Consider the following 72,089-nt stretch of genomic DNA (forward strand, 5'->3'; position numbering starts at 1 on the left):
GCGCGCCTTATCGCCTTAGTATATATAAAGACCCACATTATACAGGGTTCTCTCCCTTTGAAAATGTGTTATTACACGAAACGCGTTAGGAAGATACCTATTATCATGGATCGTTAACCACATGACGTACTGTTATCCATTGATGTAAGTGCTGATCTCCTTTTACTTGAATTTTAAATGTTACTCAATTTTTGATTATTAAACTACTACACTATTGGAGTTTCTCTCTTCTGGGCTCAATTTTCTGGCACTCTGAGCCCCCTTCCCCTAAAGGTGCTTTATATATTGGATCCATACTTGAATGTTTGATCCCCCCGATGGCTGAAACCCGCACTGCAGGATGCAGATAACCTGATGTGTTCACACACTGCTGGAGAGAGGTAACCTGCCCTGGATGGATGACATCTGGTGACGCACCCCCACCTGACGACTTCATCCGCATGCAGAGTTCCTACCCCCAGAGCACCTAGGAGTAGGTCTTATATACTCCAACGCACAATAATCTGTGCTATCTGGTTAGTGCTCTGTACGCTCATTCTTTACAGCCACGGGAGTCACGAAGGATAATAGTTATTTATTGTCACGTTGCACCTTATGAACTATACCTAAGACTGTACTTCTGTTGTGGCTTTATATATTTGCTCATTATTTGCATGATATAGCGCCGCATTCGTACTGTTTCTATTGGCATATTTTGGAGGATTTGAGGTTTTTCCTCTTTCATGCTGGCTGCTTTCTCTGTCTATACTACCCAGCGCTCATATGTTATTATTTGTATTATTCCAGTATAGATATCCAGCATATTTTCCCCATTGAGATCTGATGTGTTTTCAAAGTCTTCCTTTCATTTTTTTGAGCAGTGTATATACATCTTTCTTACTCGGGTTAACATAGGTACTGGGGAGGGGGGGCATTTTAAATCCCTTGGTGTCAGCGCCTCCTAGCCCTTTAAAGGGTTTGTGGTGCCAGGAGGAGGTTAGGATCATGTGACCGCCGTGATTGATTATCACGGCGGTCACATGATCAGAAATCTCCTGATCGCAAGTAGCAATCGGGACCATTCTGTGAGGCACCGGTAAATTTGCTGGATGCACACATGGTGCTCACTCTCGGAGCATCTTTTGTTTACATTGGGTACACAAATATATGTCCCCTCAACACCAAGGCCCAGCCACCAAGAGGCCACATATTTGCGAGTTAAGATAAGTTAGGTTTAGGCTGAAATTCTACTCTAACAGTTCCTTGGGTGGGATTTACTAAAACTGGAGAGTGCAAAATCTGGTGCAACTCTGCATAGAAACCAATCAGCTTCCAGGTTTTTCAAAGCTTAATGGAACAAGCTGAAGTTAGAAGCTGATTGGCTCCCATGCACAGCTGCTCCAGATTCAGAGTGCTGAAGTTTTAGTAAATCTCCCCCATAGTGATTTAGAAAATAGGATATAAAACAAGAGAGGGCCTACCCTTTTATTGGCAACACAGGACACCACAATGCATAGGAATGCAATATTGTGCATCGCCATGTGCTGCAGTGCAGGTCCTTTGCCTTAGCGTGTTAGAGCGCCATTCTGGAAAAACATGTGTAACCCAAAAGTGTGAAACTGAAAAGAACTCTTGTGACTTTTGTGCCTAAAGATTGTAAATATTGGGGGTTAATTGCTGACCAGTAGATGATATGTTATAATTGTATATTTATAATACAGTACATCCAGTTTCCCTGCATTTTACTGCAAGCCAGTGTGAGTTCAGTGTAGCACCCTATAGTGTACATTGTTGTTTAGAGTAGTTTGAGGCATGTTAGAAGCCTGGGATTAGTTAGAGGGTTACTTCAGGTCAGGTCTAAAGGGCTCTGCAGGTGAGTCCTCTGGTATCTCCCCCTGCTCGAAACTTGGAGACGTTTCTAGAATCCAGTAGGCAGAGGTGAGGAGGGGCCTATCTGCATATTTATGAGAGTCTGATCAATCCCAGGCAGGAGGCCTTGTAGTGTGGCAGACCACCCCATAAATATGAGAGAGCCATGCTTGCAGGAGAGTTGGGTGGAAGATGTATTGCTGAGAGGTGTTGCTGTGTAGCCTGGGAGGGAGCCCTATAGAAGGGGATTCTGCTTCCAGGCTGGAGGCTGAAGGAGAGGTTAAAGAGGGAGCTCCACTGCACTGCAGTCCACTGGGGAAGAACAGCCTCCATAGCCTGGAGAGGAACCATCCCAGCTACAGAGGCCTGAAAGCAATTCTATCCACAGCTGCAGGACAAGGACAATGTGAGCACATCTACACCCCCAGGGCCTAGAAGGGAGAAGTCTGCTGGATGCAAGTTCTTGACAAGTCTTGGCAGTCTAATGGTTAGTCAGTCCCTTGTTCTTGGATTGGATACTTAGCCAGATGAGCTGGGATGAAAGATTGGCTCTTAAGGGACTCAGGGAGACACCCAACCTAGTAATAAAACCTAGAGCTAAAGAGGGAAATGTGTTGTTGCTATCAGAAACAGCATATGAACTGGAAATTAAGCAACAATTAGGCGATACCACAACCTATGTTAAACTATCTAGCAACCCTTTTCTATCATTGGTCATGTCCCTTAATGAAAAACTGTCCTGGGCACATGGTGTGGGCTTGATAACCAAGAAGGATCCTGCAATATACATCATTCCCAAGGTACATAAACATGTAAATAATCCCCCTGGAAGGCCCATTATATCGGCCATTAAGGGCACCCTGGAGCGCATAGGAAGGATGTCTTAATCGATGGTGATAATCCTACCATCATATGTTCAGGACACTAGGGACGTTCTCATCAAATTAAACCATGTGGAAGTTCAAGTAGGTACTATACTTGTGGGTATTGATGTTGAGTCGCTTTATACTTCCATTCCCCATCAATGTGGACTGGGAGCAACGATTCGTTTCCTAGAGTCCAATTATCCCGAAATGGGAGCTCAAAATGAATTTATCTTGGAACTACTTGAATTTGCTCTCATCCACAACTGCTTTCAATTTTTAGGAACCAGTTATTGCCAGATAAGGGGGACCTCCATGGGAACCCCCATGGGCTCCTGCATACAGTTGCAAGAAAAAGTATGTGAACCCCTTGGGATTACGTGGAGTTTTGCATGAATTGGGCATAAAATGTGCTCTGAACGTCATCTAAGTCACAACAATAGAAGAACACAGTCTGCTGAACATAATACTACACAAACATTAGATGTTGCCATGGTTTAATTGCACATAACATGTAAACATTCACAGTGCAGGGAGGAAAAAGTATGTGAGACCCTAGCTTAATGGCTTCTCCCAGAGCTAATTGGAGCCAGGAGTGAGCCAACCTTGACTCCAATCAGTGTGATGATATTGGATGTGTTGCTGACAGCTGTCCTGCCCTTAAAAAACACACACCAGTTTTGGGTTTACTGGTTTCAAGAAGCACTGTCTGATGTGAACCATGCCTCGCAGAAAAGAGCTCTCAGAAGACCTACGATCAAGAATTGTTGACTTGCATGAAGCTGGAAAGGGTTACAAAAGTCTCTCCAAAAGCCTTGATGTTCATGTGTCCACAGTAAGACAGACTGTCTACAAATGGAGAAAGTTTAGCACTGTTGCTACTCTCCCTAGGCGTGGTCATCCTGTAAAAATGACTGCAAGAGCACAGCGCAGAATGCTGCATGAGGTAAAGAAGAATTCCAGAGTGTCAGCTAAAGACCTACAGAAATCTCTGTCACATGCTAACATTTTTGTTGACACATCTACAATAAGGAAAACATTAAACAAGAATGGAGTACATGGGAGGACACCACGGAGGAAGCCATTGCTGTCCAAAAAGAATATTGCAGCACGTTTGAAGTTTGCAGAAGAGCACCTGGATGTTCCACAGCACTACTGGCAAAATATACTGTGGACAGATGAAACCAAGATTGAGTTGTTTGGGAAGAACACACAACACTATGTATGGAGAAAAAAGGCACAGCACACCAACATCAAAACCTCATCCCCACTGTAAAACATGGCGGAGGAAGCATCATGGTTTGGGGCTGCTTTGCTGCCTCAGGGCCTGGACGGATTGTTGTCATTGATGGGAAAATGAATTCCAGAGTTTATCAAGACATTTTGCAGGAAAACGTACGACCATCTGTCCGCCAACTGAAGCTCCGCAGAGGATGGGTGATGCAACAGGACAATGACCCAAAGCATACAAGTAATTCAACAAAACAATGGCTGCAACAGCACAGAATACGCCTTATGGAGTGGCCCAGTCAGAGTCCTGACCTCAACCCGATTGAAATGCTGTGGCATGACCTTAAGAGAGCGATTCACACCAGACATCCCAAGAATATTGCTACACTGAAACAGTTTTGTGAAGAGGAGTGGTCCAAAATTACTCCAGATCATTGTGCAGGTCTGATCTGCAACTACAGGAAACGTTTGGTTGAGGTAATTGCTGCCAAAGGAGGGTCAACCAGTTATTAAGTCCAAAGGTTCACATACTTTTTCCTCCCTGCACTGTGAATGTTTACATGTTATGTGCAATTAAACCATGGCAACATCTAATGTTTGTGTAGTATTATGTTCAGCAGACTGTGTTCTTCTATTGTTGTGACTTAGATGACATTCAGAGCACATTTTATACCCAATTCATGCAAAACTCCACGTAATCCCAAGGGGTTCACATACTTTTTCTTGCAACTGTATGTGTGCCTTCATCTTGGGTGGTGTGAAGCAGAGGTCATCTACTGTTCACCGATGTACCTCGGCCACACTAGTCAAAAGGCCTGAAAGCAGTCAGCAACCCACCAAGCTGACAGGACAGAACAGTGTGAGTACTTCTACACCCCCTGGGCCAGATAAATGGAGAGGGCAGTCAGGTGAAAGACCCAACTAGTTCTCATCCAGGACTACTTCATTGTTAGATCTTGGATTTTCTTGCCCAGGGATACCCTCAGTGCAGCCAGGTGAAGAGGAAGGATTCATCTGGTGTCTGAGAAATGCTCCTTTAAAGAGACAGTGCTATTATTTGGACCCACATATTTGTACAGTGTACACGTTGCCAAGAAGTTATCCTCAAGTTTACAGTTCCTCGGGCATCCCATATACACCTGGACCCCATCCAAGTTGTTACCCCCATAATAAAAACAACTAAAAACCAGCTCAAGGGCTGTTTACTGACTCTGAATGTTCAAGTGGAAAAATGCATGTTGCCTGGCCATGCAGAGCTTAGTGGGACCCAAGACAAATTCAGTGGCCCCTGAGGGGGTAGCGCTATACTACTACAAAACATTTTTCTTTGTTTTTGCCTTTGTGTGATTTGCCCGCACATCATGTCTGGTAAAATCATAGTCACCAGACTATGACTCTAATCAGATAAATGAAATGAAAAGCGAACAATAAATAAAAACGAGCATGACATTTCCAGAACATAATAGAATATACTGATCAGGGCTGCCAACTATATATATATATATAGTTGTGTTCAAAATAATAGCAGTCAGACATCACTAACTGGATCAATCACTGTTTTTGGTGGAAATGATACTTCTACATGGCAAATAATTTCCTAGCATGTGTAGTAGAGTAATAGAAATCCAACAGACCCGACAGTCATGACATGCATGCTGCTGATTCTGTGTCATTGAATCACTCATTGAAAGGGGCGTGTTCAAAATAATAGCAGTGTGGAGTTCTATTAGTGAGGTCATTCATTCTTTGAAAAACAGGTGGCAATTATTGCCCTTATTTAAGGAAGGAAGGCAGCAAATGTTGTACATGCTGGTTACAGTGCATTTCTCTCTGAAATTCTGAGGAAAATGGGTCGTTCCAGACATTGTTCAGAAGAACAGCGTACCTTGATTAAAAAGTTGATTGGAGGGGAAAACATATAAAGAAGTGCAGAAAATGATCGGATGCTCAGCTAAAATGATGGCAAATGCTTTAAAATGGCAACCAAAACCTGAAAGACGTGGAAGAAAGTGAAAAACTACCATTGGAATGGATAGAAGAATAGCCAAAATGGCTCGGACTCAGCCAACAATCAGCTCCAGGAAGATGAAAGAAGGTGTGACGTTCCCTGTGAGGACTGTTACAATTAGAAGACACCTATGTGAAGCCAAGCTATCTGCAAGAAGTCCCCGCAAAGTCCCGCTGTTGGGAAAAAGACGTGTGCTGAAGAGGTTACAATCTGCCAAAGAGCACATTGACTGGCCTAAAGAGAAATGGGGCAACATTTTGTGGACGGATGAAAGTAAGATTGTTCTTTTTGGGTCTAGTGGGCGGAGACAGTTTGTCAGACGACCCCCAAACACTGAATTCAAGCCACAGTACACTGTGAAGACAGTGAAGCATGGTGGTGCAAGCATCATGATATGGGGATGTTTCTCATACTACGGTGTTGGGCCTATTTATCGCATACCAGGGATCATGGATCAGTTTGAATACATCAGAATACTTGAAGAGGTCATGCTGCCTTATGCTGAAGAGGAAATGTCCTTGAAATGGGTGTTCCAACAAGACAACGACCCCAAACACACCAGTAAACGTGCAACATCTTGGTTCCAGACCAACAAGATGGACGTTATGGAGTGGCCAGCCCAATCCCCGGATCTTCATCCAATAGAAAACGTGTGGGGTGACATCAAAAATGCCATTTCTGAGGCAAAACCAAGAAATAGAGAAGAACTGTGGAATGTGGTCCAATCATCCTGGGCTGGAATACCTGATCGCAGGGGCCAGAAGTTGGGTGACTCCATGCAACACAGATGTACAGCAGTTCTCAGAAACAGTGCGACTACAACCAAATATTCATGAAGTCATTCAAAGGAAAGCAAAATCTTCAAACATTTCTCAGTTTATATAGTGAATCTTTGAGTTTGTAAAGAAGAATACAAACACTGCCATTTTTTTGAACCGTCTAATATTCACTTTTCTTAAATTTTTTTAGAGGAACAACACAAATTTGATATATTTTTCATCATTTTTTGATTTGGAATAAAATGTGTCGTGTTCCCAATGCATTTGTGTGGATGGAAATAAAAGCTATTAGAAGGATTTTGAGCTTTATTCACTTTTTTCAACACACTGATATTATTTTGAACACAACTAAATATAGATACAGTGTATATATATATATATATATATATATATATATATATATGTATAAGTTCTGGAGCAACTGCACTTTCAGAGTCTGACTGCACTTTGCAAAGTGCACAGCCTATTTGTCTTTAATAAATCAACCCCACAGAGCGGGGCTTGACCTCACCCTCCTGCTCCCTGCTCACTGGCTGTGATTGGCAGCAGCGGGAGCCAATGGCTGCATCTGAGTCAATGAGGAGGGAGAGAGCTGAGAGAGCTCTTGTGCACATTGCTGGATCGAGATAAAGCTCAGGTAAGTATAAGAAGGGGGGTGTGGCTTGACCACAGCCAAGATGGCGGCTTAACACTGGAGCTATGGCACATGGTAGAGAGCAATAGCGGCTCACAGCTTACAGGGGCTTGGTTCACTCACCCCAACTTGGTGGTTTGTCTTCCTACATCCATGTAACATGCCCAGAAAGCGAAAAGATTGTCACAATCCCCAGAAACTTACGGCATACTTCTCCCAGCTACAGCTGTGGCATGGCCAAGATGGCGTCGACTCACATTCCTCTTCTCCTCCAGCAACTCCTCGTTCCGTACACAGGGATCAGAATGGCTTCTATGGTGACAACGTAGAGTCGGCCACAATATATCAAGCCTCTACCCCATCGGTCAGAAGTCCTGAAAAATCCAGGATTAGGATGGACGATTCAAACTTGCAGCAATATGAGGTGAGCTCAAACCCTGGTACACAGAAGTCTATTTGTCAGGAACAATCGCGACGCATGGGTCTACACATGCGTAGGTGTTTGCCGAGACGTATAGGTGGCGGGGCACTAGGACCCAGGCGCACCCGTCATCTGGACAGTACTAGGCAGGCACTGGGACCCAGGCTACGCCTGTCAGGTGCAGGGCGGGCTATTTAAACTAGCCCTGCACAGACACTTGTTGCCGAATGGTCTTTGTATCCTGTTACCTGTGTGTGAGTACTTCTGATCTGGATTGTTTGACCTTGTTGCCTTCTCCCGTCCTGACCCCTTGGCTTGCCTGACTCTGCTCCTGGATGTTCCTGTTTAGATCTGACCTCCTGGTATTGACCCTGCGTGTGACCCGACTATCCTTTGCCTACCGTTTTGTACCTTACCGATCCGCTTGTTACCGACCCAGCCTGCATGACTCTGATTTAGCTCATCCATCCACCCACCCCGCAGGGATCACTAGGCTCCCTTACATCAGACTCCTAGCTCTCTGGAGCCCCTGTCAGACTCCTCTACCCCTGTTGGAGATACCTGGTAGTTGCGACCTGGTACCGGAGCGCTCCAAGTCCATCCCCACCATCAGGGGCCCTGGTGAACAAGTGCTCCGGTGCTTAGACTCCGCACTCTGGGGAGGCTCTACCAGGGGACTGATAGAGGTGCTGTCAGGCAGTCCGTTACACCATTACATAATTTCCCACATCAAATCAACCTATTGTAGACACCACTCTAAAAGTTAATTTCTCTCAGAAGCACTTTACTTAGTGATATGATGCCTTGTATGCGGAAATTTAACAAAGAGCTTATAGCTGTGGGAGACAGAGTTAACCACATTGAAAATAAAATGGGGGAATACGCCTCCACAATCAACAAATTAATTGATGCAAATGAGTCTAATGAAGAAGAACAGGTGTGGTTGAAGGCAAAACTTGCAGACCTAGAGGACAGGTCTAGGAGGAACAATGTTAAAATCAGAGGGATCCCAGAAACAGTAGTACTGGCATTACTCCATTCCTATGCTACTACTATGTTTTCATCTCTAATGCCAGACTTGTTCCCTTTGGAGCTTACAATAGATAGCATATGTCATATTCCCAAACCTCCACACATCTCAGAACATGTACCCAGGGACTTATTACTCCACATCCACTTTTTTCACATAAAGGAGCAACTAATGTTTTTAACAGAAGAGGAACACCGCTCCACCACTTATACTGATCTTCAATGTTACACAGATCTATCACAGCATACACTACTACTGCATAAAGGCTTGAATAATATCACAAAGGCCCTCTGGAACCACAACATTGGGTACAAGTGGGGCTATCCTACGAAGCTTGTCATCACCAACAATAGTACCACCCACGTCATCACGTCGCGTAACAAAGGTTTGCAACTGCTGAAAACCTGGAATATTATTCCCAATGAAGCACCAAAAACACTGCCTCTCAGTAGCCCTAACAAAATAATACCAGATTGGAAGCGTGCACTAGGATTTTTTTAAAACCCCCAGTTTATACAAGAGTTTCTTATTTTCTATTGTTTTTTAGTTATTAGTGTTCTTGTTGTTCCGTGGACCAGGATATCGGACTGTACTGCCAGCTCCCCTCGCTGTACAAGATATGTACTCAGATACCATTACAAGGCCTTTATATATACCCAACTCCGCAACAATGACTGCCTGTTCCCAGAGGTCTCCATGCTTAACTCAGGGGAGTGTTAATGACAGGAAATTCAAAATTTACCAACATGCCAATCACCATTTTATCTGTTAATGCGCATGGCCTGAATCATCCCACCAAAAAGAGCTTCATTGTGGAATGAGGCGGACCAATCGCAGTGTGATATCTTGTGTGTTCAGGAAACACACTTTCATCAAGAGTCGGCACCTAGATGCACCCATACAAATTTTCAACATTATTATACTGCAAACATGCCTGCGAAGAAGAGAGGAGTGATGATCGCGATAAGGCATTCTGTCTCATTCCAGCTACACAAGGAACTGAGAGGTCCAGCAGGGCGTTTTCTGACCCTAATATGCGATATAAATAATGCTAGATTCACACTAGTAGCTATTTATGCACCAAATACGCACCAAATTCATTTTTTGAATGGCTTGATGAGGAAAATTAAGAAAATACAGCAAGGATCCATCCTTCTCTGTGGTGACTTTAATATGGTTCCAGATCCACATGTAGATTCCAGAATGACTTCTTCTGTTAGAACACCATCTCTGTTGCCTTTTATGTTTTCTCATGAGCTATATGATGCATGGCGATATGTAAATGCGAATGAAAGAGATTACACCTTTTCGTCTAATAGACATTGTACATACTCTAGAATTGATTTATTCTTGACAGACAGGTGGCTCCTGCCGAAAATCACTCAAGCTAAAATGAATGATATCACATGGTTGGACCAATCATCAATACTTCTCACAGTGGCTGATGCATATTCACAAACATCGACCACGGTGTGGTGTGCTAACACATATCTTACACACAATCCTGCTACTCAAAAATTTCTTGAGAGCCACCTGGCTGACTAATTTGAAATTAATTCACCTTCCACAGATAACCCGTTTATCCTTTGGAATGCTCACAAAGCGTACATCTGAGGCATTTTCATATAACTGGGTACGAATGGAAAGAAACAAAGACAGCGCAGGTTGGATGATCTTATCTCGGATATACGCTCCATAGAGGATCAAAACAAAGTATCACCTTCTCAACAATTAACTGTTAAACTATCTCAAGTAAGGCATGATTTGCGGCTGGTACTTTTGTACATTTATGAAAAGCAGGCCAAAAGAGTTAAAATGGAATTCTACTCCTCCGATAATAAAGCGGGTAGGGTACTAGCTCGTATGATACAATGAGAATACCATTTCTAATCAATCCTAAATCTCATAACAAAGTCTATGATCCTCAATATATTGCGGACCTATTTAGTGAGTTATTTATATAATTTGGGCCAAGATGCTCAAAGTCATCAGCCCTCCCTACTCGACATAGATAATTTTTTGACCAACATACAGATGCTGAAACTTTCTAGCTCACAACTTCAAAATTTGAATACTCCATTTTCTTTATCTGAAGTTCTCCAAACTATAGACACTCCACCCAGCAACAAATCTCCAGGTCCGGATGGACTGATTGGGGAATATTACAGGAAATGTAAAAATACTTTATCTCCATATCTTATAAGGGTCTATGGCGAGACAGCATTGAGGACATACTTCCCACCAGAGATGTTGGAAGCTATGATAGTGACTAGAGATGAGCGAATTTCTCAAAAATTCGATTCGGCTGATTCGGCGAATTCCAGTGTGAAATTCGATTAGTTAATGAAGTTAACTTATTAAAAGGGTTTCTAGGCTTCAGAGAGCCTTTAAATTAGTGCAGAACACTGTACCTTTAATTTAAATGCCCTTGGAGATGAGGAAGGAGAAGGATGAGAAGAAGGAGAAGGAGAAGGATGAGAAGAAGGAGAAGGAGAAGGATGAGAAGAAGGAGAAGGATGAGAAGAAGGAGAAGGAGAAGGAGAAGGAGAAAGAGAAGGAGAAGGATGAGAAGAAGGAGAAGGAGAAGGATGAGAAGAAGGAGAAGGAGAAGGAAGAGAAGAAGGAGAAGGATGAGAAGAAGGAGAAGGAGAAGGATGAGAAGAAGGAGAAGGAGAAGGAAGAGAAGAAGGAGAAGGATGAGAAGAAGGAGAAGGAGAAGGATGAGAAGAAGGAGAAGGAGAAGGATGAGAAGAAGGAGAAGGAGAAGGAGAAGGATGAGAAGATGGAGAAGGAGAAGGATGAGAAGAAGGAGAAGGATGAGAAGAAGGAGAAGGATGAGAAGAAGGAGAAGGATGAGAAGAAAGAGAAGGATGAGAAGAAGGAGAAGGAGAAGGATGAGAAGAAGGAGAAGGATGAGAAGAAGGAGAAGGATGAGAAGAAGGATGAGAAGAAGGAGAAGGATGAGAAGAAGGATGAGAAGAAGGAGAAGGATGAGAAGAAGGAGAAGGAGAAGGATGAGAAGAAGGAGAAGGATGAGAAGAAGGAGAAGGATGAGAAGAAGGAGAAGGAGAAGCAGAAGGAGAAGGATGAGAAGAAGGAGAAGGAGAAGGATGAGAAGATGGAGAAGGAGAAGGATGAGAAGAAGGAGAAGGATGAGAAGAAGGAGAAGGAGAAGGATGAGAAGAAGGAGAAGGAGAAGGAGAAGGAGAAGGATGAGAAGAAGGAGAAGGATGAGAAGAAGGAGAAGGAGAAGGATGAGAAGAAGGAGAAGGATGAGAAGAAGGAGAAGGAGAAGGATGAGAAGAAGGAGAAGGATGAGAAGAAGGATGAGAAGAAGGATGAGAAGAAGGAGAAGGATGAGAAGAAGGAGAAGGAGAAGGATGAGAAGAAGGAGAAGGATGAGAAGAAGGAGAAGGATGAGAAGAAGGATGAGAAGAAGGACAGTTCTGTGACAGTTTCTGTCTATTTCTGACAGTTCTGGGACATTCACTCCATACAGCGGTTTCAACCGCTGTATGGAGGGAATGTCATAGAACTGTCAGAAATAGACTATTTCTAACAGTTCTGGGACACTCACTCCATACAGCGGTTGAAACATTGTATCTATTTGTTTCCATAAATGGATCCATTTATGGAAACAAATAGATACAATGTTTCAACCGCTGTATGGAAGGACAGTCCCAGAACTGTCATTAATAGTCTATTTCTGACAGTTCCATGACATTCCCTCCATACAGCGGTTGAAACCGCTGTATGGAGTGAATGTCCCAGAACTGTCATAAATAGTCTATTTCTGACAGTTCTGGGACAATCACTCCATACAGCGGTTTCAACCGCTGTATGGAGGGAATGTCATAGAACTGTCAGAAATAGACTATTAATGACAGTTCTGGGACATTCCTTCCATACAGCGGTTGAAACATTGTATCTATTTGTTTCCATAAATTGATCCATTTATGGAAACAAATAGATACAATGTTTCAACCGCTGTATGGAAGGACAGTCCCAGAACTGTCATTAATAGTCTATTTCTGACAGTTCTATGACATTCCCTCCATACAGCGGTTGAAACCGCTGTATGGAGTGAATGTCCCAGAACTGTCATGAATAGTCTATTTCTGACAGTTCTGGGACATTCACTCCATACAGCGGTTGAAACATTGTATCTATTTTTTTCCATAAATGACATTCTGCAGATACACTTAGAGGAGCGCTGCAGATACACTTTTTGCCGGCTTGGAATTATTCTTATTTTCATCCTACTTCTTCTTCTTCTTCTTCTTCTTCTTCTTCATCCTCATCCTCATCCTCTTCTTCTTCTTCTGAGGATGAGGATGAAGAAGTAGAAGAAGAAGAAGAAGTAGGATGAAAATAAGAATTCCAAACCGGCAAAAAGTGTATGTGCAGAGTTCCTCTATTTCTGACAGTTCTCTGACAGCTTCTTCACATGTACAGCGGTTGAAACATCTGTATCCTAAATGGATACAATGTTTCAACCGCTTTACATGTGTTCCTTCTGTCAGAGAACTGTCAGAAATAGCGGAGCTCACTGCAGGGACACTTTTGCCGGCTGATCGGGAAATATTCGATTCGCGCACCCGAAGTAGGCAAAATTTCGGATTCGACGCGAATCGAATATTTCCTGAAATTCGACTCGAATTCCGGTTCGCCTGGTTCGATTCGCTCATCTCTAATAGTGACGTTACCTAAACCAGGAAAACCACCTGAAACTCCCCTTAATTTTAGGCCGATATCTCTCTTAAATAACAATATAAAAATATACACAAAATGTTGGTGTCATGACTGGTGGATATTCTTCCCATCTTGATTCACCAAGATTGGTCAGGTTTCACCAAGGGAAGGCAGACTTCTGATGCTACTAGGAGAGTGATTAATATCATTCATTTGGCTTGGAAGCATCGGACGCCCTCTCTGCTACTGGTGTTAGATGCAGAGAAGGCGTTTGACAGGGTGAATTGGTTATTTTTGCAAAGAGTGCTTAATAAATTTGGATTTCAAGAACACATGCTTTCGGCAATTTTGGCCTTGTATCCCCTCCCATCAGCCAGGGTGTTCACGTCTGGTATGTTGTCTAAACCCTTCCAAATAACAAATGGCACTCGCCAGGGATGCCCCTTATCTCCACTGATGTCTAACCTAATGATGGAGCCATTGGCCTCTGGTATTAGACAGCACCCCAATATAACACCCTGATATAACACCCCGATATAACTCCCTGATATAATACCCCGATATAATACCCCGATATAACGCCCCGATATAACACCCAGATATAACACCCTGATATAACACCCCAATATAACACCCTGATATAACACCCCCATATAACACCCCAATATAACACCCCGATATAACACCCTGATATAACACCCTGATATAACACCCCGATATAACACCCTGATATAGCACCCTGATATAGCACCCCGATATAGCACCCCGATATAACACCCTTATATAACACCCTGATATAACACCCCGATATAGCACCCCGATATAACACCCTGATACAATACCCTGATATAACACCCCGATATAACATGCCGATATAACACCCGATATAACATGCCAATATAACACCCTGATATAGCACCCTGATATAACACCCCGATATAACACCCCGATATAACACCCTGATATAACAGGTTTCCAATATAAAAGCAGTAAACATGTTATCAGCTTATTTCCAGACGACGTTATATTGATGTTGACCAACCTCTTGTCATCCTTAAGTAATGTTGCACAGGTACTTCTCCAATATGGGAAAGTATCATATTATAAAGTTAATGAAGCTAAATCTCATATACTTGACCTAGGAGTAACTCCGAAACATAAAGATAAATTACAGTCCGACTTCCCCTATCTATGGCAGGATTCAGGTATAACATATTTGGGAATTACACTTACCAATCGCCCCGAGAAACTATTTAAAGCTAACTATCTACCTTTGGAAACTAGATTAAAGAAAAGACTTTTATCTTGAACTAAGCACACATTATCATGGTCCGGAAGATTAACGGCGTTTAAAATGCAGATATTACCCCAAATTTTGTACGTATTTCGCTCTGTACCCATACCAGCTAATAAAAAATTATTTCATACTCTACAGTCTATCCTACACAGATTCCTCTGGGAAGGGAAAAAAGCAAGATGTACATTTACTAAACTGATTAAAATGAGATCAGCAGGAGGAATGGGACTAGCAGTCATCTCTGACTACCATATAGCTGCAATTTTGGCTCAGTTGTGGTATTGGTTCCCAGACACACCTACCTCTTTATGGAAGGAGCTTCAACAAACACAAATTTCAGGTGAGAATTTATACGTGTACTTATTAGCTTATCCCTACCTTAAAAATGAACCAAAAAATCTCTAACCAACAATCTTAGTGACTTTGAGAGCTTGGAAAACACTGACCCTCTCTATTAAACATTCCACTTTCATCTCCTAGAATACATTTGCCTGTTCCAGTATCCATATTCACTATTTTATTGAAGGACGTCGACTTAGCTCAATGGGGAAAACATGGTATACAGCAAGTAACAGACTTAATGGTAGACTCTGCTCTGAAAACTTTCTCTGCCTTCCAGGTAGAATTCCAACTACCGGAATCAAAGAATTACACGTATCTCAGGCCTGCCTCTTTTATTCAGAAAAGCACCCCCATTGAATATGAGCTCCCATGGATAATTGGACACTTTGTTACATCCAAATCTATAAACAAAGGTGGGATATAGATTTTTTTATAGCCATCTTAGAGTTAAAATCATATTCCATATTAGCCTGGGAAAGAGAACTCAATAGCATTTATTCAGCTGTACAATGGCAAAAACCTCTAAAGTACACATTATCCACGACTGTATGCGCTAATCTGTGGGAGATAACTCATAAAATCATCTTAAGATGGTATTTTACTCTGCACAGGCTACCTAAATTTCAATCTATACAATGTCCTTTATGCTGGAGAGAATGTCAACATACTGGAACTTTATATCATATTCTTTGGTCATGTAGTAAATTGGATAGCTTCTGGCCCTCAGTGTTTGATATCCTCAACCAAATTATTGGCTTACCTATCCGACCCTCTCCGTCATTAGCCATATTGAACCTAGGGATGGAGGATATTCCTCCTTCCTATAGACAATTCACAACACATTTATTCTTGGCTGCAAAACTGACAATACTGTGCATATGAAGATCCTCAATCTCCCCAAGTATAACTGAAACTAAAGGAGAGTTAAGTCCTTTGAAATTCAGTGAGGCGATATTAATCATCTTGTGACAGTGGTCTGGTTAGATGGGTCTGAGATGAATTATATCTGTGCAAAGTAGTTGAGCAGGTTGGTGTAAGATTTACAGATGTTTGAACAGTGCTGCATGAAATTTGCAGTGGTATTGTGAACCGGTGTTGAGATTCTATGTGCGTAAAGTTGGTACTCGAATGCTGGTCTTGTGAAGGTATTTGCCAAGGAAGTGTAGGGTGGTGACGGAGTATTGAAGACTGGATAGGGGTAGTAAGAAGAACAAGAAAAACTGCAGGTTAAAAAAACTTGCTAACGGTGCAAGAAACATGGGTAGTCTGGATGACTACTGACATAGTGGGGCGTGAGGAAATATTCGAGAACAAGTAGTTGTCATTTAGAAATGTCCACAAAGAACTAAACAGAGCTGTAGTTATAGATAGGCCTAATCTCTACAGCAGCGGATTGGGATGAATTGCTTGGGACTCCGACTTGCTTGAAGATAGCGTTCAGGTCCAGTCACCCTCCATTTGGTGGGGCTGGTTACGGTCATTCCTACGGTCTTCGACTGGGACTATATTCCATTCATTGAGGAGATTTATGCCGTCATCTATATTTTTGATAGCCTTAGTGTCTGACTATGAGTTTGGTTAGAAAGCCCCATTGGTAACTTATACCGTTGTTTCTGAGAGCTTTGGTGATCGAGATCAATTTCTTCCTGTTAAGGAGGGTTTCTTTGGAGAGGTCCGCATATAGTTTAATTTCTTTATGAGATGCAAGGAGGGCTGAGGGGTTTCTGGCAGACGCCATTATTTTTTATTTAATTTGGTAATATGGTAGAAGTGATTAGTACGTCTCTTGGGGTGGATGCTGGTAAAAATGAGGGTTTTGGTATTCTATGTGCTCTGTCAACTGCGATTTCAATCATGTTGATTGAAGGGATCAGATGCTTGATCAATTGTTGGTAGAAGGGCGTCGTTGGTGATTGATTCAGAGATTCTGTGTATTTTTATGTTGTTTCTTCTGGAGCGGTCTTCTAAGTCCGCTATTTTATTTTTCATTGGGAGGCTTTCAGATTCATGATCTGTGTGTGTGTCAACTACTGTGTTATAGGCTGTGAACATTGCAGCCATTTTGTTTTCAATGTGGTGTATACGTTTGGAGTGATCCGTTATGGCGTTTGAGATAGGAGATATTACATTTGAAATGTCGCTATGTAAGGTTTGCCTTAATGAGAACAACATATTTTTCATCGCCAGTTCTGACAAGGGTTGATCTGAAGCTGGAAATTCCTCAATTGCGGATTGTAATTGTAATGTAGGAATAGGAATGGCATCTGAGGAATTAGGATCTGGAATTACAGGGCCTTCTATTCTTGGTCTAGATTTGGCAGGACTTCTGTATGTGGGGGATAGAGGAGGAGAGGACTCAGCTGGATCTCCATCATACAGGGGAACCAGGAGCCTGGGGTCCGGAGTATAGCTGTGTTTGGCTGGATCAGTAATGGAGCCTCTGTGCTGTGAGGTGCTTGCATCATTTTGGCTCCTTGTATACAGGGCCAGGTAAACGTCTGTGAGCCGCTGAGGGTGAGCAGGGGACTTTCTTCTTCTGGGCATGGTGTAGGAGGGTGTAGGGGAGTTATACCTCTTAGCGATTTATGTCGGAGTCCTCTCGTTGCTCTTAAAACTCGCTGCTGTAGCGGTGAGGCAGTGGAGCTGTGCTAGCAAGCAGCCATCTTAGGTGCCAGACGCCCATGTGCCCCATAACATGCTTTAAAACTGCGCATGCCCCATGCAGTGGCGACAAACTGCATACATTTTTAATATCCATAGGCAACACTTTAAAAGCATTTATAAGCTACCATTTTAGATTTACAGAGGAGGTCTAGTGCTAGAATTACTGCCCATGATCTAACGTTCGCGGCAATACCTCACATGCATGGTTCAACCGCTGTTTACATACTGGCACAGGGTCAAAGCTCGCGTACACAGGTGCAAGCGTGTATATTCTACATTTGGTGTAATGTGCCATCTTATTAAACACTTATAATTTACCTCTACTTCCCTCATACTTACATCTTTGTGAGTTAATCTATATATTCTCTTCTGTTTTTCCTCATCTATCACAACTCCCATATCACTTTCCCATTTTACTAAATATGTTGGCTTTGTGTTTGTGTCTAATTCAGTGAGAACTTTATAAACTTTAGCAATCCCATGCCTCCCATCACCTCGTGTCCCCAACAACTTTTCAACCAAATTCCACTTGTCTCTTGTCCTTAGAGGTTTTGAAAGATTCCCGACAAAACATCTCAATTGGAAATACTGCCATTCATCTAACTTAGTGAAAATCTCTCCCTTTTTTTTTTTCCAAATCCTTAAATGATCCTAATTTACCCTCCACCAAAATATCTATCAATTGAACCTCATCTTTTTTAAACCATCTACCTGCTATCTCTTCTCTACCTGGGGGAAAAAACTCTGTGTTTCTCAATGACATCAACATTGAGTTGAAATCCCATTTCATACTTTTGTGCAAGTTATCACAGATCCTTAAAACATTTAAAGTGTATATATTTACATTATCTTTTAAACCCCTATATTGTGTTGGCACCCACACCACTTTACCTAAATTTGTTCCGCTGAGTTTGTTTTCAATTCTAACCCAACTTTTCTCGTGGTTATACATCCAGTCTATAATTCTTGCCAATATTACTGCTTTATAGTATCTTTTAAAGTCTGGAATCCCCAGTCCACCTTTCTCTTTATTCCTACTCAACAACTCATAAGATACTCTTGGTTTTTTATTCCTCCATATATATCTTATCATTTTCTTAATTACTTTAAAAAAAGGCTTCTGGGAGTTTAATTGGGATCATTTGATATCTATATAAGATTTTAGGTACTATTACCATTTTTACCGAATTTATACGCCCTATCCATGTCGGGGATCCTCCTTCCAATATTTTTAGTTCCTCTCTGATCTCGTTTAACAGTGAAATATAGTTTAGTTTATATAGATGTTTATATGAAGCTGTAAGTTTTACTCCTAAATATTTTATATCTCTATCCTTCCATTTAAAAGGGAATTCCTTTTGTATCTTTTCTTTTTCACTTTTTAAAATATTTATATTTAAAATCTCCATTTTTGTTGGCTTAATCTTTAAATTTGACAATTCCCCATACTCCCTTAGTAGCTTCATTAAGTTTGGAAGTGTTATCCTGGGATTTCCTACATAGAACAACAAGTCATCCGCAAAGGCCGCCACTTTATGTTCTGTGTCATCTATCTGAATTCCCTTTACATCTCTATTCTGCCTTATCGTTGACAACAAGGGTTCCAGTGATAGAACATACAGCAATGGGGACAGTGGGCATCCCTGTCTTGTTTGACATCTCAATGGGTTTCGACTTCTCCCCATTCACCACAATAACTGCGGAGGGATATCTATACAACTTTCCTATCCACTCCTCATTCTAGACCCGATTCCCAGAGCTTCAAGAGTATCCATCATGAATCCCCAGTCCACGCTATCAAATGCTTTCTCAGCATCAATCGAGAGTAGCACAACCGGATCTTTTCCCTTTCTACATTTTTGGACAAGCATCAGTGATCGTAACCCATTATCTTTGCCATCCCTCCCTGGAACAAAGCCAACTTGGTCCTCATGTATCCATTCGGGCATTAGTTCTTTCAATCTATTTGCTAAAACCTTTGCTTATAACTTAGTATCGGTATTCAATAATGAGATAGGTCTATAGCTCGAACATTGAGAGGCGTCTTTTCCTTCTTTTTGAATAAGTACCACATGAGCTTGTAACGATTCTCTTCTTACTTCCATCCCTCCTCCCAGAGCGTTCATATATCTTCTAAGCTTAGGTATTAATATTTCACTATATTTTTTATAGTATCTCAACGTGTAACCATCTGGTCCTGGGCTTTTCCCTGACGCTGTATATTTTAATGCTGTTTTTATTTCTTCCTGTGAAATTTCTGCATCTAGGGAATTCAGTTGTTCCTCACTTAATTTTGGTAACCCAGCCTTCTCCAGGTATTTCTTTCTTTTTTGGTTTCTCTCGCTTTCTGTGTTTTTTAATAAATCCAGGGGGTTTATATTATACAATTTTCTATAGTATTCCATAAATACTTTGGTGATTTCTTTATTTGAGTGTACCAATTCACCCTTGGCATTTTTTATTTTTTCTATATAATTCCTATTTTTCTTTTTCCTCAGGGCTCTCATCAAATATTTTCCAGGTCTATCTCCCCTTCTATATCTCTCACTTAAGACTTTATTGTACACTCTCCTCCTTTCCTCTTCCATCTCAGCCTCTAGTTCTTCTTTCTTTTTTATTATCTTCAGCTCTATTTCTTTTGTTATTCTATTCTTATGTATTTGCTCTAATTCACTTATTTCTTTTAATAGCCCACTCACTCTCTCTTCTTTCTTTTTTCTTTTTTGCCCCAATCGCTATCAGTACTCCTCTTATATATGCCTTATGAGATTCCCACTCTGTGGCCATCGATACTTCTCCCGTCTCATTCTCCTTAAAAAATCATTCGATCTCCTCCCCGACTTTCTGAGCAATATCTTTTTCTAATAAGAGTGCATCATTCAACTTCCATCCCAGCCCTCCTACTGTCTTCCTTCCCCACTCTATTTTCATAGTGACCGGGGCATGATCCGATAGAGACATTGTCTCTATCCCTACCTGAATCAGATGTTCAATTAATTGATGCTCTATTAATATATAATCTAATCTTGAGTACCTCTTATGCATATTTGAGAAAAAGGTGTAGTCCCTATCTTGCATATGTGTGATTCTCCAGGCATCTACCAGTTGACATTCATGTATTTCTTTTTTCAATAATCTCAGGGCCCTACACCCCTCTCTCTGCATATGGGAAGTAGCGTCTTTTTGTGGGTCCATACAAAAATTAAAATCTCCTGCCAGAATCAAACGGCCCTTTTTAAATTCCATCAGCTTCCTCAACACCCTTTTCAAAAACACCTCCGGCTTTATATTAGGACATTAGATATTAGCCAATATACACTCAATTTCCTGTAGTTTGCCTCTTAGGAACAAAAATCTCCCTTCTGGGTCTGTTTTTCTGTCTTCCAATTCAAACCTGATATTTTTTGCCAACCCTATTGCTACGCCCTTTGCTCTTTTAATCAGTGAGTCTGCATAATACCATGTTGGGTGATATCTAGATTTTAACTTAACATTTGATTCTATCTCAAAATGTGTCTCCTGTAAGAATATCACTGAAGCTGCTCTATGTTGTAGTTCTTTAAATAATCTAAATCTTTTCCCAGGACAATTCAACCCATTTACATTGTACGTTATAAACTGTATCTCTTCCATCTTTCTTGGATCTCCCCTTTTCTCCTACATCTATGTTCTTTCTTTTTTCTTGCTTTTATATCTCCTTTTATCCTGCAGGGAGTTATCCTCAAATCCCCATCCCCCATCCCTCCCATTTTCCCATCCCTCTCCTCCCCTCCACCCACCCCTTCCCTCCCCCTCCCCTCTTTTTAGGCCTACAGTTTGCCTATTAATCATTTGTGGAAATAAAATCCACCTTTGATTTAATCCTTAGGGTTAAACTCTGACCATGGACGACTTTCCCCTTCTCCGCCCCCCCCCACTAACCCCCACATCATGCAGAGACATCCCAAGGAATGGAGAGAGGCCGGAAGGGAGAGGGAAGAAAGAAAAGAAAAAAAAATCCTTTCTTCCCTTCCTTCCTCCTCCCTCCCCCCCTCTCCCCATACTCCCTCCCCCCTACAAGCTGCCAGTCCTCTTTTCTTTTCGATCTAATTTCCCCATGTTCTTCTTCCCAACCAGGAATTTCCATTCTTTGTAGTTTGAGTCTATCACAAAAGTTTCTCAAGTCCTCTGGGAACCTGAGGTATGCTGTAACTCCATTTTTCAATCCTATTAGGCACTCAGGTATCCCCCATCTATATTGCACATTCTGTTTTTTCATCTGTTCTAACAAAGGTCTCAGGGTTCTCCTTCTCCACAAAGTCTCCGGTGACAAATCCGCAAATATCTGAATATCCATTTCTCCATATTTAATTACTGTTTTTCCCTTAGTCTTCCTCCAGATTTTTTCTTTATCTTGAAGCTCATAAAATTTAACAAGTATCACTCTCGGCCTTTCCTTCCCAAGATTTCCTTGGAGTTTTCCTTTTCTAAAAGTTCCTTCTATTTTAGTCCTTTTCATATCAGTACCGTCCATTATAGAGTTTAGTATTTTACAAACCACCTCATGCAGTATTTCTCCTTTTGGGCTTTCTGGGACCCCTCGTATCCTGATGTTTCTCCTCCTGTCCCTATTTTCTTGTATCTCAGCCTTGTAAAGCAATTTTTCTTGAACTTTCCCTATATTAATTATCTTTTTTTTTAATTCGGAAATAACTTGGGTCTGGCTTTTAACTTTCTCCTCTGTTTCTTCCACTCTCACCAAAAGCTGCCCCAAATCATTCCAAATATTTACCATTTCTTGCTTTATTGTTTTCTCCAAATCTTTGAACATTTCTGCCATCTCTTATTTGGTATTTGTAGATCTTTTTCCATCTCTATATTTCCTGATATTTGTTGACTACTAATATCCAGGCCTAGTGATTGTCTAGGGCTACTTTCCAGACTAAGGTCTACTTCTCCTTTTTCATTCATACCCTGGGGCCTTTCTGGGGTCACGTTTCCCTGGGAGGTATATTTTTTAATTGTGCCAGTCTGGGTCCCTTTAAGCCCACTTCCTTTAGCATTTTTATTTTTCATTTCTTCTGTGGCTCTTATTCTCCTTTATAGACTCGGGGTTAGGAAGAGACTGCTATTAATATACAAGCCCTGTCCACTTGCTTGACTTTTAAACTTTTATTTCACCAATCTTCTTCTCCCTTCCACAACTTTACATTCCCCGGGGGTCCCCCCTTTCTCTCACACCCTGCTTCTCCCAACAGCTCAGTACAGGGTATAATATACATCAAGCCTCAGCCAGAGTCACTCACCTTCCTCGCACTTCTCTTCTTGTGACATGGCTAGAGGCTCCCTCCGTCAGTCCTTCTAGTAGGGCAGCTGTTCTTCTCTTATCAGGGAGACTCCCCAGGGTATCCTCTGCTCTCCTCTCTCTGGACCACGGTGTTTCCCTTCTCTCTGCTGTAATCAGGCAGGGCTCCAGGGAGTAGACCGGTGAGCAGGCCAGCGCCTCTCTCTCACCGCAGGGCGCCGGCCGGCTTCCTCACCTCCCAGCGATGCTCAGCGGCCGACCACGTGGTCACGCCACACCTCCTCGTATCCCGGCAACCAGGCACATTGTCACCGCCGGGCTCCACACAACTGATCTCTGTCTCCCGGGTCACTCCTCCTGCGAGCCACCGCCGCCTATCCAAGGGGGGTCATCAGGTAGAGGTAGGTCTTGCTCTGCAGGGCTTCTGCATTTCAAAGGAACTTTGGCTTGGGGAGGTCAGATAGCGGAGCTTCGTCCGAGAGCTCCTACATCGAGCCCTCCTCAGCCGCCATGGTCAGACTCCGCCCCCCAGCCTGGTCTTATGACCTTGATCCCTCAGAACTTGCCTACTGACATTATGTTTGTAGAACCCTCCTAGTTAGCTAGGGGGAGTTAGAGTTTAATTTCTTGTTAGAGGCTGAGTAGTGGCCTGGTATGATAGTTAGCAGGGTCAAATTTGGGTCAGGGCTGAGAGGCTCTGCAGAGCAGCTCCCTTATACCTCTGACTGATCTAGAGACTTGGAGGAGTCTCTAGAGCTCTGTGGACAGGGGTGAGGAGAAGACGGTCTTCACTCTCAAGGGATCCTGGCCAATACTAAACAGAAGGCTTGGCAAGGGGTCAGGACAGCACTTAAGAGTGTCTAAGCCTGCTCAGCAGCAGGAAAGTTCGGGGGAAGATGGAGTGAGAAGGATGAGGTGCAGAAGCCTGGGAGGGGGCCCAGTTGGGAAAGGGCTCACCTCCAGACAGTGGTGCTGGAGAAGAGGAAAGCTCAGACCTCATCAGCCCCCAGAGAAAAGTCCACCTGTGCAGCAGGGAAGTAGCTGGCCCAGTGATAGGCCTGGAAGCAGCTATCAACCCACCAGCTCATAGACATATGGCCTGGGTGAGTAATCCTACACCCCCCAGGCCAGTTGAGGGGAAAGAAGCACTCTGGTGGGAAACTGGATTAGCTCCTTGCCCAGGACTGTTTCACATAAAAGTGGCAGGCACAGGATCCCCTGTCCAGGGATTCCTTCAGACAGCTGGATAGAGGAGGTTTATATGAGGTCTGGGGTGTGTGGGAACTCGCTTTTTAATGGTAGAGCTTTTCTTGTTTAAGCACACGGCAACTCGCTTCTTTAAGGGCCTTTTGGCCCAATTTTATTTAAAAGAAAAAGTTCAACAAAAATGCTTCCCACGCAGGGGTATCCACCATCAAGCAATACCTACAAAGATTCAGCCTCCTGGCTTGTACGCAGTTCAATGTCTGTCTCCTGCAGACTCTTCCCAAATTATGGCCCTCGCACACAGCTGGCCACTAGCACACAGCTAGTCTGGCTTCCACCTCTCCTTGGTGAAGCCCACCTGACTCCAAGGCAGATACCTCCTGTCTGCCGGGGTGGAGCCCTCCTGACTCCTGTCTGCCAGGGTGGAGCTCAGAACCATGGGTTAGGCCTCTACAAAAAGCCCTGCACCCACCTGTACAATCAGTGTCCTGGCCATTACCAAAACCTGCTCCCAGGATTGGAGATTTCATCCCTCCCAGATCTCTTTGAAATCTCCCAACTCCAGATCCCAAAACGGACTCTAGGAATAAATGAGGAAACCGAAAAGCCAGTTTCCTCTGCATTACATCAATCTTCTGGAGCCCCCCAACCTGCCTGGTTGAGAATTCAGGGTTATCAGCTTGATTTTGACCGTGGCAGGACACCACACTGCCATAGGTGGTACACCAGGAGAGACTGGAGAGCTCTCCAAGAAGAGGATTTTTTGTCTAAAAGACTTGTACATAGTTCCAGGAAGTTGCCCTCAATTTCAGTTCCATTAGGCATCCCATACACCCCTTACCTCATCCACGTTAAATTCCCTTAATGGAGCCTAAGAAAAAACTCAAGCTCAAGGACTGTTTGCTGTCTCTGGAATTCAAGTCTGTGGAAGATGCATGTTGTGTTAGCAACAAACAATCAGATTTCAGTCTGTTGAATCCTATATATTGTTGTTTCGGCAGATACCATTGCTTTTGGTAGTCACATGACAATCTAAACAGACAGAATATACAGACAAATAGACAGTGCTTTCTTTATTTAGTACAGACTTAGACATGAAAGAATCTCCTTGGACCAATTGGATAGGGCTTTCAACAACGTAGTCTGGAAGAGGTGCCGCTTCTTTCCTCCATGTAGATCTCTCCAGAGGGATATGACTTCTCAGTTGCAGGACTGTTAGGCTTGTACCTGAAAGACTAAACAGTCTACCCTCTGGACACACGTTAGGAAGTCGCCTCTTAGGGGCATTGTTAGGTATCCATGAACCATATTAATATAGCACTCCACACCATTGCATTTTCTGAGAAGAAAGCTCTCTATGCAGCAAACCCAGGGACACGTTCTTCTTGATGCTTACAGTACTACATAGCATTTCAAGGCAAGAAGGCAGAACTTGTCCCCTTTTCATCAGCTAACTGTGTCTCCCCTTTGACAGCACACAATGTGCACATATGTAAAGGCCCACTCCCGAGACTCACAGCCTAGGTTCCCAGGTCAACCCTGAACTTCAGTGGGCTCCAGGATGTGTTGTGGAGGACAATAAACACATAAGTCCCCAAGTACCATCCGGGATGCCAAAACCTGCCACAGTCATCCAGCTCCTGTCTGTCTGGCTGCTATATTTTACCATTGTTCCCGACTCAGAAGGATGTATGTGTTGTATCAGACACACTTAGTATGCTGTAACCCAGAGGGATAAATGGCATTGACTCTGAGTACAGGTAGTCCCCGAGTTACAAACATTTGACTTATGTACAACTCATACTTACGAATGGAGGCAGCGTGACATCACTTACAGTTGCTTGAGCTGCATGTTGGTCCCGGAAACTGCTAGGCGACCATCTTGCTGCTCCCCACATGCTGCCATCTACTGTCCGGTGAACCTGTCAGCAATCCCACATCACTGCATGGCCAGAAGCATCCGGAACTCATGTAACTGGTGAGATTCGGTTTATTATAACAATCCCGACTACGTCTGTTCTCCCTCGGGCTGGAAGAACTTGTGCATTGTAGGCACTGTGTGTGGCCATTACTCTGTGCCCACTACTATTGGGAGTATGCCCTAGTTTCCACCTGTAGCTTACTGTACTGTATATAGTTGGTTAATAAATCATTTTTGTACTTTATGTTGCTTGTTCCTGAATGTAAAAACACTCACACTTGGGATGCCGGCACCAGGAAGCGAGGACAGCCAGTAAGGACTGCTCTGGTGAGGACACCGCTGGATTGAGGGTAAAGGTAAGGTAAAAATCAAAACCTATGATTAAAAAAAAAATAATAATAAAAAATGGAGAGTTCCTTGTAAAAGAAAATCATTCTCCTTTCTGGAGTGTTTTTTCATTGCCTGTGACAAGAGAAATAGCTAAAGATGTTTAAACTGGCTGGGAGTTTGCTGGATAGCAAGTCTGATAGAACAAAGTCCTTGGTTTGCATTATTATTATTGTTGTTGTTTCTGTTGTTGATATTATTTTTACTAATATTAATTTTGTTGGTAAAATATTGCTGTTAAATATATTGTGAATAATATTAATCATTATTTATTTTCTTTTGTTGTTATTATTAATTTTGTTGTTACAAATATTGCTGTAAAATATATATTTTGAATAATAATAATAATTTTATTATTATTATTTTTTTGTTGTTGATGTTGTTACTATTATTATTAGTATTTTCATGGTGGATTTTGTTTGTCAGCTTACTGTGTGTCAATATGCCTTTTTCTTTAGTTCCCATGTTCACAGAATTATGTGCACGGTGACGGATTATTATTTGTAATTGTACGCACAGATCTGGGTAGACAAAGGAAAATGTGTACTTCCCATAAAAGTAATGACTAATTTCATCTATACCCCTAACAGCAGACAGCATACCTGGAGATTTGGATACCCGCCCTATATTATAGGATCCAATGCTTTATATTATACGTTTTTAACAAAAGGAAATAGCTGTAGGCAGCGGTCAGGATGAGAGGTCATTTAATGAACAGTTATTTATAATTACAGAGATTCTACAACCTTTCACATATCAAAGGAAGTGAGTTTGGCTCATGGCTGATAAAAAGGTGGATCAACCTAACAAGAGCAGACAGTAAGATATTGTAGTAGCACCATAAACCATGGCCGGATCTAGGGGGGTGCTGTGGTGGGCGATGCCCCCCCAGATATCAGTTGTGCCCACCCAGGCAACCTCTGTCCAGTGTCTGTGACAGAGCCCAACCAGCACACTCCCCTCCCCTTCTCTGCATAAATGGGAGAGGAGAGATCAATGTGCACTTCCTCCTCCTCCCACCCCTCTCCTTGTGTCTGCCCCTCCCCTCTCCTCATGTATGCCCCACCCACACTGCAATTCTCAACCAGTGCTGTACTTGAGAAGATGTGTGGGCAGGAAACTTGAAGCTCTACAGCTGACAACTACATGGTGGCTGCAAGACTGAAGACTGCCTGAGTCACCAGACCAGCGTGGGGTGACTGAGCTGAGCTGTGCCCATCTCCCTCCCTTCTCTCCCCTATCTTTCTCTATTTCCCCTCCTCCTCTCCCCCATCTTTCTCCCTCCTTCTCTCCCCCATCTTTCTCCCTCCCCCCTCCTTCTCTCCCCCAACTTTCTCCCTCCTCCCTCCTTCTCTCCCCCATCTTGTCTCCCTCCTCCCTCCTTCTCTCCCCATCTTTCTCCCTCCCCCCTCCTTCTCTCCCCCTCCTTCTCTCCCCATCTTTCTCCCTGTGATTTCTGAGGATCTCCGGTGGGGAGGAGGACTAACAGTTCTCTTCCCTGTAAGCTCAGGTACACTGCACAGCACAGCCATCTAGAGCAGTGTGATTACAGTAAAGCACACACCCCTTCCCCTTAGTAAAACACTCCCAGCACACAGTTAACCCTTTGATCACCTCTCATGTTAACCCCTTCCTGCCCAGTGCCATTAGTACAGTGTCAGTGCTTTTTTACCACTAATCACTGTATTGGTGTCACTGGGGATGTCAGTGAAACCAAGCCAGTTCCCCCCAGTGTCAGAATGTCAGCCGCAGTCCCACTAGAAGTCGCTGATCGCTGCCATTACTAGTAAAAATTAATTAAAAATCCTAGTATCTATACCGCCATTTGTAAATGCTATAATATTCACTTAAACCAATTAATTTACAGGTATTGGGATTTTTTTTTTAGCAAAGACATGGAGCAGAATAGATTTGCACTGGAACCACATGCATTGCGCACAGTTGTGGGGTGCTTGCAGAGGTGCTCCATTCACTCGAATGGGTCATGTTCAGCAGGCACTGCGCCCACAAAATGCAACAGAGTATTATTCCTGCCGCAGCCATGAAGCAACACATCCCAGTGGCAGCATGTGTACACCCCCAGCCCTGTGTAGCCAACCAGCCACACATTTATAGACAGTTTGTATAGAACACGCACTTTTCTCTTGTCCATAAATGTTCACAGACATGAGAAAAGTGCCCATAAAAATCCCCGTGCCATGGACTCTGAGCGGTCCATGAACAGGACCACAGCCAGCCAATTACAGAACTGCTGGGCTCAGCCTCAGATCAGCATGGGGCGGGGTGGGGCGGGGTGTGGGTGTGCACCTGTGCAGTGACATCATGGCAGGTTTTAGGCATGGCTGATATCCACACACCCCGCCGCACAAGTGGAGGCTGAGCCCAGCAGGTCATTGATTGGCTCGCTCTGGAACTGTGCGTTAACACTTCAGAGCCGACAATGACGGCATTTTATTGGAAGCCTTTTCCGGGCACCTGACCACCAGTGGTTAAAGTATGTTAAAAGGGATCATTCTTCCAAACTCTGATGTAAGAAGGGGACTCTGCCAGAATCTGATGTAAGGGGACTCTGCCAGACTCTGATGTAAGGGGACTCTGCCAGACTCTGATGTAAGAAGGGGACTCTGCCAGAATCTGATGTAAGGGGACTCTGCCAGACTCTGATGTAAGAAGGGGACTCTGACAGAATCTGATGTAAGGGGACACTCTGCCAGACTCTAATGTAAGAAGGGGACTATACCAGAATCTGATGTAAGGGCCACTCTGCAGATTCTGATGTGAGGGGACATTCTGCCAGACTCTGATGTAAGAAGGGGACTATACCATAATCTGATGTAAAGGCAATTCTGCAGATTCTGATGTAAGGGGACACTGCCAGACTATGATGTAAGAAGGGGACTATACCAGAATCTGATGTAAGGGGATACTCTGCCAGACTCTGATGTAAGGGGACACTCTGCAAACGAAAAAAAAAACGAGAAGCGCACCAACCTTGCGCATTACCTCAGTAACCAAAGTTTATTCATTATAAAATAATACTCACAAACAGCGAATAAAATCAGGCATGTAAGTCCTCAGAGGGACCTCAAAGATAAAAAGCCAGCACGAATCCCATCATGGGGGTGGATACTCAGTAAAGCTGTACTGAGTATCCACCCCCATGATGGGATTTGCACTGGCTTTTTATCTTTGAGGTCCCTCTGAGGACTTACATGCCTGATTTTATTCGCTGTTTGTGAGTATTATTTTATAATGAATAAACTTTGGTTACTGAGGTAATGCGCAAGGTTGGTGCGCTTCTCGTTTTTGTTTCGTTTGCAGTATTGGTCGGGCTTTCCCAGCCTTATTTGGAGCTGCACAACTCTACATGCATTGGTGGTCGATTTTTTTCCAGGTCTGGTTCCATCTATTCGCCACCCGCCTGGGTCCTTGAGCGCAGGAGAATTAGCTTTTGATCTATTGTCTTAGTAAGGGGACACTCTGCCAGACTCTGATGTAAGAAGGGGTCTATACCAGAATCTGATGTAAGGGGACACTCTGCCAGACTCTGATGTAAGAAGGGGACTATACCAGAATCTGATGTAAGGGGACACTCTGCCAGACTCTGGTGTAAGAAGGGGACTATACCAGAATCTGATGTAAGGGGACACTCTGCCAGACTCTGATGTAAAAAGGGGACTATATCAGAATCTGATGTAAGGGGACACTCTGCTATATTCTGACCGACTCTGGTGTAAAGTGGTGGCACTCTGGGGACACTGATGTGAATGTGGCACTCATCCTAACTGTTGCACTCCATATGTTGTTTTGTATATTACGTACACCTTACCCCTGCACTCTGTACATTATACATTGGTATACAGTATATAGACCTGACCAAGGTGTTCATTGTCACAACAGTTGCTGGTTTTAATGAAATTCTTCCTTATGGTAGGTTGTGTTCTGACAGCGGAGATCCTTAGCACTGATCAGTGCTGCCGGCTATAACTGGCGGTGCTGATCGGGTGGAAATGTTCCTAGAAGCTGGTTGTACAGAAGTCCATCGGTACCCTGCCCTCCAAACTGCTGATTCCTGCCCTCTGTTCTGCTAACCCCGTCCTCTGACCTGTACACTCCGCTATTCATTCCTGTTTGTGTACACTGCCCTGCAGACCTCATATCCTCTGCCCCCCTGACATTTATTACTGCACCCCCATATCATACTGGCTAGATCTGGCCCTGCCATAAACAGAATGTTTAGAGGAGATGAGGAAAGGCTCCCATATTTTTAGGGAAGAAATGGAAGCGTTATGGCAGCATTACTGAAGGTTACTTCAACTGGAAACCCCTTAAAGTCCTTCCCTCTGACCGTTACCCAATCCATCTCAGTACCCTCCCCCCATTAAAATTGTTTTTTTTTTTTTTCTTTTAAGTCTTTCAAATCAGATCACTTGCTTGAGCCTTCCACCCACCGCTGGGCTTTGCCAGCAATCCAGCATTTCCATCCACGCCGGCCGCAGTCCGGCTCACAATCTTTTGAGCCCCCCTTGCTGGACAGCCAATAGGAAGCATCATCATCACCCAGTGAGAGACCACCTGAATGAGGACCCTCCCACTATTTTGTAATCTTGATGACAACAGACTCAGTGCTCAGTACATCACATGACCATGGATTTAGGTGAATAAAAGGGATATTTAGATTAGCTGTTTTTTTTTCTGTAGCAATTGTTCAGAGGAGGATGGGGATGTATTTGTGATATCAGTGGTCATATGATGGAATACCTAGGTTTTTTGCTATGGAAGTGTAGCGCCCCCTTATGTAGGTTTCCAGGATCTATATAGTCTAGTTTAGTATAGCGTGGTCTCCTTCTAAACCCCTCCCCCTCCAGAGGATTCCCCCCCCCCCTTCCTGACCAATCCATTTTTTGCGTTACGGTGCTGCATTACTTTAACTGACAATTGCGCAGTCATGCAACGCTGCACCCAAATTAAATTTACGTCCTTTTTTTCCTACAAATTGAGCTTTCTTTCGGTGGTATTTGATCGCCTGTGCGGTTTTTTTTGCACTATAAATTTTGAGAAACATTTTTTTTTACTTTTTGCTATTAAACATGTTCAGTAAAAATTTTTAAAAAAATCAAATTCTGTCATACATTTATGCTACAATGTATTCTGCGACATGTCTTTGCTAATACGTGGAAATGAATTGATTTATGTGAATGTTATAGCATTTTCAGATAGCGGTAAAGATACTGGGATTTATTTTTTATTAGTAATGGTGGCAATCAGTGACTTATAGCGGGACTGCGGTGAACATTCTGACACTGGGGGGAACTAACTGCCACTGACATCCCCAGTGACACCAACACAGGGATCAGTACTAAAAAAAAGCACTGACACTGTACTAATGGCACTGGGCAGGAAGGGGTTAACATGAGGGGCGATCAAAGGGTTAACTGTGTGTAGGGAGTGTTTTACTATGGGGGCGGGGGGCTTTGCTCCATGTTTGTACAGTCGGCTACACAGATTCACTAAGGAAAGCCCACAGATAAGCTGTCCTCAATTGGGCATAGTTTGATTCGGAGTATCCTATTATATCCCTTCCCTTTCCCAGTTCCAATGAAATAAAGACAACAGAGAAGCTAGAACCCCCAGACTGATGATTGGAGTAATAAGTGAACGTTGTGTGCACCTGGTATAAGAAATGTGGTGTGCTTGGCTGTGGGAGAAGATCTAGGGGAAGGGCTGGGCAAGATACAAGCAGCCCCTGCGGGGGTAGCTCTACATAAGAAGCACTGGTGGGAACTAGTAGTAACTTTTATTATGTATTTAGCTGTTTCTGGAAGACAGTTAGCAAAGCTTTATGTCAGCATTGGGGAAGGTCCAATTCGATAACTTTGATCACCACCTACTTTTCCTTTTTTTATTTTTTTCTGCAGTGGTCTTTATACACGAGAACCATAAAAGTGTGTTTTAGTTATCATACGGAAACCTTTTAAACAATCTTTTATCTGCCAGAGCTTTCAGCCTCTCATATTCCTGTTTTTTAGCTTTTGCTTTTGTCTCGGCAACCATAAATTCATATACAAATTTCAGAAGGACCTTCTTGCGCTGTATACGTTCTCTCATTGGATTCCTTGGCTGTGCCAGGCGGAATCTTACTTCTTTCAAAGCTTCCACGATCACTTTCTGTATATCATTGCACCGCCCCCGAAACTTCATGTGGTCCGTGGGGGTGTAATTCTCAATGGCCAGCACTTTTTCTGCTCCCGCACGTCTAAACTTGTCTTCTAAGTCTCTGTAGTCGTTCTTTAACTTGTGTGTAAGGACAACAATAGGAACAACCCCTGTCATTATAATAAAAAAATAGGAAAGTTCAGTTGAAAATGTAAACTTCCAAGAGTTCACTACCATTAACAAGTTTATTTTTCTGGTCATATTAAGAATGGCCTTTCCTTTTCAGTGTGCAGCAAGAAATGTTCTTCTTTATATCCATGTCAATGGGAACCTGCATATGGCTCCTGACAACTCTCATAATTCAGTGCAGAACCTGAGATCACATTACAGGCGCTGTGTCACATTCAAAATGGCATCTCTATGGAATAATTGTATCTTTAGATTTATTAAATATTGTTTATCAAGGTTCAGTTGTGAACTTTCTTTGTTTTTCTGTATGCCGCTTTGTTCTCTTTTTTTTTTTTTTTTTAAATGAAAAAAATTATAAAAATGGCAACCCTGGCAGTGATCGTAGATTTTCTGCATTCAAGGACAGGTGCATTACTGGCCATTTGTGTATTTATACAAAATATATGTAGAGGGAGAAAATGCTGTACAATTGTATATGATCACAAAAACGAAATAATGAAAGTGTATGTGAACACAAGAACACAAATGTAATATATTGCAGCTTTCCAGTCCTCAGTTGGTGAGGAGTGTCAAGGTGTTGTGTCAATTGCAATTTAAATTGCAAAGCTTTTCTTGGCCCTATTTCTCCTATGGATCACAGGAGTGCAGTTCATTCTGCATGACTGTGGCCCACTTTCAGCCAACAGATGTCACTCAGCTAGTCCAGGCGCTGGATCGATCCCAACTCTACTGTCGGGATTTACCCAGCAGCCTGGACTGGCAGCAAGTTGCTGAGAGACTGAGGCAGCCCCTCTCGCCCCCTCCACAGCTCAGCGTTCCAGTGAGTGCTGAGGGGCAGAGCAAAGAGCTGGTGACTGTCAGTCACTGCTATTTTTTTGAACCGTCTAATATTCACTTTTCTTCAAATTTTTTGGATTAACAACGCAAATTTGATATATTTTTCTTCATGTTTTGATTTGGAATAGAATGTGTCGTTTTCCCAATGCATTTGTGTGGATGGAAATAAAAGCTATTAGAAGGATTTTCAGCTTTATTCACTTTTTTCAACACACTGCTATTATTTTGAACACAACTGTATGTACTGTAATATATTTTTTTTTTTGGGGGGGGGAGATATTTCTCCTTTAAATAAAGAAGAGTTACATAAAGAAGAGTGACATGAGTGAGTGCCCCGGATTTTTTTTATTGCTACTTAAAAATGTGCTGTTTTGGTTCATAGCAAGTGGAACCCTTAACCACTTGTGCCCTCTCCATTCTGACAGAGAGCTTGAAAACTGGGTGGTGGGGTGGAGCCTGACTATGACGGCATGGGAGAGCGCGCAGTAAGCACTCTCCGTTAGCCTTCCCTGGTTTATCCTCCCCAGGAGTCTCCTATAGAGAGACCAGCTGCATCGAGGGTGAGCGATGACTCACCCGACTGGAGACGGTGCGTGGTGTCCGTGTCCCTGGAGACGGTCGGCTTCCTAGACCTGAGAGAGAGAGATCTGGCAGAGAGTTGGGAGAGGAACGCCTCGGGGCTCTCCTCTGACGTCCGGTGGAGGAGGAGTGGAGTTGCCGGGGAGACGGTCGGGCTGTCAGTCAGATAGCCTAGGAGCCAGGAGCCAGGAGAAAGCCGGCTTCGGAGGGGGAGTGAGGTTGCCAGGGAGACAATACTGAGACGGACGAGGCAGTGGTGCGGCACCGACACGTGGGCAGCCGCAGAGAAGCCTTGGGAGATCCGGGTGTGGGAGAGCTTGCCTGATATACAAACAAGTAGGAGAAGTGGCGGAGGTAAACCAACACACTCCTTTCACATTACATCATCTCCACCCTATCTTCCTAAGACCTCAAAATCTCCCTGCTGCCATACCACTCCTGCATCATACTATTCCTATTGCCTGACACCACTGCTACAATAAGGCTAACCCTCTAAACTTCTATATCTTTCCCAATCTATAACCTAATATATACCAGCACATCACCTCCAAAATAAGGACATATCGGATGGGAAAGATAAGTGATTTGAGCTATATTAGACCCACAGGAATCCCCTTAAGAACCTATAATGAGAAAAGAGGACTGCTTCTGGAGTGATATCCCAACGTGAAGGGTGAGTGAGGACCGTGGGCCTTCCTGCAGGTCTTATTCTATATTATATATTGGACCTATACAGTGGAGCCTTATATACATTGATTCCTCGTATTAGACTTTCAGATGACTATGGTAAGACGTTGCATTAATTATACAATCTGAAAATAAAAGAGATAGGGGATTCCTAGGGCGGGTCTGAAGATCGGGAGGAGTAGGTGTCCAGGAGAGCAAGAAACAAGAGTAAAGGCTTTAAAAATAAAATGAAAGATAAAAACATCAAAGGGAGTGGGCCTAAGAACTCACAAACTGGTACGATCAAGAAGTATGTGTCACAAGGAAATGTTACCCCAGAAAGATCTCAGGCAATAAATGAAAAAAGTGAATTGGAAATAAGTCTGGATAATAGCCCGAGACTCTCCCTGGGCCCGGTATATAATAGCCAACAATTAATGGAAAGCCATGATCTGAGAGATTGTGAAAGAGATATGCAAATACCTAATAAAAAAGAAATGGCGGAGATGTTTAAAGGCTTGGAAAAATCAATGAAGCATGAAATGGGGATGATTCGGGAAGAAATGGGACAATTGTTAACTAGGGTGGAAGAAATGGAGGAAAAAGTGCAAAATTATACCCAAACCATCCCAAAATTAGAAAAAAGGATATTAGAAGATAGAAAAGAACAAAGGAGATTGCTCTATAAGATGGAAGAACAAGAAAATAGAGAAAGGAGAAATAATCTCAGAGTAAGAGGAGTCCCAGAACTATCACAGAGGGAAGATTTAAAAGACTTAAAAGAGCTAATTGGCAAAATTTTGAACTCCATAATGGATAAAGTGGATGAGGAGATGTTTAAATTGGACGGAGTATACAGGATTGGAAAGTATCAACAAGACAAAGGGATAGAAAAACCAAGAGATATAATTGTTAAATTCCATAACTACGGAGATAGAGAAGAGATATGGAAAAAGATTAAAGGAAAAACAAATATTATATACGGAGAGAAAATTATTCAAATTTTTGCAGATTTAACACCAGAGACTCTGAGAAGGAAGAGATCACTGAAACCCCTATTAGAAGTGATGAAAAAACATAATGTGAAATACAGATGGGGCCGTGATACAAGTTTAATTGGGTGGAGGGATGGAATTACAGCTATCTTAAAATTTCCGGAAGATTTAGAAGACTTCTGTGATAAACTTGGACTGCAGAGACAAGTGATACCGGGTTGGGAAGTGGAAGAGGGAGAGTTGGACACTGGTAGATGGCAGTTGGTTAAAAGAGGAAATAGAGAGACAATAGATAAGGAGACATTGGGGAGGAGGGGGGGAAGGTGAGCGGTCATAGTTGGAGTCGAACCCTTATAGAGGGATCAAAGGTGGAACATGATCCATAGGCAAAGGAGGCCTAGGAGGGGGAGGAGGTTGGGGAGGGGGGAGGGGAAAGGGGAGGGATATGGTGAGGGAGGGGGAGAAGGATGGTATAGGGGGAAATTTTTAAAAATACTCTGCATAGTGAGGAGATGTATACAAGACATATGGAAGATATAAAGTTTATAACCTACAATGTAAAGGGGTTGAACAGTCCTGGGAAGAGATTTAAGCTATTTAAGGAGTTGCAACATAGAGAAGCTTCGGTAGTTTTTTTACAGGAGACGCATTTTGAGATTAAGTCAAATATTAAATTAATCACTAGAAACTATCCAACATGGTTTTATGCAGACTCCCCAATTAAGAGAGCTAAGGGGGTGGCAATTGGGTTTGCTAAAAATGTAAGGTGGGAGGTAGAGGATAGAGTGACGGATCCTGAGGGGAGATTTTTGTTTTTGAAAGGTAGATTGCAGGAAATAGAGTGTACAATAGCGAATATATACTGCCCAAATAAGAGACCTGAAGTATACCTGAAAGGGATACTAAGAAAGCTGATGGATTTTAAAAAGGGAAGATTGATAGTGGCGGGAGATCTGAACTTATGTTTAGACCCACAGATGGATACAACTTCTCGTGTGCAACGAGAGGGAGGTAGGTCTATGAAGACCTTAAAGAAGGAGATACATGAGGGCCAACTAGTGGACATATGGAGAATAACGCATGGAAAGGAAAGAGACTATACCTTCTTCTCTAATGCACACGAGACTTACTCGAGATTGGATTATATAATGGTAGACCATCAACTTATTGAGAGGGTGGTTAAAGAAGAAATAGAGACAATGACTATCTCAGACCATGCCCCAGTTATAATGAAGGTAAGATGGGGGAGGCAGTTGACAAGGGGGGTAGGATGGAGGTTAAATGAGGTCCTTTTATTAGATCAAGAGATCGATCAGCAGATCAGAAAAGAGATGGAAAGATACTTTCAAGAGAATGAAACAGGGGATGTATCAGTGGCCACTGTCTGGGAATCCCATAAGGTATATATTAGGGGTATATTGATCATGCTAGGGGCAAAAAAGAAAAAGGAAAGGAGTAAGAAACTGACAGGGCTCTTAAAATAAATATACGACCTGGAACAGATCCATAAAAATAGAATAACAAGTGAGATAAGGCAGAAGGTATTAGGAAAGAAGAAGGAGTTGGAGATATTAATGGAAGAAGAAAGGAGGAGAGTACTCAATAAAGTAGCAGTGGAGAGGTATAGATGGGGAGATCGACCAGGAAAACACTTAATGAGAACCCTGAGAAAAAAGAAAAATAGAAATTATATAGAAAAATAAGAAATCCCAAGGGAGAAATGGCTCACTCTACTAAAGAGATTGGGAAGGTATTCAAGGAATATTATAGCAAGCTGTATAATATTAATTCCCAGAATTTAGCAAATAATAGTGAAAATGAAAACAGAGAAAAAAGAAGGGCATATTTAAAAAATGCAGGACTACCAAAGATAGATGAAGATCTATTGAAATCCCTGGAGTTGGAAATTACACAGGAGGAAATAAAGATAGCGTTGAAAGATACTAAGGTGGGGAAAAGCCCTGGCCCAGATGGATATACCGTGAGGTATTATAAAAAAAATAGTGAACTGTTAATACCTAAATTGAAGGAGTATATGAATGCCCTGGGTGGAGAAATGGAGATTAGACAGGAATCCCTACAAGCCCATATAACACTTATACATAAGGAAGGGAAGGACGCTACTCAATGCTCTAGTTATACGCCAATCGCACTTCTAAATATAGATACAAAGTTATATGCAAGGGTCTTAGCAAATAGGATGAAAGATGCCGGAATGGATTCAGGGAGATCAGGTTGGTTTTGTATCAGGGAGAGAGGGTAGAGAGAACGGAATCAGAACTTTGTTGCTGATCCAGAAAGCTAAAAAAGGGAAAACCCCGGCAGTGGTGCTCTCGATCGATGCTGAAAAAGCTTTTGATAGAGTAAACTGGAGCTTTATGATGGATACCCTAGAGATCATGGGAGTAGGTGGTAGAATGAGGGAGTGGATAGGAAAGTTGTATAAAATGCCATCCACGGTTATTTTGGTAAATGGTGAAAAGTCTGAGCCCATTGGGATGTCAAACGGGACAAGACAGGGATGCCCACTGTCCCCATTGTTGTATGTATTATCATTGGAACCCTTGTTGGAAACAATTAGGAAGAATGTAGATATAAAGGGAATACAAAGAGGGGAAACTGAACATAAAGTGGCAGCTTTTGCAGACGACCTGTTGTTTTATGTGGGAAATCCTAGGATAACACTCCCGAATTTAATAAGAAGTTTAAAAGAGTATGGGGAAATATCAAACTTAAAAATCAACCCGACAAAAACTGAGATCTTAAAAGTAAATCTTCCAAATGGTGAGAAAGAAAAGATACAAAGAGAATTCCCTTTTATATGGAGAGATACAGAGATAAAATATTTAGGGGTTAAACTTACTGCTTCATATACAAAATTGTATAAATTATATTGCTCTTCTAAATGAGATCAAAGAGGAACTGAAGATAATGGGAAGAGAAATTCCCTCTTGGTTAGGACGAATAAATCTGATAAAAATGATAATTGTACCCAAAGTCTTGTATAAATTTCAGATGATCCCAATAAGTCTCCCAGAGGCCTTTTTTAAAGAAATTAAAAAGATGATAACAAAATTTATATGGAAAAATAAAAAACCTAGAATATCCTATGACCTGATGAGTAGAGGTAAAGAGGGAGGGGGATTGGGAGTGCCAGATTTTAGGAGATACTATAATGCTGTAGTTTTAACAAGAATTTATGACTGGACACACAATATAAGGGGGAAAAGGTGGGTTAAGATAGAGAACGAACTGAGTGGAGTTGACCTGAGTAGAAGCATATGGGCACCAATACAATATAGAGGTTTAAAAAATACCACGAGTGTGTATACACTGAATGTTTTAAAGGTTTGGGATAATTTACATAAACGTATGAAGTGGGATTTTAATTCACAATTAATGTCACTAAGAAATATGGAATATTTTCCACCAGGTATAGAGGGGATTATGGGAAAATGGATTAAAAAGGAAGACATTCAATTAAGGGATATTATGGATGGACAGAAATTGAAAACATTAAAAGATTTAAAGAAAGGTGGAGGGGAACTTTTTATTAAGATTGATGAGTGGAAATATCATCAATTAAAACACTTTGTTGAGAGTCTTCCGAAACCTATGAGAGGGAGAATGGATTGGAACTTATTTGAGAAGTTGTTGGAATCATGGGGAGAGGGGAAACGGGGCACGGCAAAAATATATAAAATTCTCACTGAATTAGTCACGGAGGTAAAACCAATGTATATAGAAAAATGGGAAAAGGACTTGGGGACAGAGATAGATGAGGATAAACAGAGGAAAATATATAGACTCACACATGAAAATATCAGCATGAGAGAAGTGGAGGTAAATTATAAAAGTTTGGTAAGATGGCACATCACACCAAAGGTAGAACATAAAATGGGTATAGAGAGAACACAAGAGTGCTGGCGTGGGTGTGGAGGGATTGGTACGTGGTTTCATATTTGGTGGGAGTGCCCAAGGATTCAAAGTTTTTGGGAGAAAATGGTCAACTTAATAGAGAAAATCTCAGGGATAAAGATAGAATTAGATCCAGAAGTGTGTTTGTTACATAAGACAGATATACCAGTGAATAAATACAAGGATTCGGGTATATGGTACTATGTGAATGCAGCAAAGGGGTTGATACCTAGATTCTGGCATAGTTTAGAGGTTCCGAGAGAAAAGGATTGGGTAGAGAGAGTAAATCAGATCAGTAAGATGGAGAAATTATACTATATCCAAGAAGGTAAGATGGAGATATATAATAGGAGATGGGAGAAATGGGAAGATTTTGTACTTCAAACGAATATATATGAAGCAATAGAAATGAGAAGAGAAGAGGGGTAGGATACGCTTGCTTTAGACAGAAAGCAGGGAAGAACGCAGAGTGGGGGGGTTTTTGGGGGGGAGGGGGTAATGTTTTAAGAAGGGAAAAATAAAGGATAAGAAGGAATTGTGTATTTATTATGAAAAAGATGAAAGTGTATTGTTATCTCTATGAAAAATTAATAAATATTTAAATAAAAAAAAAAAACTGTATGTACTGTAATATATTTTTTTTTTGGGGGGGGGGGAGATATTTCTCCTTTAAATAAAGAAGAGTTACATAAAGAAGAGTGACATGAGTGAGTGCCCCGGATTTAGTTTTTTTTTTTATTGCTACTTAAAAATGTGCTGTTTTGGTTCATAGCAAGTGGAACCCTTAACCACTTGTGCCCTCTCCATTCTGACAGAGAGCTTGCATGGGTTCCAAACAAATTCACACCTTGTTGTTCAATGACCTTGAATAATGGTCATAGCGTCCTAGGACTCTTCCTCCATCATAGATACCACCACAATGTGATTCAAGAACTTATGGAAGGGGAGGTGAAGGTGTGAGGGATACATTTCTTTGACCAGACCTGCGTATATACTTTCAGTCATGGTAAGTGAGCTATTAATTAATTTTTTTTTTCTTTTACAATCATCTTGGCTGATAGAAGAGTCACCTCACTCTATTCTTTTTTGAATCCCTTAAGTCAACAAAGATGTTCTTCAGGTAGACTTAGCAGTGAAATGTGTTTTCATCAAGTGTTCAGAGGTCCACATTGACTGGTGGATGGAAACTGCCCAACAGTTCACTGAGGCTGCCTCTGTTTTCACTGATACAAGACTATCCTGCCACTGGCCAATTTGTACACAGCTGTAACATCTGAGAAGTGAAGTTACCTGTCATTTCATTGCAGTTCTTGAAAAAACTGTGCACTTCATCAAGTTGCTCCTGTGGAAGTTTGTGCCTCGCACTAGAAGAAAACCAAAGTTTAGTGTCCTTATATATCAACTTTCTTCAAAGATATTTCATTTTTTTTTAGATAGGAAAGTTGATTCACCTCCTGACATCTTGTATGTCTATAAATGATTGGGAAGACTAGCTGAGAAAGACAGACCTCTGAATATGGACTTGTGGGTAGAGGATGGGACACAAACTGCTGCAGGACAGCCCCACATGAAATGGCTACAGTTCTGAGTCTGCTTCCCAGCTCCACACCCAGATCTCCAGCCCCCTCTGCTCTTCTTCCTGGCTGCAGAACAAGGTAGGGAGTGCACTGTGATATAAGGAAGGGTGGGAAATATGACCAGGACTAGGGGGGTTCTGGAGTGTGCTTTGCCCCCCCCCCCCCCAAGTTTTTAGTTGGGTCCAACAAAGCCAAAGCTATCTGTGGGGAGGAGGAATTCTGCTGACTGTGCTCAGGCTGTGTGCAGTGCAGGGATGGAAGAAGTAGCTCTGCTGAGTGCCCTGTCAGCAGTGACCCCTGTCCTCTGCCCTGTCAGCAGTGACCCCTGTCCTCTGCCCTGCCAGCAGTGACCCCTGTCCTCTGCCCTGCCAGCAGTGAACCCCTGTCCTCTGCCCCGCCAGCAGTGACCCCCTGTCCTCTGCCCCGCCAGCAGTGACCCCCTGTCCTCTGCCCCACCAGCAGTGAGCCCCTGTCCTCTGCCCTGCCGTGACCCCTGTCCTCAGCTCTGCCAGCAGTGACCCCTGTCCTCTGCCCTGCTAGTTATGACCCCTGTCCTCTGCTTTGCAAGTTGTGACCCCTCTCCTCCACCCTGCCAGTTGTGACCCCTGTCCTCTGCCCTGTCAGCAGTGGCCCCTGTCCTCCACCCTGCCAGTTGGGACCCCTGTCCTCCACCCTGCCAGTTGGGACTCCTGCCCTCTGCCCTCTGCCCTGCTAGTTGTGTCCCCCTGTCCTCTGCCCTGCCAGTTGTGATCCCTGTCCTCCGCCCTGCCAGTTGTAACTCCTGTCCTCCGCCCTGCCTGCAGTGACCCCAGTCATCTGCCCTGCCAGTTGTGACCCCCTGCCCTCCATTCTGCTGACCCCCTGCCCTCAACTCTGCTGTAATCTATCCTCAGCTCTGCTGACCCCTGTGCTCTGCCCTGCTGACCTCCCAGTTTCTGCCCTCCTGACATTTGTATTACACTCCCAGATCGGACAGGCTGGATCCATCCCTGGTGGGGAACACTTGACTTCTGATGGTGAGGAGGGTTTTGACATCTGATGTACAGGATGGGGGGGGGGGTGCACTGGACTTCTAGTCTTATAGATACAACTGGCCTTTTGAGGGCAATCATAATATTGATGCAACCTGCAATGAACCTGAATGTGACACCCCTGGGCTAACATAACCCCCCCCCCACCTCAAATTGTGTGAGTCAGTGGTGTCCTGTAGAACACGTCTCTTAAAAGTGTGTAATATTTCATTAGGCATGTATAAATTATGACTGCAATCTGAATTCTGTAATATTTCTTGATTAAGACATTCAACCAATTTATGTGTCCAATTTATTGGTTTCTATGTAGAAATGACCCTGATTTTGAACTCTCCAGTTTTAGTAAATAAACCCCTAATTGACACTGGGGTGTGAACTGACTGACACTGACATCGCCAGTGATACTGATACAGTTTTCAGTGATAATGCTGTATACTGTCATTGTACTAAAGACACTGGCTGAGAAGGGGTTAACATCTAGGGGCAATCAAAGGGTTAATTGTGTGCCTACCAATGTGTAATGTGCGTGATGTGTGAAACAGGCACATTGGTGCTCTATGCACAGAGCTCTTTGTTTTTAGTAAACACAGGGCGCTGTACTGTGATTCGCTAAGCTGATCAGCAGGTCCCGGTCATAAATCATTGGCTGGAACCTGCTGACCAACTTGTTCTATACCGAATGACAGCACAGATGGGGCATTGCGCCCGCATGCTCTCCCCATACCCGGAAATGCCGGATCTCATACATGTATGTTCCCAGCGCAAAGCGGCTGACCTGCCGCAGTAACAGTACATGGGACGGTCCACAAGTGGTTATACTTTATAGCCAATTACAGTCATGCAAAGCAGAACAAAACATACATCAAATATTATTTTTTGTCATAACAATGTATGCAAAGCTTTCTATAGATCCATACCTGTAAATAAATATGGGGAAAATAAAATCGGTGTAGTTTGGTGTTAGGTCAGAATCCTCCACCAGGGAAATTATCCACTCAAAGTCCTTAGTCAGCACCACTTCCTCATCCAAGGGGAGAAAATTACCTGCGAGTGACAACAGACAGACATAAAAAGATACCAGAGTTATAGGAACCCCATGACTGGTGTCCACCATAACGTCACACATCGGGGCCAATTTACTAAAGATTAGAGCATGACCACTTTGCAGAGTCAGTTTTCTCACTTACAGTACTTGTCATTTTAAGGACATGAAGTAGGGAGAAAGGAGAAGGTGGCAATGACTTAGAGCAGGGGTCTCCAGGTTGAGGCCTGTGGGCCAGATGTGGCCTTTTTCTTGCCTTTATCTCGCCCTTAGGGGACTATTACTCCCCCTGACATCAGAAATGGGGAATTAATTCTCACACTGACACCAATCATGGGGTGCTATTCCTTCCACTGACACTAATTATAGGGTACTATTCTTCCCACTGAAAGTAATGATGCGGCACAATTCCTCCCACTGACCACCAAGCAGGGCTTTTTTTGGTGGGAATGTAAGGGAATGCAGTTCCAGCACCTCAATCACTAAATGTATGTTATGGCTAGGGATACTGGGGTGTGTTGGAGTATCTATTGATGCTGGCTTGTAGAGGATCAATTGTCACTTGGAGGATCTATTGTTGCAGGGGGTCTATGGTTGTTGACGGGGGCTCTATTGTGGCTTGTGGGAGAACTATTGCTGCTGGAGGGGGTGTTATGTTGCTGGGAGGGATCTACTGATGCTGGCTGCTAGGAGATCTATTGTCTCTGGCAAGGGTCTATTATTTCTGGGGGAGGTATATTGTTGTGAGGGGGTCTATTTTTTCTTGGAGGTGATCTATTGTTGCTGGCTGCAGGGGGTCTATTCTACTGCTTTTTTTGTTATCATCAACATGTTCCATACAAGTTACCCAGCACCACAAAATTATATTTGGTTCTGTATTCTCTAAAAGGACTGTACTGAGAGGTGGGACCAAGGGACAGTGCTCAAAGGTGGGTAGGGGATGGAGACAAGCCCTGCCACCAAGCCTATGACATTGTGATGGCGGAGCATTTTCTACTCCCACTGGCCACAGTCCGACCCCCCATAAAGTAAACTGAACATTTGTTTTGAAAGTTTGGAGACCCCTGATGTAGAGAAACCTTGAGAAGGAAGAGGCAGCAAGATGAGCAATTTGGCCTATGAAGCACGTTCTAGGAGGACGTCTATAGACACCGTCCCAGACTCAGAACTGTAGTCATCTTTCAGCTATAGCGTGGCAATGAGGTGGTTAATTGAACATTTGCTTTAGTGAATCTCTCTCACCATGACACCATCTGTTGCTGTTTTCTTTATAGGATTATAGTCTATGTTATAGTCCATCGGTCTTTTTTTTTTGTTTTCTTACACCATGCTACCAACCAAAAATGCTGACATATGACATAAAGGACCTCCTTCATTGTCAGAGGTTTGTGGCAACATTTTTCCAGTCTTTGCAACTTTCTATTCAAAAGTGAAAAATGGCAACAAATTCATTAGATTTGGGGCAGCTGAATTCAATATAAAAATATTTTATGAGACATTTCATTACCATTGTATGAACTTTCCTCCCAAGCATAATAGGTTGACAAAGAAAATATTTTATAGATTACCTAGTTGTGCATAAGCCACCGCTTCCTGAAATCCGTCCTTTGTTCTGAATCCTCTGTTGTCCACGATTGCGATGGTATCAGTAAGTTCATACATGTTTCTGATAACGGTTTCAGTTGATCCAGTTGTGGCATGGGTCCAGAATTCTTCTTCTCCAAGGGTATAGATGCAGGAGTTGACAAAAGCCGATTTGCCATGACCGGTATAACCAAACAGCTGCAGGAGCACCCTGGTGTATGTCTGGTCCTCTGAGAAACCTCCTGGAAGATGAAAATCACGGATGAATTCCTTGTTGTCTGCGGCGCACATTGCTGGAGAGATTGCCCAGTGTCTTGTTTCTGCGATATTCTGTTTCTGGTAAATGTAAAAATATGCTTCCACTTTTGCTGTGTACAAAGGTGATGGGAGTGTGCTGAAATGTTTCTGATACAGATTACATTCCTTGCACACAGGTATAACAACATGCCACAAACTGAAACCGGGTCCTGCCCTTGTATCTTACACACAACTATAGGAAAAACTTGTATTTATTATTTTCATTTTTGGAAAGCGTTAGGGAGGGTTTTATGTTTGTTTGTTTCTGTCTGTTTGTTTTTTTCTATCTGTGTCCTATTGGGGAGATTTCTCTTCACTTCCTGTCCCATAGCCACAACAGGAAGTGGGAGGAAATCACTCCAAATTGAAAGAAGTAACAGGTATCACCAGAACCAGGGCTCTTTTTCTCAGAAAATAGGTGCAGGAACTCTCCCTTTCCAAGTCCCCCTTGTCCCCACCCCTCACCCACCTCCAAGCACTGTTCCTTGGTTCCACCCCTAACCCCCTCCCCCCCCAGTACCACTTTTTTTAGAGAATACAGAAGTATCATTTTGTATGTAATTTACTAAGAAACACAGTAAAATAGATCCCCTGCAGTCAGCAACAAAATACCCAGAAACAGAAGACTCCAAGCAGAAACAACTGATCTCCCCTTATCCCTTATGTTGCGGGGGGGGGGGGGGTCAGTTGTTGATTAGTGGGATCTACAACAGGGAGGGGTCTATTGTTACTGACCCTCCAGCAGTCAGGAACAATAGACCCTTTCATCAACAGTAGATCCCGCCTATCAACAAATGAACCCCCCAGCAACATAAGACCCATTCCCAGCAACAATAGAAATCCCCAGCACAAGAGACCCCCCCGCAAAAATAGATCCCCTCCAGCAACAATAGATCCTCAGCAGCCAGCATCAATAGACCCTCCAGGACACCCCAGCGCCCCTTTGCCTCTACATACAATTAGTGCTGGAGGTGCTGGAATGTGTTCCCCCGCGTTCCTGCTGAAAGAAGCCCTGACCAGAACTAGTGCCCCTAATGGGAGATTTCCCTTTCTATTCCTGTGCTGGTAACAATAAGGTTTTTTCCTCTTTTTCAATTTCACTCTTGGCAGTAATGGTAAATAGGATGAATAGAGAGGATGAATCTCCTTGACGGGGCACAGCCGGCAATAGACACCTGGAAGGGGTTCTAATCCATCTCCACTCTATCCAAAAATGGTAGAATTACAGGCTAAATAAAACTTAAAAATGCCCCCCCCCCCCCCGGGGCACATGCACGACCGGGGATGAGGAAGGTCGCACTCCTCTGAAGCTCCGTACATCTCCGGCCTTAGCGACTTATTGGCGGCATGTCCACAGCCTCCGGACGTCCCTGGGTGAGTCTCAGCAATCCCGCACCCAGCTCAACATATAAGGGAGGAATAATGGGGAAGATCGGGTGCTGGAAGCCCCCTTCCCCACCTCCACATGACCCGCAGCCCTCCCCGCTGCAGCGATTCCTAGCTAGGCTGCAATCCCCGGCCTCGAGTACAGCCGCAGGCTCGAGGACCAGCTCCAGACCCCCAGCAGCAGCGAGAGGTACTGCAGCTTCATCTGCAATTGAGCAGCCAGCATTCCCAACCTCTTTACACCCCCAGATGGAGGATCCTAAGCCCCTGACATTGGTAGGGGGGGCTCCAGAACACCCTTCTTTGAGTCACCATCCCTCTGCTCCTGCCACTCCACATGTGTCTCCTTCTCTCACGGTATCTGCGTTGGATGAAAAACTCCAAGTATTTCTAAGCAACATTGCCGCCTCTATTTCCGCTGAAGTGGGCAAACTGGCTTTGGATCTTAGAGGGGAAATAGCTCAGATCGGTGAACGTGTGAATCATATATAAACAACAGCAGTAAAAACAATTCTAAATGCCGTAATGGAATATCAGGAATTAATGGTGTATTATACAAATATCATAGTCTCTGGGGTGGAGCCCCGTATGATGTATTAAGTATACCGTATAAATAAGTCTATGATAATTAGAGATGAGCGAATCGAACCAGGCGAACCGGAATTCGATACGAATTTCAGGAAAAATTTGATTTGCGTCGAATCCGAAAATTTGCCTACTTCGGGTGCGCGAATCAAATTTTTCCCGATCAGCCGGCAAAAGTGTCCCTGCAGAGAGCTCCGCTATTTCTGACATTTCTCTGACAGTTCCTTCACATGTACAGCGGTTGAAACATTGTATCTATTAGTTTCCATTTAGGATACAGATGTTTCAACCGCTGTACATGTGAAGGAGCTGTCAGAGAACTGTCAGAAATAGAGGAACTCTGCACATACACTTTTTGCCGGTTTGGAATTCTTATTTTCATCCTACTTCTTCTTCTTCTTCTTCATCCTCATCCTCATCCTCAGAAGAAGAAGAAGAAGAGGATGAGGATGAAGAAGAAGTAGGATGAAAATAAGAATAATTCCAAGCCGGCAAAAAGTGTATCTGCAGAGCTCCTCTAAGTGTATCTGCAGAATAGAGGAGCTCTGCAGATACACTTTTTGCCGGCTTGGAATTAATCTTATTTTCATCCTACTTCTTCTTCTTCTTCTTCTTCTTCTTCTTCTTCATCCTCATCCTCATCCTCATCCTCAGAAGAAGAAGAAGAGGATGAGGATGAAGAAGAAGAAGAAGAAGAAGTAGGATGAAAATAAGAATAATTCCAAGCCGGCAAAAAGTGTATCTGCAGAGCTCCTCTAAGTGTATCTGCAGAATGTCATTTATGGAAACAAATAGATACAATGTTTCAACCGCTGTATGGAGTGAATGTCCCAGAACTGTCAGAAATAGGCTATTTCTGACAGTTCTGTGACATTCCCTCCATACAGCGGTTGAAACCGCTGTATGGAGTGAATGTCACAGAACTGTCAGAAATAGACAGAAACTGTCACAGAACTGTCCTTCTTCTCATCCTTCTCCTTCTTCTCATCCTTCTTCTCATCCTTCTTCTCATCCTTCTCCTTCTTCTCATCCTTCTCCTTCTTCTCATCCTTCTCCTTCTCCTTCTTCTCATCCTTCTCCTTCTTCTCATCCTTCTTCTCATCCTTCTCCTTCTTCTCATCCTTCTCCTTCTTCTCATCCTTCTCCTTCTCCTTCTTCTCATCCTTCTCCTTCTTCTGATCCTTCTCCTTCTTCTCATCCTTCTCCTTCTCCTTCTTCTCATCCTTCTCCTTCTTCTTCTTCTCATCCTTCTCCTTCTCCATCTTCTCATCCTTCTCCTTCTCCTTCTTCTCATCCTTCTCCTTCTCCTTCTCCTTCTTCTCATCCTTCTCCTTCTTCTCATCCTTCTCCTTCTTCTCATCCTTCTCCTTCTCCTTCTTCTCATCCTTCTCCTTCTTCTCATCCTTCTTCCCATCCTTCTCCTTCTTCTCATCCTTCTTCTCATCCTTCTCCTTCTTCTCATCCTTCTCCTTCTTCTCATCCTTCTTCTCATCCTTCTCCTTCTTCTCATCCTTCTTCTCATCCTTCTCCTTCTTCTCATCCTTCTTCTCATCCTTCTTCTCATCCTTCTCCTTCTTCTCATCCTTCTCCTTCTTCTCATCCTTCTCCTTCTTCTCATCCTTCTTCTCATCCTTCTCCTTCTTCTCATCCTTCTCCTCTTCTCATCCTTCTCCTTCTTCTCATCCTTCTTCTCATCCTTCTCCTTCTTCTCATCCTTCTCCTTCTCCTTCTTCTCATCCTTCTCCTTCTTCTCATCCTTCTCCTTCTTCTCATCCTTCTTCTCATCCTTCTCCTTCTTCTCATCCTTCTTCTCATCCTTTTTCTCATCCTTCTCCTTCTTCTCATCCTTCTCCTTCTTCTCATCCTTCTCCTTCTCCTTCTTCTCATCCTTCTCCTTCTTCTCATCCTTCTCCTTCTTCTCATCCTTCTCCTTCTCCTTCTTCTCATCCTTCTCCTTCTTCTCATCCTTCTCCTTCTCCATCTTCTCATCCTTCTCCTTCTCCTTCTTCTCATCCTTCTCCTTCTCCTTCTCCTTCTCCTTCTTCTCATCCTTCTCCTTCTTCTCATCCTTCTCCTTCTCCTTCTTCTCATCCTTCTCCTTCTCCTTCTCCTTCCTCATCTCCAAGGGCATTTAAATTAAAGGTACAGTGTTCTGCACTAATTTAAAGGCTCTCTGAAGCCTAGAAACCCTTTTTATAAGTTATCTTCGTAGCGAATAAATTCGCATCGAATCGAATTTCTTCCTGAAATTCGCCGAATCAAATTTTTGAATACTTCGCTCATCTCTAATGATAATGAATGGTTCAGAAAACAAAATAAAATCATATAAGTGTATATCATGGGATGACAGTCTATAGTAAACCTATGTTGGCAACGGTGACTTCAGTGATGTAATAAATAAGTGTGGGTTGCAGTAACCAGATAGCACATATAAAAGCGCATTTGAGTGTTTGGACCAACTCCTGGTCATCTACGTCTGGGTGTCTGGAGCTCAGGAACAACTGGTGGGTATCAAACGGGAGTTACAGCGCACCATATGGACTTCCAGGTAACCGCAGTGCCGTCAATAAACACCAGGGGGAGCCAACGTTTAGAGCGGTCATCAATGGTATCCTTGAAAGGGAGGGCTCATAACGAAATGAGCCCAAGCACAAAAATTTCCATAGTGCAAAATTGCTTTAATAGGTAATGAAGTATAACAGGATGCAAAAGGAATACACTCACATGTATAATGATCAATTGATAAAGATGGCCGCTGGCCAAGTAGATAGACCAAGTGGATATGTCACTGGGGGCCGCTTCCTGACATGTTTCGTGCGAAAGCACGTTCTCAAAGGAAGCGTGCCTCCCCCAGTGACAGTTCTATAGTGAACTCTGCACATGCGCATTAGCCGACAATGATGTCGATGCCGTCTGTTCGCGCATGCTCAGATCGCGCAACGGTGGCCATTATCTAGAAGCCCGTATATTAGATAGACCTAAATTAGGGACATCTTGGCTCTATAGGGAGGGAGGGAGAAACCCCCTCTGTAATACAACTCTGCCAAACTCGGGATATATACTCCAATGCAGGGGCGGACTGACAACTCATGGGGCCCCTGGGCAATAGGGGATCATGGGGCCCCTGTGTCCTTGCCCAAACTCAAAAAAACCTATTAAAAAGGTACCAGGGGCATCTCATAGGGCCCCCTACTGGCCCCAGGCCCTTGGGCAGGGCCGAGTTTCCAAATGGTCAGTCCGCCCCTGCTCCAATGTATACAGGCAAAGACATGCGATCTCTTAACACCAAAAAGGGTTGCTCCTGATACGGTAGTGGATCGTGTAGCCCCAGAAGGAGAGCCATATTCTGCTGAGGCAATATATATGCAAGATACAGTACAGAAGCCAGGGGTGTTGGTTATGTGTTAGAGAAGACACTAGTAGCTTGTGATGAGGCAGAACTTGGTTTACTTGTGTGGCTTAAGTTGCAAACATAAAAAACGTTTCAGCAGACTATAACAGCAGACATCTTGGTTTATGAAGAGAGAGAACCAACAAGTTTACAGATATGCACAACTGGTAACCTTAGTGTACAGTGCCATCTACTGGTCAAGTGATATTAACACACAATACTGTATATAGTACATGCTGTTGCATCCCCAACAAGGGGAACAGCAGGCTTATTGAGTATGCTGTAAAACTGGAGAAACACATCAGTATTAGTAACATCTGGTGTGTATAAATCCTCATGATTCTGAGTTCACCATTAAGAGTATGAAGAGTATGATTGAAAATAAAAAATATATATATTGATCCGTTTAAAAATTAAAATTAACCCTATAATAATCATATATAGGAGTAAAATTAATACAAAAATTATGATCAGCAAAAAATATAAAATATACTACACAATCACATGAACAATAAAAAATAATAAATAAAAATAAAATTAGATTAATACCATTAATAATTGCTAAAAATAAAAAAAATATAGAAAAAAAAAATCCAAATTATAAAATGTATATATGTGTGAGATCAGAGAACCATATGGAAGGGGAGAAACATATGCCCTTTCAGTAAAAATTGTAATAAAATTATCAAAAAACATACAAAATTATTAAGACACATATGCTATCCAGTAGAAGAACACAAGTAAAATAAAATAAAAATAAATATATCACTAGCACATGACGTATAAATCGGTTTAAAATTATGATATAAATAGTTGACTCAGATATAATATAATTAAAATGTGAAGAGACCCAATGTAGTCCTATCCTAATGATAATTTAAATTTGGGGTTGTTATAAAGAATAATGAGTCAGAGAAAAAAAACCCTGTATAAAACATGGGTCATAAAACATTTGTATAAAAAGGGGGGGGGGGGGTAGCTGATATCAATAAAAAAAGGGGGAATTAGCTGGTATGCGCTATCTGGTTAGTGCAACCCACACTTATTTATTTATTTATTTATTTTTATTTAAATATTTATTCATTTTCCATATAAAACACACATTTCATCATTATTCTCATACACAAATAAAAACATTTCCAAATCATTGATTACATTTCTTACTATCTTTATTCCCATTACCTCCCCTCCCCTATCTAATTTCCCCTCCTTCCCAAGTAAACCTCCCTCCCCCCATGTAAACCCACCCACTCGGCATTGTTCTATTACCTCTTTTCCCAGCTAGAATATAGGATATATAAATACTTCCATCTTTCTCATAATTGCTACTTCATGTATTTCACCATAAATTCTTCCCATTTTCTCCACTTTTTAGAGAATAACCCTATCTTGTCTTCTTGTATATAATACAATTTCTCCATCCTACATATTTGATTCGTTTTTTCCACCCAATCCTCTATCTTCGGCACCTCTGATCTATGCCAGAACTTAGGTATCAGACCCTTTGCCGCATTCAGATAGTACCATATACCCGAGTCCTTATATTTATTTACTGATAACTCTGTACTATGTAGTAGACATACTTCTGGGTCCCGTCCTATCTTTATCCCAGAGATATTCTCAATTAGTTGGACAATTATCTCCCAGAAACCTTGGATCTTCGGGCACTCCCACCATATATGATATAACGTGCCTATTTTTCCACATCCCCTCCAGCACTCTAGTGTATTTTCCCCACATATCTTATACTCAACCTTCGGTGTAATGTGCCATCTCGCTAAACACTTATAATTTACCTCTCTCATACTTATATTCTCGTGTATTAGTCTATATATTTTCCTTTGTTTATCTTCATCTATCTCTATTCCCAAATCTCTTTACCATTTTACTATATACATTGGCTTTGTGTAAGTGTCTAACTCAGTAAGGGACTTATAAATTTTTGCCGTGCCCCGCCTCCCGTCACCTCGTGTTTCTAACAACCTCTCAAACAGATTCCAATCCTTTCTCGATCTCAACGGTTTTGGAAGGTTTCTGACAAAGTGTTTTAATTGGTGATATCTCCACTCGTCTATTTTAATGAAGAGTTCCCTTTTATCTTTTTTCAAATCCTTAAGTGTTCTCAATTCCTGTCCTTCCATTATATCTCTCAATTGGATATTTTCTTTTTTAAACCATTTTCCTGTGCTCTGCTCCTTACCTGGAGGAAAATAATCCGTGTTCCTCAGTGATATTAATTGTGAATTAAAATCTCATTTCATAAGTTTATGCAATTTATCCCAAACCTTTAAAACATTTAATGTAAAAACACTCGTGGTATCTTTTAACCCTCTATATTGTGCTGGTGCCCATATAATTCTACTCAAGGTAACTCCACTTAATTCATTCTCAATCTGAATCCACCTTTTCCCCTCTGAATTATGTGTCCAATCATAAATTCTCGCTAGAATTACTGCTCTATAATACCTCTTAATATCTGGCACTCCCAATCCTCCCTTCTCCTTTTTTCTACTTAATAAGTCATATGATATTCTAGGTTTTTTATTTTTCCATATGTATTTTGTTAACATCCTTTTTATTACTTTAAAAAAAACCTCCGGGATTTTGACTGGAATTTATAGAGGATTTTTGGTACAATTATCATTTTTATCAAGTTTATACGGCCTATCCAAGATGGATTACCTCCTCCCAATCTCCTTAGTTCTTCCTTGATCTCATTTAAGAGTGGGATATAGTTTAATTTATACAGGTTCGTATATGAAGCAGAAAGTTTAACCCCCAAATACTTTATCTCTCTATTTTTCCATATAAAAGGGAATTCTTTTTGTATTTTTTCTTTTTCACTAATTGGAAGGTTTACATTTAAGATCTCAGTTTTTGTTGGGTTGATTTTCAAATTTGATAACTCCCCATAGTCCTTTAAGCTCTTCATTAGATTTGGGAGTGTCATCCTAGGATTTCCCACATAGAACAACATATCATCCACAAAGCCAGCTAGTTTATGTTCAACTTCTCCTATCTGCACTCCTTTTATATCTATATTCTCCCTAATAGTTGCCAATAAAGGTTCCAATGCCAATACATACAGCAATGGGAACAGTGGACATCCCTGTCTAGTTCCATTTGACATCCCAATAGGTTCCGACCTCTCTCCATTAACCATGACAACCGCTGAGGGCTCCCTATACAACTTTCCTATCCACTCTCTCATTCTTACTCCCATTCCTAAAATCTCCAGGGTATCCATCATAAAGCCCCAATGTACTTTATCAAATGCCTTTTCAGCATCGATCGAAAGCACTACTACCGGGGTTTTCCCCTTCCTAGCTTTCTGGATAAGCAACAGAGTTCTCAACCCATTATCTCTACCCTCCCTACCTGGAACAAATCCTACCTGGTCCCCCTGGATCCATTCTGGCATAAAATCTTTTAGCCTATTTGCTAGAACCTTTGCGTATAGCTTAGTGTCTATGTTCAAAAGTGATATCGGCCTATAGCTAGAGCACTGAGAGACATCCTTCCCTTTCTTTTGTATCAGCACCACATGGGCCTGTAAAGATTCCCATCTCATCTCCATCTCTCCTCCCAGGGCATTCATATTTCTTCAATTTGGGTATTAACAGGTCACTGTATTTTTTATAGTACCTCACTGTATAACCATCTGGGCCTGGGCTTTTCCCCGTCATAGTACTTTTTAATGCTCTTATTATTTCTTCCTGTGTAATTTCCAAATCAAGGGAATTCAGTTGGTCTTCACTTAGCTTCGGTAGTCCTGCGTTTTTTAGATATTCCCATCTTTTCTCTCTTCTCTTATTTCCATTTATATTTACTGGATCTTGAGAGGCAATATTATACAGCTTACTATAGTATTCTTTAAACACCTCAATGATCTCTTTAGTAGAATAAACCATTTCCCCCTTGGGGTTTTTTATTTTCTCTATATAATTCCTATTTTTTTTTTCCCTCAAGGCTCTCATTAAATATTTTCCTGGTTTATCTCCCCATCTATACCTCTCACTTGCAACTTTGTTAAAAACTCTTCTCTTCTCCTCCTCCATCAGTAGCTCTAGCTCTTGTTTCTTTTTTTTTACCTTCTGTCTTATCTCTTCTGATCTTTTACTTTTATGTATCTGCTCCAGGTCAAATATTTCTTTTAGCAGCCCAGTAAGTTTTTCTCTTCTTTGCCTTTTCTTTTTTGCCCCGAACGCAATCAATATACCTCTTATATAGGCCTTATGGGACTCCCACACTGTAGCCACCGACACCTCCCCTGTCTCATTCTCTTGAAAAAATCTTTAAATCTCTTCACTGATTTTCTGATCCACTTCTTGATCCAAGAGAAGAGCCTCGTTCAACTTCCAACCTATCCCACCTATTGATCGTCTTCTCCACCTCGCTTTCAGTGTAACAGGGGCATGATCTGAAAGGGACATCGCCTCTATTTCTACTTTATCCACCAATTCTATAAGTTGATGATCTACCAATATATAATCCAATCTGGAGTACATCTCATGTGCTTTGGAGAAGAAGGTATAATCTCTCTCTTTTCCATGAATCACTCTCCAAATATCCACCAGTTGACACTCATGTATCACCCTCTTCAGGATTCTCAGAGCTCTACCTCCCTCTCATTGCACAGAAGAGGTTGTATCCATTTGTGGGTCCATACAAAAATTCAAATCCCCTGCCACTATCAAGCGTCCCTTTTTAAAGGCCATCAGTTTTCTCAGGACTCCCTTCAGATAGGCTTCTGGTCTTTTATTTGGGCAATAGATATTCACAATTGTACATTCCTGCTCTTGTAGTCTACCCTTCAAGAATAAAAATCTCCCCTCAGGATCTACCTCTCTCTCTTCTATATCCAACATTACATTTTTTGTAAACTCTATTGCTACTCCCTTAGCTCTCTTGATTGGGGAATCCGCATAAAACCATGTTGGGTAATTTCTAGAGTACAACTTTATATTTGACTTAATCTCAAGGTGTGTCTCCTGCAAAAATACCACCGAAGCCTCTCTATGCTGTAGATCCTTGAATAGTTTAAACCTCTTCCCAGGACAGTTCAATCCCTTTACGTTATATGTTATAAATCGGAGATCTTCCATATGTTTTATATCTCTGTTTTTTTGCTTTTTTTTTCCCTTCCATCATGCAGAGTGTTGTCCCTAAAACCCCTCCCACCCTCCCCTCCATCCCCACCTCCATCCCCACCTCCCTGGAACTCAGATTTCAATCCTCTCTGTTCTTGTTATTACATTTAGATCACTTGAAAACTCCCCCAGGGAATCCCCCCTTTTACTAGTCCTCTTTATCTTTCCAGCAGAAGTAAACTTTTATGCAAGTTTAACCATCCCAAACTGTCCACACTCACCCTCTCCTTACGATTCCCTCCGGTGGGTTTGTTAAGACAGCGTGGGCCTCCGACAAAGAGCTTTAATCCTCTCCCTTTTTTTTTTTCTTCAGGGGGATTCCTCTGGGCTTCTCCTCCAGAAGTTCACTTCCCGGTCTTCTCTGGTTAAACACTCTTCAGCCGGGGGTGCTAGGGGCTCACTAAATGTAATGTGTCACTATGCTGGGGGGGAGAAGCATCAGCGTCTCTCTCTTTCCTCAGATGCCGGCCGGCTTTCTCCCCTTCCCAGAGCTCCTCTGCGGCTGATCGTGAGATCCCGCCCCGTCTCTTTGTCCTCCCAGCAGCCCCCCTCATTGGGTCGTGCTTCCTCCAGCTTTCCTCGTCTCTGCACTCTCTCTCCACCACAGCCAGGATCGGCGACCGAAGACCCGGTCACAAGCGAATAGGTCCCTGGCTCAGTGTCCTCACCCCAACAGGTATCCGGGGCGAAGCGGAGGCATCAGGGAGCACTCACTCCGTGCTCATCCACGCCGCCATAGCCAGGCTCCGCCCCCCCCATCTGATTGTGCATCCGGTGACCCACACTTATTTAATACATCACCGAAGTCATCGTTGCCAACATAGTTTACTATAGACTGTCATCCCATGATATACACTTATATGATTTTATTTTGTTTTCTGAACCATTCATTATCATAGACTTATTTATACGATATACTTAATACATCATACGGGGCTCCACCCCAGAGATATTTGTATAATAAACCATTAAGGTAACCCTGATATTCCATTACGGCATTTAGAATTGTTTTTAGCGCTGGATGTTGTTTATATATGTGTTCTAGAAGGTTTAGGGGTTCCACCTTTCATGCTAGCTGCTCCCTGCATACAATTCCAGCGTTTGTTTTCATATTTTCATAATTTTAACGTGTGGATCAATTGGAGAGTAAATTTGACGAATTGTTGCAATACGTTCATGTCTTAGAAGAAGATAATGCGTATCTGAAACACACCATGTCCCAAATTCAGCTCCAACAAGAAGATTTGGAAAATGGGGAATGCCGGCAGAACATCCGTATTCGTGGTATGTCTGAATCTATTACCAATTCTCAACTTCACCGCCACCTTTTTTTTCTTTCTTCACTGCAACCCCCCACATGGTTCCAGAAGCATATTGGCGCCTAGACAGGGCACACCGATCACTACGCCCTAGACCTGCTGACAGCACCAGACCACATGATGTCATCGTCCGCTTTCATTTTTTTGAAAGCAAAGAAGCATTGTTAGCCTCCATACGCAACAAGCCTTCCTTGGAATTTAAAGGGGACAGGCTCCAGCTCTTTTGTGATCTCTTTCCGATTACCCTGGCCAAACGGTGGGCACTGAAACCAATCACCACACACCTTCAACATCACTGTGTTCCTTATCGCTGGGGTTTTCCCTTCAAGCTGGTCGTCTCCAAAGATAATTCCCAAGTTATCCTACGTGATCTTTTAGAGACGGACTCCTTTCTGAAGCAATTGGGACTACCTCCTTTATTGGAAGACACCTTCTCATTACCACCTACCCTATCTAGCCCTTTTGTTACCCCCAACAAGATTTGGACACCAGTTTGTGGTGGCCGGAAATGAATTTCATGTACTACACAACATCCTCGTCCTCCTCGTTCCAGCGATGAGCCTACCTGATGCTCTTCTAGGGTGTTCCACTGTGGATACTTTGGATTATCCCTTACACCCTCCCCCTCCCTCTCCTCTTCCCTTCTTCTGCCCCCACCTTCCTCTCCTCCTCCCCCCCTCCCTCCTTCCCTTCCTCTCCTCCTCCCCCTCTTCCCTTTCTCTCCTCCTCCTCCCATTTCTCTCCTCCTCCCCCCTCCCCCCTTTGTCTCCTCCTCCCCCCCTTCATTTTTTTTTTTGTTATGCTGGCTGAGCCCTTGCTGGGTGCTTTCATTTATCTTGTTTTTTCTGGCCGGGTTTGGCGACTGTTATGTTTTGGTTGTTGTGTTGCCCCTGATCCCGTCCAGAAACTGGCCTGGACGATTTGGGTATAGATGTTTTTCCCAAGTGTACATCCCTATGGATAGCTATGTTTTTTGCTGTAATGTTTCCTGTTTACATCTGATGTGATCTATTAATGTTACTTGTTTTCTGTTTTGTCTCATCGATGGTATCCCATTTACCTTTTCTGCTGGTACACATGCTATATCCATTGTCATTTTGTGATGGCCTTACGACTTCTGTCATATAATGTTAAAGGCCTTAACTCCGTTCAGAAACGGTGGGTGACTTTGAAGGAATTCCGATACTCAGGAGCAGACATTATTTTTGTCCAGGAGACCCATTTTAAATCAACTGCCTCCTTTTGTTTTGCCTCAAGGTTTTTTTCCAAATCCTTCTTGGCCTTTGATCCATCTAGGAAGGCTGGAGTGGCAATTCTGATTTGGACACATTGCTCTCTTCGGGTCGTTTCCTCCAAGGTCGATCATCACGGTTGCTTTATTATTCTAGAATGCATGCTTGGTGACACCCCCCTTATTTTGTTGAATCTATATGCCCCAAACTCAGGTCAGTTTCTTACACAAACGCTCACCAAATTAGGTTTCTTCTCTACTCCACACATGATTATAGGGGGTGACTTTAATTTAATCCTCTCACCACACAAAGGCAGGAAGTGTCAGGAATGGACTTGCCAATAACGGTGGGACTCACCTGCCTTGTGGGCTGCAGTATCAGGGCTGGCCAGCGGGTGCTCTCAGCAATCAGAGACTCACCCCTGCAGTCAGCCAAAACACCTGAAGCTGATTGCAGGGGTTGTATTTAAGGAATGGCCAGACTCACAGTCAGGGCCTTGGTGTGTGTTTTTCCATGGGCCCCTGTACCTTGTATCCTGTGCCCCTTTTCCTGCCTGACTTGTTGCCGACCCTGCCTGATCCTGACCTCTGCTGACTTCTCCTGTTTGATCCCTGGCTTGTGACCCTGACCATTCTCTGCCTGACCCCCTGTACCTACCTGCCCGTTAGTTGCTGTACCCAGCTCGTGACCTGACTACTCTCCTCCTGCTCCTCCTGTACCTACCTGCCCGATAGTTATCGACCCGGCCTGCCTGACTACGTTGTGCTCTATATGTGTATGTACCTGTGTATCTATATCAGTTTAGGTTTGGGTTTGTTTCACCTTGTTGTATGTATTTGTGTTAGCTTGAGGTTTGGTGCACTGTGTTTATGTTTGTATTGTTAGTCTTAATAAATTGTCTTATTTATACCATATCTGAAGCCTGCGTTTCCCTGTGTCAGTTCACACACCTCTGGTCATACCCAGAGCCCTGACATTACAACAAAGCCAATCCTGACCAGAAGTGGCTGCACAGGGAAGCCATCTTGGCTTATTGTTGCTGGAAGGATGGATCTTGATGAGGTTGTGTATTTATCTTTGCTAGTGTTTGATGACAAAGACTATGCTTATCAGACTCTTAAGGAGTATCCCCGGGATCAACTACTAGAGTGTATAAGGATTGCTCATTGTCTAGTTGATCAGGACACAGAGTTTTCTGAGGTGCAGCCATTGATTCAGGTTTGTGCTGAGTTGGCTCGGTCCTGTACCCCTGGAAGCAGGAATGACTTTTTTCCCCCATTTAGTGTGGATCAAGTGGAATCACTGGTATAGTTGTTGGAGGATGATCCAGATTGTTTCCATGAGCACTATGCAGCATGTTCATCACATGTGCTTATGGATTGCATAAACGCAGTGCAGTCTTTGATCAGACAGGCTAGGTGTAAGCTGAGTTTTGTTCAACCCATACTGCTGACATGGACAGATTTGTTACACCCAGCCTCAGTCAGCTTGCAACATCATTCCTCTGCTCAAGGCACTCTTCCTGCATCCCCGACAGCACCCCCAGTGATGGCCCAGTATACTCTGCTAACTACCACATATCAGTCCTCTGCTCCCACTCGCTGCATCTATCCTTTCTTTAACCCTGTAAAGAAGTCCTCTGTAGCAACTGCTCCCTCCTCTGTTCCATCTTCCAGCTCTTCTCTGTCCTCAGCTGCTCCATTCGTTTACAGACCTGGGTTTACTTGCAGTGCTCCAGTAACTAAAACCAGAAAAAAGCGAAAATTCTTTCCAACCAGTACCATCCTGCCAGTATCCAAACCGGTCAGCCTGCCGTCTGAGAACCCGCCTTCTGTGGTTCAGCCTGGTGCCTCGGCACCCGCAATTCAGCCTGATGTCTCTACCCAGCCTGATGTCTGTACCCAGCCTGATGAACTGATCCAGCCTGATGATCCTATCATGCCAGATGACTCGGTGCCCGCTGTTTTGCCAGATGACTCGGTGCCCGCTGTTTTGCCAGATGACTCGGTGCCCACAGTCTTGCCAAATGACCTGGTGCCCGCAGTCTTGCCAGATGACTCGGTGCAGCAGTCTTGTCAGATAACTCGGTGCCCAGTGTCTTGCCAGATGACTCGGTGCCTGCTGTCGAGCCAGATGACCTGATGCCTGGTGACCCGATGCCCGCTGTCGAGCCAGACGATCCAATGCCTGATGACCCAGTGCCCGCTGTCATGCCTGGTGACCCGATGCCCGTTGTGGAGCCAGACAATCCAATGCCTGATGACCCAGTGCCCGCTGTCATGCCTGGTGACCCGATGCCCGCTGTCGAGCCAGATGATCCAACGCCTGATGACCCAGTGCCCGCTGTCATGCCTGGTGACCCGATGCCCGCTGTCATGCCTGGTGACCCGATGCCCGCTGTCGTGCCTGATGACCCGATGCCCACTGTCAAGCCAGACGATCCAATTCCTGATGACTCAGTGCCCGCTGTCATACCTGGTGACCCAATGCCCGCTGTCGTGCCAGTTGACTCAGAGCCAGCTGTCATGCCTGGTGACTCGGTGCCCACTGCCTTGCCAGATGACTCGGTGCCCGCTGTCGAGCCAGATGACCTGATGCCTGGTGACCCGATGCCCGCTGTCGTGCCTGGTGACCCGATGTCCGCTGTTGAGCCAGATGACCTGGTGCCTGCTGTCGAGCAAGACGATCTAATGTCTGATGACCCGATGCCCGCTGTTGAGCCAGATGACCCGGTGCCCACTGTCGAGCCAGACGATCCGGTACCTGATGACCCAGTGCCTGCTGTTTTGCCAGATGACTCGGCGCCCGCTGTTTTGTCAGATGACTCGGTGCCCGCTGTTTTTCCAGATGACTCGGTGCCCGCAGTCTTGCCAGATGACCTGGTGCCCGCAGTCTTTCCAGATGACTCGGTGCTCGCAGTCTTGCCAGATAACTCGGTGCCCAGTGTCTTGCCAGATGACTCGGTGCCTGCTGTCGTGCCAGATGACCTGATGCCTGGTGACCCGATGCCCGCTGCCGAGCCAGACGATCCAATGCCTGATGACCCAGTGCCCGCTGTCATGCCTGGTGACCCGATGCCCGTTATCGAGCCAGACAATCCAATGCCTGATGACCCAGTGCCCACTGTCATGCCTGGTGACCCGATGCCCGCTGTCGAGCCAGATGATCCAACGCCTGATGACCCAGTGCCCGCTGTCATTCCTGGTGACCCGATGCCCTCTGTCATGCCTGGTGACCCGATGCCCGCTGTCGTGCCTGATGACCCAATGCCCGCTGTCAAGCCAGACGATCCAATTCCTGATGACTCAGTGCCCGCTGTCATACCTGGTGACCCAATGCCCGCTGTCGTGCCAGTTGACTCAGAGCCAGCTGTCATGCCTGGTGACTCGGTGCCCACTGCCTTGCCAGATGACTCGGTGCCCGCTGTCGAGCCATATGACCTGATGCCTGGTGACCCGATGCCCGCTGTCGTGCCTGGTGACCCGATGCCCGCTGTTGAGCCAGATGACCTGGTGCCCGCTGTCGAGCAAGACGATCCAATGTCTGATGACCCGATGCCCGCTGTTGAACCAGATGACCCGGTGCCCACTGTCGAGCCAGACGATCCGGTACCTGATGACCCAGTGCCCGCTGTCATGCCTGGTGACACGATGCCCACTGCCTTGCCAGATGACTCGGTGCCCGCTGTCGAGCCATATGACCTGATGCCTGGTGACCCGATGCCCGCTGTCGTGCCTGGTGACCCGATGCCCGCTGTTGAGCCAGATGACCTGGTGCCCGCTGTCGAGCAAGACGATCCAATGTCTGATGACCCGATGCCCGCTGTTGAACCAGATGACCCGGTGCCCACTGTCGAGCCAGACGATCCGGTACCTGATGACCCAGTGCCCGCTGTCATGCCTGGTGACACGATGCCCGCTGTCGTGCCAGTTGACTCGGAGCCCGCTATCATGCCGGTTGACTCAGAGCTCGCTGTCGTGCCTGATGATTCTGGGCCCGCGGTCTTGCCAGATGACCCGGTGCCCGCCGCTCCGCCTGGGGACCCAGGGCCCGCCGCCCCGCCTGGGGGCCCAGGGCCCGCCGCCCCTCCTGGGGGCCTGGGTGCCCACCGCTCCGCCTGGGTGCCCGCCGCTCCGCCTGGGGGCCCGGTGCCCGCCGCCCTGCCTGGTGGCCCGGTGCCTGCTGCTCTGCCTGGTGGCCCGGTGCCTGCTGCTCTGCCTGGTGGCCCAGTGCCCGCTGCTCCGCCTGGTGATCCGGGGTCCAGCCCGATGTGCCTCTGTCCAGTGTTCAGCCCGATGGGCCTCTGTCCGGTGTCCAGCCCGATGGGCCTCTGTCCGGTGCCCAGCGCGATGGGCCTCTGTCCGGTGCCCAGCCCGCTGTGCCAGTCTTTGATATCCCACCAGTTACCGGACCCGGGCGGTGGAACATTTTACCCAGCTAGGACTGTTTGGAGCGTCCTGAGGCCGCTCCTTGAGGGGGGGGTACTGTCAGGAATGGACTTGCCAATAACGGTGGGACTCACATGCCTTGTGGGCTGCAGTACCAGGGCTGGCCAGCGGGTGCTCTCAGCAGTCAGAGACTCACCCCTGCAGTCAGCCAAAACACCTGAAGCTGATTGCAGGGGTTGTATTTAAGGAATGGCCAGACTCACAGTCAGGGCCTTGGTGTGTGTTTTTCCATGGGCCCCTGTATCTTGTAACCTGCATTCCTGTTCCTGTTCCTGCCTGAGTTGTTGCCGACCCTGCCTGATCCTGACCTCTGCTGACTTCTCCTGTTTGATCCCTGGCTTGTGACCCTGACCATTCTCTGCCTGACCCCCTGTACCTACCTGCCCGTTAGTGGCTGTACCCGGCTCGTGACCTGACCACTCTCCGCCTGCTCCTCCTGTACCTACCTGCCCAATAGTTTTCGACCCGGCCTGCCTGACTACGTTGTGCTCTCTATATGTATCTACCTGTGTATCTATATCAGTTTAGGTTTGGGTTTGTTTCATCTTGTTGTATGTATTTGTGTTAGCGTGGGGTTTGGTGCACTGCGTTTATATTTGTATTGTTAGTCTTAATAAATTGTCTTATTTATACCATATCTGAAGCCTGCGTTTCCCTGTGTCAGTCCACACACCTCTGGTCATACCCAGAGCCCTGACAGGAAGGTTCTCTTCATGTCCGCCCCTTTGAAGCGGCAATGCTCCTCTGTGAAATCCTTTTTGCAAATTGATCAGGGAACATCGTCTCTTTGACGCCTGGCGGATTCGGCACCCTCTCCACAAACAATTCACTTTCTATTCCACCCCTCATCGTAGTTATTCCCGCTTGCATCATTTTTTTTAATCTCAGCTCCTCTGCTCCCTCTCCTAATTTCCTCTGACATCAACCCTATCACATGGTCTGACCATGCCTTTTTGACCTTAAACCTGTTATTCCCTAATGTTAAGCCAAAGGCAGGCCATTGGCTCCTCAATGAGACCTTTTTAACCACGGAACATCTCCGTGCTGAGCTCTCACAGGGACTTGACATGTACTTCCACCACAATGTAGGCTCTGTACCATCTACCTCGACCGTATGGGAAGCCCCCAAGGTGGTATTTCAAGGTCTTTGTATCTCTATGGGTTCTTGTTTGAAGAAATCCTCGGAGAGTACCAGGATTACCCTAGTCTGCCAGTTAACCCTGGCTGAACGTAGACATCTCGCAAAGCCATCTATTTCTGGGCTGCACAAAGTGACCTCTCTTCGTGACCAAATCAAGGCTCTTGATGCTTGTAAATCCACAAAATCTCCTCTCTGGGTCAAACAGAAATTCTACGAATTCTCTAACAAACTTCACCATATGCTTGTCCATAGACTCAAAGCTCAATCTCCCTCTACAATGTCAGACCATCTTATCCAGCCGAATGGGAACCCTACTTGTGACCCCCATGTAATGGTCTCCCTTTTTGGCTCATATTATGAGTCCCTTTACAACTGTTTGACCCCAAATCTCCACCCTCCCCTCACAGAGACTTCTTTTGATAGTTTTTTTTAATCCTCTACTGTTACCAAAGCTATCGCCTTCTGACATCTCGATCCTTAACGCTGACATTTCATCTGAAGAACTATTTGATACAGTCAAACTTCTCCCCTCACGCAAAACTCCGGGACCAGATGGACTGCCCTACTCTTATTATAAAACCTTCATTGGTATCTTGGCTCCCCATCTTCTTATCAAGATTTTTTCAAGGGTATTACTCCCCAGGCTGACTTCTCCGTGCATATATTTCTGTAATTCCCAAACCTGACAAGGATCATTCTATCTTAGATAACTACTGTCCTATTACTCTACTAAACTACAAGATCTTTACTAAGATCCTAGCCAACTGGCTGTCCAGGCTCATCTCCAAGCTCATACACAGAGACCAAGTAGGCTTTGTTTCTACCAGACATGTAGCGGATAAAACCAGGAGATCCATTGATCTGGTTGACTTGGTTAACCAGTATGCTACCTCCACCATTTTATTGAGCTTAGATGCCCAAAAAGCTTTTGATCGCCTCAGCTGGCCTTATATGTTTATGGTCTTGGAGAAGTTTGGCTTCCGTGGCCCATTCGTGGCAGCTTTAAGAGCTCTCTACTCTTATCCTTCCTCATAGGTCAGACTGGCCTCTTTTCTCTCACCCCCTTTCTAGATGTCGAATGGCACGCAACAGGGATGCCCATTCTCCCCTCTATTGTTTATCCTCTGCTTGGAACCATTGGATATTGCAATCCGGTCTCACCCCGACATACAAGGGATATTATCTCATGGCCGTGAGTACAAACTATCCCTATTTGCGAATGATATCCTTCTTACACTCTCGAATCCCCAAATCTCTCTTCCAGTATTACATAAAATTTTACGTCAGTTCGGGACCCTCTCGGGCTACAAGGTTAATACCTCCAAAACTGAAGCACTCCTTCTTCACATCCCACCAGCTGTCCTCTCGTCCCTCCAAGAATCCCTCCCTTATCGATGGTGCACTCATTCTCTAAAATATTTGGGTACTAGCCTCACTTCCTACAGTTCTATATATGACGCCAATCCCCCCCCTCCCTATTTATAGCTATCTCTCACTCCTTGAAATTCAGGGATATCCTACCCATATCTTTCCTGGGATGCATCAACGTCATAAAAATGACTGTACTGCCCAAACTCCTGTATCTATTTGCGACTCTCCCCGTTCCTGTTCCTATGTCCAGACTACACTTCCTCCAGAAATCTCTTCTACACTTCATTTGGCATAATAAGCGACATAGAATCGCACATAGTGTACTACTTTCTCTGCGTTCTATTACTTTGCTACTCATCTCCGCTTCCTCACATCGTGGTCCACCTATTACCCTCCCAACCTGTGGACTGAGTTCGAGTCCTTACAATTGACTCCGACTCATCCTTGTTTTCTCCTCTGGTCGTTCTTGACGGTGGACCTTGCCTCTATCTGTCGTCTCTTTATTGGCCCCATGCAATTCTCTACGAGTATCTGATATCTGGCAGAAATGTAACACTAGGTTTACACTGACCTCAGATTGCTCCCCACTGACTAATATCCTCTTTAACCCCAACCTTCCAGATAGTCTGGCCATGCCCCGGGTGCTCCCTTGTGTCACAGCCAATCTCTTCCAACTGCGCCATTTAGTACATCCTGTGATTCGGAAGCTGCAACCATTCTCATACCTCCAAAAAAAAGGTCTACCTTCCCAACATTTATATATCTACCTCCAGATATGCCACTTTTTCTCTACCATGTCCCCCACTTTGACTCTTGGGAAACCCACTCCCTTTGAGTGTCTATGCATACAAGGTCCCCATCAAAAGGACATAATTTCCGATATATACAAACTTCTTATGGATGCTTCCCCCCTCTCTGTGACATTGATCTGATGCAGTGGAAGAAAATTTGGGAAAACACATCTAAGTCTTCCGTCTGTGTGGTTTTCACATTTTTTGGACCTGTGGATCCATTGTTCCTTTTTGAAAAGAGGTTTTGTCCTTTTTACAATTGCTATTGCATACTTCTCTTCCCTTTGAGCCCCTATACTTTCTATTGAGCCTGCCATTCCCAGGTCTTCCCAAAATGGCCAGGAAACTCACTACACATTTTGACTGAGGCTAGAAGAAGCATTCCTATGTGTTGGATATCCTCTATACCTCCTTCGATGCCAACTCTGTTTAAAATTATTGCTGATGTGAGACAGATGGAATACTTGACTGCTCTGCATGCCTGTTAGATTGCTGTGTAGTGTGGCACACATGGGATAATTTTACCTTTTCCCACCTTTCTCCAAATGTACGGTTCTAATGGCCTCCCCACCGTTGCTATGTGACATTATTATGTTTTTAACCATGCAGATTTCACCATAAATGTGCTCCCTCTTTCTCTTTTGTTCCTCTTTCATTTACTGTTTGTGTATATGTGTGTGTGTGAACCAATAAAAGTTAACAAAAAAAAAAATGCCCCCCCCCCCCTCCTAGCACCTATGTTGACTAACCTGTATAAGAAAGATGTATATACAGTACTTACCCTTCTTCATCTCGCTCCAGTTGGGTCATGTGATCCGGCTCCCTTGTGTCAGCCAGCAGTGGGTGCAAGGTAAGAGAGGGAGCGACAACAATGGCTGTGACATGGGGGCCTGTAAGGGACATCACCGCTCTAGGCTTTTCCAGTCATTGTTCAGCGCTCCCTCCTCTCCCCTGCAGCTGCCACTGGCTGACACAAGGGAGATCATGTAACCAGACCAGAGAGGGCTGAAAATAGGTAATAGGCATAAGTGTAGAAGTACACGGCTCAAAATAATGAAAGAAAGACTTTAATCAGAGTCTAGCATCAAGTCAATGAAACTCCTGGGATATCGATCTGGTCAGATAAGTCGCAGAGGGGGTTGTTCATTCGTTTCAGCTGCTTTGGTCTTCATGAAATTAACAACCGGTGCGCTAGATGGGCAACAATGAGATGACCCCCAAAACAGAAATGGTTTTACAGGAGGAGGCCACTGACATTTTTTTCCCTACTCATCTTTTCTGACTGTTTTTCTTTAGTTTTGCATTTGGCCGGGGTCAGTGTCACTACTGGTAGCATGAGGCCATACCTGGACCCTACAGAGGTTGCACAGGCAGTCCAACTCCTCCAGGATGGCACATCAATACGTACCATTGTCAGAAGGTTTGTTGTGTCTCCCAGCACAGTCTCAAGAGAATGGAGGATATTCCAGGAGACAGTCAGTGACTCTAGGAGAGCTGGACAGGGCCGTAGAAGGTCCTTAACCCATCAGCAGGACCGGTATCTGCTCCTTTGTACAAGGAGGACCAGGATGAACCCTGCCAGAGCCCTACAAAATGATCTCCAGCAGGCATTACAGTTAAAAAAAACACTGATAAGGAAGCACTGATGAGCTTGCACTGATATATGCCATTGATAGGTGGCACTGATAAGCGGCACTAATGGGCACTGATTGACAGCACTGGTGGGCACTTATAAGTGGCCCTGATGGGCACTGATAGACTGCACTGATGAGGAGGTACTGATAGGCGGCATTGATGGACACTGAAGAGGTGACACTGATGAGGCATTACTAATGAGCACTGATGAGGCTGCACTATGTGCCACTGATAGGCAGCACTGATGGGAATTACTGATGGGCATTGATATGTAGCGCTGATGGGTACTGCTAGACAGCACTAATGTGCACTGATGGGCATTATTGATGGGCACTGATAGGTAGCGCTGATGAGTACTAATAGGAAGCACTGATGGGCATTACTGATGGACACTGATGGGTACTGATAGGCAGCAATGATGGGCACTGATTGGAACTGATGGGGCTACACTGATTATCAGGGCACTGATGATAAATGCCCTGATTATCTGTGTACATGTCCCCTGTCACACTTGGTGGTCACCAGCTCTGCTTTCCTCACTCTGTGAGGGCACTTGAGGAAAGTATTTCCGATAACCGGCAAGTGTGTTTACATTGTGATCAGCTGTGATTGACCCTTTATCACGATCTGTGATCAGCTGTGTCCTAAGGACACAGCAATCACAGAGCACACCATGTTCATGCCCCAGGGGGAGCACGGGGGGCATAGTTCCAGGGGGACACCCATGGATGCCCTCCCGATACAACAGAGCCAGGCTGTAGCCATCTTTCAGGTATAGCACACTAATGAAGAGGTTAATGAAGAGCTTTCATCTGCAATCTGCAAGAAAAATACATCTGGGGGAAAAAAGATGGAAATCATTTGCTCACCACAGTGCTGGCCGCATGTAAAAATAGTTTTTTCGTTCACAGAGATATCACATAAAATTGAAACCAATGTCACACCTATTCTGGGAACTGCCGTGATCTTTAGTGAAGCAATATTTTCAGGTAAAAGATTCTCACAAATGTCATGGTTAAGGGTACAGTCTGTGCATACTTCAATACGTCATCACAGGAATTTGTTTTTTAATTTTGTGATAAAGGTCAGATATTTTTTTTGTCCCAAAACGCCCTTTATGCTTTAGGCAATGAATGTCTCTGCAGCGAGATATTGAGGTGTAGAATGACAGGACAGGAGAGATGGGGGAGGGGAAGGGACAGTTGGAGAAACGTTGGAGTGCTGTGTGCGCTCTATTCCTCGTGTGTTTATGAAATATCACTACAATTATAAATGATAGTTTATCACCAAATTCATATTTAGGAGTTTTCCATGGAAAGGCTATTTTACTAATTTATGAATTAACTTTTTGGTAACTGCCCTCCAAAATTTCAGCACAATCTCAGGGCCCCACGGGTATGGCCACATCCCACTGCCAGGGGCTGGGACACTTCTTGCAGTCTCCTGCCCAACAGCAGCATTATAGATCCAGCATACAAGCATAGAAACCAGAAAAGTGATGGCAGAAAAAGACCTAGTGGTCCATCAAGTCTGCCCAGTTTTTTGTGTGTGTGTTTTTCTGTTTTTTTGGGTGGGGGTTGTTGTTTTTTTTTTGGTTAACATTTTTGTCTGAGTATAGATCTATGCTTGTCCCGAGCATGTTTGAAGCCATTTGCCATTTACTGTTGACTGGCTCACTACCTCTGCTGGAAGTTTATTCCAAGCATCAACTACAATAGGACTTTCTGAGATTAGTTTTGAACTTTCCTCCAGTTAGGTCCTGTCCCCTTGTTCTTGATTTTGGTTTAGTATTGAAAATACTGCCCTCCTGAACCTTATTCACCTGCCTTGATGTATTTAAAGGTGTAGTCTCCATTGGAAAACCATGTGACAGGGTGACAATGTAGGAGCAAAACTGGGGGACATGGAAAGAGGGTGGTCACCCTATAACAGGCACCTTCATGGCAGGATCATCAGGGGTTATTTTTCAAGCTTAAATGAGACTTTAGTTCACATACAGACATCTAGGAGCACTGTGTCCCTCCTTGGGTTTATTTATTTTTTTGTAATTGTATTTTTATTAATGTTTTAACATGTACTGAACTTATTGACATACATGTGCTGAAACTGTACAAATAAAGTACAACATGAGGTTAGCTGTGATATACGTAAGGGTATAATGTCTGCCTGTATCTAGTACAGACAAGTTTAATCCAAATGTCAATATGGAAACCAACATTAAAATACAGGACTTAATCCAACATAACATTTTGAGACACAATATACATGAAAATCGGTCTCAAAATTGGAAAACAACATGTAACGTAAAACCAGAAAAGAAGAAAGAAAAAGTTGCAGTCTATGTGGAGCTTACACAGTATGATGTAAAATGACCTACTGAGTGTATAGTTAAAGTAGATGTGGTGGGGGGGCGTGGCCGGGATGCACAGAGGATGGACATCTGACACTGGAGCTCTGGAGCAGTAAGGGAGACTGCAACGCGCGAGGGACCGATTGAGTGTGCAAACTACTCTGAACGATTGGGCACATCACCCTCCAACAGCTGGAGATGTTACGGAAACGCAAGGAAGAGCAGAAACCACAAAAACTAACAGAGTTCTTCCTCCGGCCCACACGTGGAGGCGGCCAAGATGGCACTGGTTCCCCGGACCCCGCCTCCACTCCCACCTACAGCGGTCACTATACAAACCTTCCAGACGAAGCTACACAGTCCGAGGACGAATGTGGGGATTCACCACCCCACTCTCCTTCTACCACAAGCCCTCCATGCATCAGCCCTTCTAAAACCAGGATGAGGTTGCACACTGAAACGCCAGACATAGCGGTGAGTCTTTGGGATTCCCCATACATCACAAATACCTCTATGTATCTATTGCCTTCTTTACTACCTCCAATCAACCTGTCATGGATACTCTGTTAAAAGATATGCTTATATCTCTTCAACAATCACTCCATGCGGACTTTACCTCTCTCACAAGTAAATTAACAGCAGAAATCTCAATTCGGGGAGACAGAGTCCATATAGTTGAAAATGCAATTTCTGATATCACTACTACAGTTATTGACATAGTTGAGGCCAATGAGGCCGGTGAGGAAGAGAGAAAGTGGTTAAGAGTAAAAATAGCAGATCTCGAAGACGCAACAATTTAAAATTAAGAGGGGTACCACAATCCATCCAACCACCTCAGCTCTTGCAATATACCAAAGAAATGTTTCTTAAAATGCTTCCTGAGCTATCACCTATGGATCTCATCGTATACCGAAATCATCATTTTTGCCTAACTTGGTCCCCAGTGATATCCTCATGCAAATCCATTTTTTCTCTACGAAAGAACAAATTTTGAAGAAAGCGAGATCTCTAGGTAAACTTCCTGACCCATATGATAATGTACAAATTTTCTCTGATCTTTCTAAACTCACCATGGATCTCAGGAGGAAACTCAATACTATAACTCAATACTATAACCAAAGGACTTTGTAACAATAATATCAGTTACAAATGGGGCCACCCCACCAAACTCACCTTAAACCGCAATGGAAATATATTCACCATGACATCCTTAGAAACAGCATTATCCCTACAGAGACTGTGATATAATTCCCAATAAATCCTCTCTTAGAGGATCTCACAAAACACCTGAGAAATACCTCCCATCTGGAATAAAGCCAACCAGCTGCCCAGATCCAAGAATAACTGATCCCCGTATACAGCAGTGCATCAGTGATAACTAATTACACCCTTTCTCCCTTGCATATCCAATATAGTGCCTTGGAACTCTTTCCCTCACTCCACGAGTTGCAAGGTCATACTCAACTTTTTTTTGGCTGCCTGTTACTTCATGTTTACTTGACAGTTCTACTATGTTCCTCTTCCTTCCTGATTTCTCATGCACCGTAACATTTGTCTTCAACTGGACTTCCACCATTTGTCCTTAAGAATGCCTGAAATCTCATTGGGAATCCTCATCTTCATGCCCTCTTCATTTACAAGATGGGAAAGTGTTATAATTCATCTAAACGTACGTGATACCAATAGTCAGTATTTTAATATGATATCATGGCTTTCAAAATATTATCTCTGAATGCCAAATACTTGAATCACCCAGCGAATCGTGCTTCTATGTGGTTATCCGCACAGCAATCAAAATACGACATTCTTTGTA

General features: G+C 43.8%; 1 protein-coding gene across 1 annotated transcript; it reads right to left on the reverse strand.

Moving 5' to 3' along the window:
• Positions 1-32,384: 32,384 nt before the first annotated feature.
• Positions 32,385-45,577, reverse strand: LOC149457602 (uncharacterized). Its single transcript, XM_089683460.1, has 4 exons — positions 45,165-45,577; positions 43,472-43,598; positions 41,237-41,310; positions 32,385-32,932 (listed from the first exon to the last, which is right to left on the reverse strand). The coding sequence occupies exons 1-4, from the start codon at positions 45,469-45,471 to the stop codon at positions 32,559-32,561; spliced, it is 882 nt and encodes a 293-aa protein (XP_089539586.1). The 5' UTR covers positions 45,472-45,577; the 3' UTR covers positions 32,385-32,558.
• Between the last annotated feature and the right edge of the window lie 26,512 nt (positions 45,578-72,089).

This window comes from Staurois parvus, unplaced genomic scaffold (genome assembly GCF_062004578.1).
Source record: "Staurois parvus isolate SC_StPar_1 unplaced genomic scaffold, SC_StPar_1.0 ptg000311l, whole genome shotgun sequence".
In the NCBI taxonomy this organism is placed as follows: Eukaryota; Metazoa; Chordata; class Amphibia; order Anura; family Ranidae; genus Staurois; species Staurois parvus.

What these genes read in the sequence shown, in the direction of transcription:
- LOC149457602 (XM_089683460.1), bottom strand. Translation starts at nt 45,471, where the DNA reads ATGTGCGCCGCAGACAACAAGGAATTCATCCGTGATTTTCATCTTCCA. An exon ending in GGTGGCTTATGCACAACTAG is followed by an intron (nt 43,599 to 45,164) that starts GTAATCTATAAA and finishes TGTCACTCGCAG; the next exon opens with GTAATTTTCTCCCCTTGGAT. An exon ending in GAACTGCAATGAAATGACAG is followed by an intron (nt 32,933 to 41,236) that starts GTAACTTCACTT and finishes TTATAATGACAG; the next exon opens with GGGTTGTTCCTATTGTTGTC.